At 36.6% G+C, this 60,948-nt stretch overlaps 1 pseudogene; it reads left to right on the forward strand.

The window, feature by feature from the left end:
* Window positions 1-29,966: 29,966 nt before the first annotated feature.
* On the forward strand, window positions 29,967-38,234 carry LOC131148169 (mitogen-activated protein kinase kinase kinase 18-like; annotated as a pseudogene).
* The last annotated feature ends 22,714 nt before the right edge of the window (window positions 38,235-60,948 follow it).

Genomic DNA, 60,948 nt, shown 5'->3' on the forward strand with positions numbered 1-60,948 from the left:
CTTTGGTTTGTAATAAGCTCACACACATCACATGCATGATAATATGTAAGCTCAAATAAACCGTAAATAAAAAATGACCTTAGAAAGACCTTAGGATTTTCCCTTCGGTCGACCGACACCTGACTTTTTTGGTGTATTCAAAATTGGACCCCAAGTGACCTTAGGGCACTTACTTTTGCACTTGCATGTATTAGGCACTTGAATAGGGTTTATATGTTTCAAAATGAGACCGAAATGCACACTTGGTGCACTTTCGGTCGACCGGCCAAAGTAGTTCATTTTGCCCTGGTCGACCGAAACAGGCTTGGGTCAACTATTGACCAAGGTCCTAGTTAACCAAACCATTTCAGTTCAAAACTTCTAGTTGACCGAAACCCTTTCTGGTCAAATTTTGACCACCTGGTCAACCGAGCAAGTATAGTTCAAAACTCCTAGTCGACCGAAACCCTCTCTAGTCAACATTTTGACCATCTGGTTGACTAGGAACTTTTGTTCTCCAACTACCTGGTCGACCGGAGGGTCCTCGGGAAAATTCCCAGCGATCTAGTCGACCGAACCAGCAAGTTCAAAATGGCTTGGTCGACCGAACCTCGGAGAAATGGGAATCGCACACTTTCGGTCGACCGTGCCCTTAATTCAAATTCTCCTGGTTGACCGAACCATATGAGATTTGGTCGACCGAAACATTTCTGGTCGACTAGACATCTCGGGTTGTCCTGACTTTTTACCGCAGTTAATATTTTTTAAACAAGGTTAAAATTTTTGAAAGGTCATTAAACTTTCCTAATTATTCCCAATAGGTCCCCAACGCTTATATTTCAAGGGATGTCTATAAATACCCCCTTATTTGGGATAATTAGTATGGGATTAAAAATATTGATTAAGAGAAATTCTCTGAAAATCCCAAATCCTAAAATACTCATATCCAATCCCCATTCACTCATGCTTACCTTCTTCGATCTCTTAAATCCTCTGTAAGTTGATTGAGTATTTATATTTAATAGGTTTGCTCTCTCATTCATATTTGATTGATTTATTTTCATTGAGAGTTAAACCTAAGTATTCTTAGGAGACTTTGTTAATAAGTCTATCCTAAGAAGACTTGGATAGATCTTCTAAGATTTGCACCTTCATTGCAATATCTTAAGAAGATTGTATTTGTTTTTGGTTACAAAATATTTTCAAAATACTTTCAAATATCTAGTGTGCTTTGTCTTGATAAATCTTTAAAGAGATATTTGTTTGTGTGAGAAAAATCTTTGTTGCAAAATTCATTGATTTATATCTTTAGTTGAATACAAAGATTAAACTCTTTTTGCAAACCAAACTTATACATTGCTAGAGCTTCACACACACACACACACACACACACACATATATATATATATATATATATATATATTTTGGTTGATATCTTTGTTTAAGCACTTAGATTGAATACATCTTGTGATATAAAGATTGTAGTGTTCGCACTCTGATGCACTGATTACAACGATAGTAAATCTATTTGAGAGTAGACATCTTAAACTACACTGAGCTTACATATTAAATCATATTGTGGTGTATGTAATAGCGTGCATTTGGGTACATATCTGCTTTACATGAAAGCATAATCACTGTACCATTAGATTGTAATACACATCTGTTGTATTTCCAGGCATGGGCCTGAAGAGGGAGACTAGCCCTAGAATTGTCCTGGATTGGCTTAGACCCGGTTAGGAAAGTTAGGTGCGTCGTCCTATTAAGGCGTGTAGGTTGAGGTCAGCCCCACTAATTGACCTGGTTAACGTTGAGGTCAGTCCTGTGCTAATTGACCTGGTTGTAAACGGTGTCGCTTCACCCTTAAGTGAGCCTTTAGTGGAATCCTTTGACTTGCAAGCTAGAGGCAGGGACGTAGGCACTGTTGGCCGAACCCCGATAACATATCATGTGTTTGTCTATATTTCTGCATTTTATATTTATCGCATATGTATGTTATGGGTGAATGACGCATATAACTTAATTTCGACATTATATCTTTCTACGCATTTGGAAATTGCATAGACTGGCCCTTGGTTGTGTATATACTGTTGTTGGATAGATTTCCCTAGGAGAAAAAAGTTTAAATTTCCAATTCACCCCCCCCCCTCTTGGGAAAACACCAATTCTAACAATTGGTATCAGAGCCTCGTTGCACTTGACTTAAATGTTTTTCCAAAAAGATCGCAATGGCTCACATTGGTGTATCCCCATTCGGTGAGGGATAGTCACATACCAGTCCTCCATTATTTTGTGGTGTTGATTACACCACTTGGAAAAATAGAATGAGCATTTTTATAAAATCTATGATTTGGAGGGCTTGGCAGGTGATTGTCAAAGGAATTTGTATGCCTGTAAACGAAAATGATATTATCTTGATGCATGCAAATTCATATGCCATGGAACTATTATATTGTGCTTTGGACTCTAACATCCTTCTTGAGATCGTGGCATGTCATAGTAAACAGGAAATCTGGGATGAATTAGAAAAGAAATATGGAGAATCCCAGGAGATGTTGATTGTAACTCCTCCGAAATCTTTATGCTCAAATGATCAGGAGGAGGTAAATCATGAGCTAGAAATCAACGAGGAGGTATATGATTCTCACTCTCTCTCGTTTGATGATTCTTGTGATGATGTGTGTGATGATTCTTATGCTAAATGCTATGTTATGTCATATGATGAATCATCAAATATTCCCTATGATAATACTGTTGAGCATGCATGCAATGATTCATATAATAACTATGACATATTTTTTGATGAATCATGTGCTGAATTGAATGTTAAAAGCATGTTGTCACATGAAAAACTAGAAAAGATTTTATTGAAAATGCTTAAGTTTCTAGTTAGAGTTTCTAAGCATAAAATATTTTTGAAGAATGAGAATAAAAGAATAGCAAATCAATTAAAGGGGTTGGAAAATTTTCATGCTATTCTTGAAAAGAAAAAGATTGAGAAAATATTGAAAATTATTTGCTTAATAGAAGAAATGGATGATTATTCTAGAGCTTCACTCGAAATTAAAAATGAAAAGAATAATCATAATAAACCCTTAAGAGTTAAAAAGATAAACATTTTTAAGAAGGGTTCATTTTTTAAATCCAACTTTCATGCCTCATTGAGCAAAAACAGAATAAATAAGCATAATATTTTACGTATATTCAATATCTGCTTATTTTGCAAAACTATGTGGCACATATGGTTTAATTGCTTACTTAGAAGTGCCAGAGGCTTAGAAAAGGAAATGAAATGGATAATCAGTAAAGCAAATCCTGTTGGACCTAAAGAAAAATGGATTTAAATTAAGATTATCAAATTAGTTAATTTTTCTTTAGATCTTAGGCTTAGGTTTAGGGTGTTGTGATGACTGTAGGTTTGGGAAGTGATTGATGCTTAAAATGAAAATCTTAGTATACACACTCACTAAACTATCTTTTTATACTAAGACCCTTAATCCACTTCCAAATGGACATGACATTTATGCCTAGTACTTAATTCTAAATGCTTAACCCATGCTAACATAAAACTCACTTTTGAATATGAAAAGCCTAAAGCAAAACAAGTCATCACTTTAGGGTTAAAGCACTATTGATCATAAATGACTAATTTATATTAAGTGCTTCTTATAGCTACAACCAAATTAAAGGTATCTACTAGGGGATTGGTCCCTTTGAGTTTAAATTGAAAATCCTTCAATTTTGGTTTAATCGCTCAATAGGAAATCTTTACCAAAACATGATCATATCAGGTATAGATTCATCCTTTCCTTGGTTTGTATCCTTGTTCTAAATTGTGATAATATTTATAGGATACCTTCCATTCTCCGAAGAGCATTGTTCACAACATTCACATATCTTATATGCTCTTTGACTAAGCATGGACATGATTACTAAGCATGAACACTTTTTTGAAAATGTCCACTCACTCCAAATACTCTTCTAAACTAAATGATAATTTGATTGTCTTTTCACTTCAGAAGCTCTCAAATTATTAAGTCATATCCTTTAGAGCTTTATATACCTAGAGATGAGTTAAATGGCTAATATGATTGCCTCGGTCTCAATCTAGATGAATGCATAAAATTTAAGTAGACCTATGCATGTGTACTTTTAAATTGAAAGTCATTCTAACTTGTGCCTCTCACACATATTGAAATTGATATCAATAGAGGCAATATTGGCTTAGCTCACTTAAAGAAATATCTATTGTGACTGTTTGGTCCTCTAAGCCTATTCATCCAAAGCCAAGCATATAATCATGAAAAATCTAAAACACTCGACTAAGTAATTAGAAATTAAGAAAAGGCATAAAATGACTAAACTCAAGGAGAGCATTTCTCTTTTATGACCATTTATATTAAATGCTCTTGTGATCATTTATGTCTTCGTGCCTTAATGAATAACCATATTATACTAAACTCATAACTATCCACTGTTGTGTATTGTTATACCATATATTGATGGATAGTGATTTGTGATTATCTAGTAGTGTGAACTATTATTGAATATGTTGTTTGATAATACTGGATTGCATGGAATGCCATCTGCAAGGCTGTTGCAGAAACTTATTTACTTGCATGCTTGTATGGAACGCCAACTGCATGGCTGATGCAGTATGCTGTGTATGGCATGCTGGTAGCATATATAGGTTCTTGCATGCTTAAACTGAAATATTTTGAATTGATTGCTTGAATCTATTAGGTTTTGGTACTTGAAATTTTGGGAAATGTTCGATTTACAAACGGCACGCTGGCGAAATTTCGACAGGATTTTTCCCAAACCAAAACCTTGTGTTAAGAATGATTATGATAATAAAAATGTTAAAATGTTTTTGAAAGGATGAGTGAAAATTTAAATAGAAATATCATATTTTCATCATTGTATAATCATCACATACTTAGGGGATCTCAGCTCCATCCCTATAGGAAGCACATAAATGACTTATATGCATCATTTTCGTCTATTGAAATATTGAGGCTCTTCTAAAATCCCTGAACATTATATCTTGTGCTTAAAGGCTTATATTTTGATATGGAATGTTTGTGGGTCTTGAAGCATATTGCATGCCTTAAAATATATTCTTTGATGCATCTATGGTCTATAGGGACAACTATACTAATCAAGTGAAAAATGCAATTGACAAATACTCAGTATAGTTAATTTTAAAGATGTGGATTGATGGCTTATACGACTTAGCATAATGAATAATCTTTGGTTAGTATAAGTAGTTAAAGATTCTAAGCATATATTCAAATTGATAGGGGGAGCATCTAGAATTAAATTACTATCCTGTTTTGCTTACCCATATGTTTAGCTTAGATCTTGAATGAATTCATTGTGGCATGCACTTGAATGAAAAGATTTTATTGAAAATCATAATCTGGCGCATGTTTATTTTGCCACAACTGTTTGTACTTGCCATATGATCTTGCATGTGATTGTTGAACTCTTAGGATCATTATGGTTTTGGTTTTCTGGTTATCTTTAGTATGTGCTTTATTGACAAACCAGAAAATTTGTTGCTTGCTTGCTTTAAATTAAAATCTTATTTTTCCAGCAAGCAACCCCCAGCATTATTTTGCAAACATTAAAATGGGGATGTATATTACAATTATATACATATATATATATATATATATATATTTACATGAACTTTTATATATATATATATATATATTTACATGAACTTTTGGCAAAATCAAATCTCAAAACAAACTCTTTTTCCTCTTGCCTCATTGTTATTATATACATACATGTTTTTCAAAATTGCATAACTTTAAGTATAGTCTTAATTGACTATCGTGCTTTAAAATGAAATACAATATGTCATGCATATGCACTGAATAATTAATATTTGCTGCATGCTGAATTTATTTGATAGAATGAGTATATAAGAAATGCACTTAAGAGAACATCATCCTTGAGCTTAATTCAAGTAAGCGTGCATGCAAATATACATGGGAATTTAAGTCCCAATCTTTGAATAAATCAGTAAGAACTTAATGCCTAAAATCTCTTGCATGCTAAGTAATACTAAGAAGAATGAACATATGATGGATGTGCTTAAATGAAATTCATTCTTAAGCACAAATGCACTTATGTATACCTAAGACTATATTGGGGAGTTTAAGCCCCATCCTTGAGAAGAGAATTATAACTCACCAAGCTTATTGGGCTCATACTATTAATTGGCTTTAACATTTTGAGTCTGACTTATTTCATTACTTATACTGTATCAAAAACTTAATGAACTCTCATAATTAATGTTAGTATAAGTAGATGCTTCCTAGACATTTCATAGTTTGCATAAATTTAGGGGGAGCTCTCAAGTAAAATTTACAAGTCTAAGAAACAAATTTTACAGTTAATATGTTTTATTGCCTTAGACATTGTGAATATTGATTGTTGCTTGTGTGTATAATTCGTATGTCTACTCCATGATGGCCTTGGACTTCACATTTTATTGCATAATCATATTGGGCTTAATGAGTATCGATTATGACTTGTAATGACCACTTCCTTTGTCCACTTTATGATGATATTGAAATTTATACTTAATTGATGGACCATACTGAATTGTTTGAGTAGTTATGGATAACTTGCTAAGTTTATAAACTCAAACAGGTCCTTTTTATACAGGATTTGTTTTGGAAAGTCTTATTTTCAGACGGCATGCCGTCGAAATTTTTCGTAAAAATTTCTGAATTTATTGTGTATAAAAATGATATTCTCCTCTTATTTGCCTATATAAACTTAAATGTTTATCTACACCCTTTTTGCTGTTGCCAAAAGGGGGAGAAGTAGGGTAGGCAAGTATTTGTCATCATCAAAAAGGGGGAGATTGTTGACCCTATGGGTCATACCCTGTTTTAATTATGACAAATACTCAGGTATTTAATTATTGCCAAGTTGATGTGCAGGTTTATCTTGGTAGTATCCTATGATGGCACTTGGAGACCCGGAGGAAAACGAAGACTCTGAAGACCCTTGATATAATTGATTTGTTGTAATTTATATTTGGGTCTATAATATTTAAGTAGGAAAGGTATGTAATAGTAAATAGGTCTTTGGTTTGTAATTAGCTCACACACATCACGTGCATAATAATACGTAAGTTCAAACAAACCGTAAATGAAAAATGACCTTAGGAAGACCTTAGGGTTTTCCCTTCGGTCGACCGACACTGGACTTTTTTGGTGTATTCAAAATTAGACCCCAAGTGACCTTAGGGCACATACTTTTACACTTGCATGTATTAGGCACTTGAATAGGGTTTATATGTTTCAAAACAGGACCGAAATGCACACTTCGTGTACTTTTGGTCGACCGTCCAAAGTAGTTCATTTTACCCTGGTCGACCGAAACAGGCCTGGGTCAACTATTGACCAAGGTCCTGGTCGACCGAACCATTTCAGTTCAAAACTCCTGGTCGACCGAAACCCTTTCTGGTCAAAGTTTGACCACCTGGTCGACCGAGCAAGTATAGTTCAAAACTCCTAGTCAACCGAAGCCCTCTCTAGTCAACATTTTGACCATCTGGTCGACCAGGAACTTTTGTTCTCCAACTACTTGGTCGACCGGAGGGTCCTCAGGAAAATTCCCAGCGGTCTGGTCGACCGAACCAGCCAGTTCAAAATGTCCTGGTCGACCGAACATCGGAGAAATGGGAATCGCCCACTTTCGGTCGACCGTGCCCTTAGTTCAAATTCTCCTGGTCGACCGAACCATATTAGATTTGGTCGACCGAAACATTTCTGGTCGACCGGACCTCTCGGGTTGCCCTGATTTTTTACCGCAGTTAATATTTTTTAAACAGGGTTAAAATATTTGAAAGGTCATTAAACTTTCCTAATTATTCCCAATAGGTCCCCAGCGATTATATTTTAAGGGATGTCTATAAATGACCCCTCATTTGGGATAATTAGTGTGGGATTAAAAATATTGATTAAGAGAAATTCTCTGAAAATCCCAAATCCTATAATACTCATATCCAATCCCCATTCACTCATGCTTACCTTCTTCGATCTCCTAAATCCTTTGTAAGTTGATTGAGTGTTTATATTTAATAGGTTTGTTCTCTCATTCATATTTGATTGATTTATTTTCATTGAGAGCTAAACCTAAGTATTCTTAGGAGACTTTGTTAATAAATTTATCCTAAGAAGACTTAGATAGATCTTCTAAGATTTGCACCTTCATTGCAACATCTTAAGAAGATTGTATTTTTTTTTTTATTGCAAAGTATTTTCAAAATACTTTCAAATATCTAGTGTGCTTTATCTTGATAAATCTTTAAAGAGATATTTGTTTGTGTGAAAAAAATCTTTGTTGCAATATTCATTAATTTATATCTTTAGTTGAATACAAAGATTAAACTCTTTTTGCAAACCAAACTTATACATTGCTAGAGCTTCACACACACACACACACACATATATATATATATATATATATATATATATATATATATATTTTGGTTTATATCTTTGTTTGAGCTATATATATATATATATATATATATATATATATATATTGGTTGATATCTTTGTTTGAGCACTTAGATTGAATACATCTTGTGATATAAAGATTGTTGTGTTCGCACTCTCACTCATTGATTACAACGATAGTAAATCTATTTGAGAGTAGACATCTTAAACCACATTGAGCTTACATATTAAATCATATTATGGTGTATGTAATAGCGAGCATTTGGGTACATATCTGCTTTACACGAAAGCACAATCATTGTACCATTAGATTGTAATACACATTTGTTGTATTTCCAAGCACAGGCCTGAAGAGGGAGACTAGCCCTGAAATTGTCCCGAATTGGCTTAGACCCGGTTAGGAAAGTAAGGTGCGTCGTCCTGTTAAGGCGTGTAGGTTGAGGTCAGCCTCACTAATTGACCTGGTTAAGGTTGAGGTCAGCCCTGTGCTAATTGACCTGGTTGTAAACGGTGTCGCTCCACCCTTAAGTGAGACTTTAGTGGAACCCTTTGGTTTGTGAGTTAGAGGCGGGGACGTAGGTACTGTTGGCCGAACCCCGATAACATATCGTGTGTTTTTCTATATTTCTGCATTTTATATTTATCGCATATGTATGTTATGGGTGAATGACGCGTATATCTTAATTTCCACATTATATCTTTCTACGCATTTAGAAATTGTATAGACTGACCCTTGGTTGTGTATATACTGTTGTTGGATAGATTTCCCTAGGAGAAAAAAGTTTAAATTTTCAATTCACCCCCCCCCCCCCTCTTAAGAACACACCAATTCTAACACTTTCATTGCTAGTATGGTAATCCAACAGACCTTACTAGAAAGTCATTGAATGCACCAGTTTAAGCACTCCGTCCCACCCTCACACGCATGCACACACGTGGTTTGCTACCTCCACAAGTAAATCTTGGTTATAATTTTATCTTTCCCAATTTCCCTATAAATAGGATCATCAATATCCTAAGTTAATTTTTATCAGAAATTTCTTGGAGGAATTGAAGGAAAATGTGGAGAAAAAGATTTAGTGGTAGACAAAGAATTTTTGTATATTTAAATTTTTATTCTCCCACTACTTTCAAACTCATTTCGGGGAATTAATTATTCTATTACGTTAGTGGAACGAATCAATGTAAGTGAGCTAAATTATGTCAAATTTTATTTTAAATATACTTGATTAAATTTGAGTATGTGAATATGGTTATATTTGTTTTATTTAAATATATACCTAAGAGAAATTAAAATACATGGGTTTGATCATGTCCATTTTTATTAAAATAAATTAGAGTTAAATTAAAATATGTGGAGGTAATCATACCAGCATTTTTATTTAAATATACCCAAATATATTATTCTAGATTTTCTCAGGTAATTTATTAAATTATAATTAGCATGCAAGTTGTATGACATGAGTTTATTTTACTGCATAAATGAGCAAGTGTGAGATTTTTACGGTATTATATTTATTATGTGTTTTATTATGAATAATGATGAGGTTTTATTAGAAATTATATATTGGAAAAATAATGAGATTATTATACTGTTTTTATTGCATAAATTGAAATTATATATTTTAAGAAATTTGATGGCTCGAATGTGGTGGATGCTCAGTATCATAACTACAGATAAGTATGAGTGCGACCACACTGTTGTGAAAGTATTGGTGGTGAATAGTGGATTTGTCCCGAGTGTACACCTGCTTTCGGATCAGAATGTGATAGGAAAATTACACTTATAGACATATTACAGTTTGATTTAGTTTGGTCGGCCAACTAAGCTAAATTCAGTCTTCGAACCACACAACCTAGTCATGGGGATAAACATGACATGCATAAGTCAAAAGGAGTTTGTTATATATATATATATATATATATATATATATATATATATATATTTATATATATATATTTATATATTTATGTGATCAGGGCCATTATTAGGCCTAAACAAATGGTTTTAAGGAAAAGTATCCATATATATTGTTGTACATGGTCATATTTAAAGGACCTACATGATGATTTTCAGTAAAAGAAAGTGTACACATATTTGTGAACAGAGCCCATTTATTAGGGCTAAATGATGTTGTGAAAGGAATGTATAAAGGAAAGTATATATAGTTATATGCATACATCTTTTTGGATAGAAATGATTTACAATTATTCAAAGACAGTTTTTAATAGTTAAATTGTTAAATGATTTATTTTTACACTGGAAAGCTCATCTTAACCACACACTGATAATAATTTAGCCTATACTTACTGAGCATCGTCTCACGCAAATAATTATTTTATATTTCAGTGCGTACTAGAAATCAAGCATAGCGAGCGTTTGGGTGGGGTTAGTTAAAGATGTTTTTATATTTCACGTGATGTAAATATTGTTACTTGAAGATACCCTTGTAAATATGGTTGTTTAGTACTCTAGTTTATAATATATGAGGTTTTAAATTATTTTTGCTACTTGCATTAAATTATTTATGGAAAGTTACACCCTAGATCCCACTAGATTTGGGCGTCACATCATCTCCTAATTCTATTGATGGAACTAGGTCCGGTACACCTTTTGTTGGTTTCAACATATCTATCCTTAACTGGCTTAGCTTAAGATGAAAAGGAGATGGTTACTTCCTCTGCCATCACCAAAGAGCTCTTGGCCTAGGAGCCCTAAACCAATATGAAATTCTTATTTTAACTCATTTACTATAGATCTGATTGTGAAATCTATACAATTATAGAGGGATTCCCTTATTTGTAATTTCATGTAAAATATTATTTTATTTGTTAAAAAATGAACATTTAAGGATATAAATGTAAAAAAAAAAAAAAAAAAAACATTATCTCACATTTAACCATTCATAAAAAATTAAGAAATAGTTTTCCTTCTCCTTCAATCTCTTCATTATACATCTAATTGTACACTATATACTACTATAAAGAGAATTCCCTTATTTGGTGTCAACTTTCTAAAATAGAAAATTAACTTCATGTAAAATATTTTTTTTATTTGTTAAAAAAACAAAAAAGAACACTTAAGGATATAAATGTAAAAAAATACATTATTTCACATTTAACCGTTTGTAACCAATTAGGAAATAGTTTTCCTTCCCTTTTAATCTCTTCGTTCCGCTCTTATACTATTTAGTTTCTTGTTTTTTTTTTTGTTTTTTTTTTATTTTGTTTTAAATTTTTATTCATAGAGTGCGTTGTAATATAAGGCAAACTTGGAATGGTACCTTAACTTGAAATTTGAAAATGAGAGCAAAACTCGAAAGAGTTTGTGAAAATATCTAAGAATAAATTTACAAAAATGTTATTGCAGAAAGGATCAATTCACTGGAATGCCATTGTACAAATAGAATTTGATTTAATAAAAAAATATATATCTAGTTCAAATGTAAAAAAAAATATATCTAGTTCAAATGTCTTTTTTTTTTTTTTTAAAGAAAAAAAGTCACAAGAATGTTATAATGTTTCTCAAATCTTCAGTATTATTTGTGTAAAAATATATAAATTTTTTTTTATCATTTCTTCATCTTTAAAAAAATATAAAAAAATTATAAATTTGTTTTAAAATTTTAAAATAAAAATTATTTTCCACTAAACAGTACTAGTTTAAATATTTGTCACATGGAAAATTTCTAGTAGGTATAACAAAAATGGTGATAATGCCTAAATTATAACTTAATTCTTAAAAAAAAAAAAAAAAGAGTATTTCAGGCTTGATACAAAAAAGGGAATTTTTTGAATTCCTTGTAAACTTATATTTCAAGTACCTAACACTAATCCTTGCTTGTGAATTCTCATATAGCAAACTTTTAAGAGAAATTATCATTCAACAATCACATCAAATAAAGTTAAAAATCAAAATTTTAATCGTTCTTGTGCAATTTGCTCTTCGCTCAAACAGCCATCTCTAATGATCAAACTTGTGTACATAAAGATCAAATAAATCCACTTTTTATAAGTCATCAAGTTGGTTGTACCTTATTCGGAAACACACTTTTTGAATTCTCGAATCATTTGATCTTCTCAAAGAGATCAAAGAATATAAATCCAATTTTTGCAAATCATTATATAGGTTAGTCATTCAAAAGATCCAGTGGCATCATCTCATTCATAACACATTTCTCAAGTCCTCGATTCAACAAATCTTGTCAGATGGACAAATTGTCAAATAAATTCATATTCCAAAAATCATCATATTGGTAGTTCGAAAAATTCCCCACCACCTTGTCCAGGAACATACACTTGTAAAACCCTCTAGTTGGTAGATCTTGTCATGAGATAAAAATAGAGGAATTTTTTTTACTATTAATTGTGAAAAATACTGATAGAGATTGTACCTATTCACTTGCTCAATACAAAATTAAATATTTTTGTTGCATTTTTCCTTTCTTAATTTTAAAGCACAAAATTTGTTGTACCTCTCATCTCTCTCTCCTTCATAATTGATTTCCAACTTACGTGAAGAATCGAGCCAATAAGAAACATAGGTTGGAAACGTCTTTTGGGTTGCGTGGAGACTGAGTAATCAATAAGAAATTTTGTAGGAAAAAAATTCAAAATAAAAGTGTGGACTATGATGGTGGTTGCTTGGTTGGGACATTTATCACGTGACATGACTTGAGAAATATATATCCCTTGGAATAAATATCTTGTGCATGAAAATATCTAACAATGGCCACACCAACAAAATGACATTGAATTGTTTTATGAAAATATTAAAAAAACAAAAAAATAATAATTATAGGGTAGATGGGATCATATTTACTGAAATGAACTTAGTTGACTTTTGAAAAGTCGATTTTAGTGCAGAAAAAAAATTTTAATATGTATCGAAACTGACTTTCCAAAAGTAGGTTCTTGCCTAATCCCCCCTTGGCACTCCAATCTCGAGGAAGAAAAAAAAAAACTGAAAATCAAAACAGACTTTTGGAAAGTCGGTTCTTATATACATAATAAATTTGCATGACTTTTTGCCACGTGTCAGCTCTCCACCCCCTGCACACTCCTTTCATTAGCCCCCCTCCCTCACTATGTCTTGCCCCCCCTACGCCCCTTGCCCCCTGCCCCCTCACTCCCTTCTCGAGGTAAAAACAAAAAAAAAACAAAAAAGGAAAAAAATTTGAAAGTCAGAACTGACTTTTCGAAAGTTGGTTCTGCCACGCGTCCCTCCTAGGCCCCCGCACTCCCTTTTTGAGACCCCTACACAACGCAGAAAAAAAAAATGTCCAAATCGACTTTCCAAACATCATGTTGTGAGAATGTGACTTAATGGCCAAGCATCATCATAAAATTTTGTTAAGAAAACAATTTGATGCCCTTAACTATTATTAAGCTTGTCGTGAGAATGTGATCTAATTTAGTTGATTAAATTTCAAACTAACTACAAATCAGTTCAGTGTACTTAACTGACCTGAGTACTAGTTTGTTAGAGCCCATTGAGTAAATGTTAGAGGAAATGAGAGAGCATAAATTACTCGTTGAACCTTGAAGTCATGTTTTTAACTCCAATACTAATGAGTAGCTTAATGAAGGTATTGACTCACTAGTTTGATCTACTAGCAATATTTTTAAAACTTGGTCAGACTGAACCGCTTCTTCGATCGATTGAACCGGAAATTGGAACCCTTTCCATTCCAAGTTGAAGAGGGATGTTGACCAAAGTCAATCCCAAATAGAACCTGTTAAAAATAATAAACCGAAAGACCAAATAAATCGTACTAAACTGGGCTCAATGCCTTTTATTGTTCCAAAGTGCAAATATCTATCATCTTCGTCCTCAAAACTACTTTGTTGATGGGTGGTCTATTGGGTTATTTCCTTCCATGTGGAGGAAAGCCCAAGTGGGTTTTATTAAAGCCCAAAGCCCAAGCCTTTAGTGTAATAACCTAAAGGAAGTCAGAAAAAGAGAAGAGAGGAGTGATTAGCCTCAACTTTCCTAAGAGAGAGAAAAATGTAGTTTCTTTTTCATACTACCCAGATTTCATCAAGACTTTGATCCCGCTTCGTTCGTGGTCCGATCAAGCTAAACTTTGGAGAAGAGGTTCTTGACTCTAGGACCTACAATCTGAATGGTGGAGATCATATTTTTAAGTTTAGTAGTTGGGATTTGTGCCCATGAACACTAACTGCGATTTTGGTATATTCTGTCCAATTATCTTTGTATTTGCCAAGATTGATGATATTTTGATGCGATATATTTGTAACTTATAATTGTAATTAGAGAAGACTTTGTGTACCCTTTATTTGGTTGATAGTGGAGATTTCAATTGGACTAGGTCTTATGGTTTTTCTTCCTCACATACGGAAGTTTTCCACGTAAAAAATTGCTTGTGTTCTTGTGGCTCTGTGTGTTTGATTATTTTTCTTATATAAACAAGTATAAAAGTAGAGATACACTATATTTGTTTGCATATAGGGAGAAGAATTATTCCTTTGTGGTTGTTTGTTGATATCACTCCCAATAAAGTGGTACCAGAGCCCGATTGATAGATTGTCAGGTTGGCAGTTTGAGTTATGGAAGCAAATACAAGTAAAATGATTAATCTCAATGGTTCAAATTATTACATATGGAAAGGAAAAATGGAAGATCTTATTTATGTGAAATATTATTACCTCCCGGTGTTCAGTGCTGAAAAACTAGAAAACAATTTGAAGGGGAATGGACTTTATTACATCGATAGGTGTGTGTGCGTGTGTGTGTGTGTCAGCCAATGGGTAGATCATAATGTTTTGAACCATATTAGTGGAGAGACAAATGCATGTTCTATATGGAGTAAGCTTAAACAGCTATATGCTAGAAAGACTAGAAATGATAAGTTGTTTCTAATTAAACAAATGATGGCTTTGAGGTACTAGGATAGGACTCCTTTATCTAATCACTTGAATACATTCCAAGGAATTATTAATTAGTTGGTTATAATGGGTATTAAGTTTGATGATGAGATACAAGGGTTATGGTTTCTTGGTTCACTACCAGACTCGTGGGAGATGCTCAAAACTTCATTGTCTAACTCCGCTCCAGAAGGTGTAATCACAATGGATATGGCTAAGAGTTGTTTGTTAAATAAAGAGATGAGAATAAAAACATAGGGATCCTCTTCACAGTCAGAGATCTTAATTACATAAAAGAGGGGGAGAAGTAAAAGCAGAGGTCCGAAGAACAGAGATAACAATAGAAGTAAGTCCAACAAGTTTGCAAATGTCGAGTGTCATCATTGTGGGAAAAAGGGACACGTCAAGAAATATTGCAAGAAATTGAAGAAAGAAAACAAGAATGAGAAAGGGAAAGGAATGAAAAATGGCGATGGCAAAGATGGTGATGATAGAGTTGCTACCCCGACTCCTGCAGACTTCCTTATTGTTTATGATGATGAGATGATAAATGTTGCATACCATGAGACCAATTGGGTGTTTGACAGTGGTGCCTCCATTCATGCTACCACTCGGAAGGATTTCTTTACATCCTATAGATCAAGTGACTTTGGAACAGTAAATATGGGCAATAATGGCTTGGTTAAAGTCATTGGAATTGGGAATGTGTATTTGAAGACAAATAACGGCATGAGTTTTGTAGAGACTCGAAGAATTATAGTAGTTAAATAATAAAAGAAAAGAAAGAAACAGGAAAATATTTAAATGGAATTTACAAGGCCTCGTTGATGAACACAGGGTGCTCGTCAACAAGCATCCTTCTTGGGTTCATCAACAGGGACATTCATCTCGTCGATGAGAAGTTACCGAGAGGGCTATTTTCAGGGTTTGAATCTCGTCGACGAGGAGTAGGCTTTTGTCGACGAGACTACAACTTGGACTTGTCAACGAGGTGACGTAACTCGTCGACGAGGCCACGTGGACAACATTTTATATATAGCCTTAAACGGATTTTTAATAAAGGAAAATCATTTTTACAGTTTCTCTCTCTCTCTCTCTCTCTCTCTCTCTCTCTCTCTCTAAAACGGTTCCTTTGACTTCTCTCTAAAAATTCGACTCCGTATCTCCCCGGTTCGACGAATAGAAGCTACCACGGTAATCCTGGGGAGATTCTCTACAACATAGCTAGATCGAATTGTTAGTTTGAGAAGTTTGGGAACCATCCCAAAATCAGGGTGAGTGGATTATTTAAGTATTTTCAATATTACCTAGTTCATTTGAGGCTAGATTTTGTATTATATACGAATGTACTGAAGTTTTGTGAAGTAAAATTAAGGTGTTATATTTTCAGGAATAGGGTGTTTTGGGACCCTACAGGTAAGGATTAAGGACCCCAGTGGGTGGTATCTCAGGAACTCAGGTAAAATGATATATGGATTATAGTTTAGGAATTATGCATATGTGGATTTGGGGAAATATGTATGCAATAATTATTTAAGTGAATTTAGTTGTTTGATTGGGAGTTATGCGTGCATTATCTCAAGATGTTGAAATTATAAACACTACATGTGTGAGACTGCAAATAGCAGCTAGTGTTTAGATAGTCAGGTAAGGAAAATATGCTATGCTAGGATTTTTAGTATGATTATTAGCAGAAATTACATGTTTTACCAGATTATTATTATTCAGATTATAAAGTATTTGTAAAAAAGAAAATTCATATTTTAGAGCATTTGAATTTATTTATTTAAATCGTGTGGCATGAGCTTATAGTAAACTAGCACAGTATTTATGCAGTTACAAATACCATGTTTTATCATATATTAGTAGAAAATATCATGGGATATAAATATATTGTACAATGATGAATTTTCAGTACATATACAAATAGAACTTATACAGTATATTTAGAAACATGATTTATAGTATATGTACAGAGACATAACACTCAGATTATCAGATACACAGATAGATACACAAATATACATACCTTAAATATTCAATCAGTTACTTAGATTTTTCAGATTAGTTTTGTAATGTTATAGTTATTTCAAAATCATGGTAAGCTAGTAATATAAAAATATCAGATACATATATAGTATTAGACTCTGATGGACCATATTCAGTTCAGAGTGCAACCACATAACTCAGATACTATGTGGATTCAGCAGTCAATCGTGCCTATGTTGTGGATAGGCTCCCCGTCAGTTAGGGTTAAGGAGGCCGATCTACTTTCGGAGTTCAGTTGACTTATCCTGGTTGGCCAGCCAAGATAGGTCCCGCCTACGAGCCGCACAACCCTGTCATAAGGGGTTAAATCATGACTTTCAGTTATCCATCCAAGGAAAGTTTCTCAATTATTATATCCATCTAAGGAAAGTTTCTCAATTATTTTATATATATATATATATATATATATATATATTCATATTTACAAAAACCATAGACATACCTATAAATATTAGAAGTATTATGAATAGAAAATTCATAAAATAGTTTATGTTAAATAACACAGGTATGAGCTATAATGCACATTATTTATATGTGTTTTCTCAGTCCCAGCTATTTATGATATTTCTAAATTAGTTTTTAAAAATATGTAAACTCACATGCCACACACTGGTAATAGCATATTTCGTCTTACTAGGCATTGTCTCATCCTAGTGATTTAACATTTTTCAGGTGATCTAGTTAGGCGAGCAGATTATGCTCGCAGATAGAGAGGACTACAACACTGCTCTGTTTCTAGGGTGTGTATTTTGGGAAGTCATTTTTGGAGTAGTCCCCAGATTTAGTTGAGGGTATTTTTGGGAATGGTTGTATATGTATATTTTGGAGAAATATTCTGACACTCTGGTATTGCATATAATGTTATGGTTGTATTTATTTTTATTTTTTTCTGCTGCATAGGTAGTTTATTGTGTCTTAGATTCAACGGTTCCTATCTGGTCCATGATAATGGTTTGGTTTATTAGAAGGTATCAGAGTAGAGGAATTTCACGATATATATTTTTAAGAAAAAAATGGTATGAAAAATCAAGTCGTTACAAGTTTAGTTCTCAGATATGTGAAGCATATTCCTGACATTCGTTTGAATTTTATTTCTATAGGTAAACTTGATGACCAATGGTATTGCAAAACTTTTAGTGATGGCTAGTGGAAGCTCACCAGGGGTGCTGTGGTTGTGGCTCGAGGCATGAAGCTCTTTGTACTATACGTTCTACAAGCAAAGATCTACAATGACATTGTTAATGCAATGAAGCACAATGGTAGAACAGAGTTGTGGCACAAGAGACTGGCTCACATAAGTGAGAAAGGATTAGCTCTACTAGGGAAGAAAAGTTTACTATATGGACTGAAAAGTACACTTTTGAAAAGGTGTATTCATTGTTTGTCAGGGAAGTAAAGCATAGTTTCCTTCGAGAATTCCCTTCATTTGGGAAAGTTAGAGATACTAGATTTGGAACATTCATATGTGTGTGACCCTATGAAGATGAGAACACATGGTGACTTCAGATACTTTATGACCTTCATAGATGATCATTCAAGGAAGTTGTGGGCATATACCTTGAATTCAAAACACGAAGTGTTGGCTGAGTTCAAGCAATTTCAAGCCTTAGTTGAGAGATAGATTGGGAAGAAACTGAGGTGCATCTGGATGGATAATGGTGAAGAGTATTCTGGTCCATTAGATGAGTATTGCAGACAATAGGATATTCGAAATCAAAAGACAACTCTAAAAACTCCTCAATTGAATGACATAAAAAAAAAAAAAAAGATGAATTGAACACTGGTTGAGAGAGTGAGATGTTTGCTTTCACAAGCCCAGTTGCCAAAATCCTTTTTTTGGGGGGGGGGGGGGGGGAGGCATTGAGCACTTTTTTTCATGTGTTGAATCTTACTTCCTGTGTTCCTATTTAGTTTGATGTGCCAAGTCAAGTTTGTGCAGGAAAGGATGTTTCCTATAATCACCTGCGTGTTTTTGGGTGCAAAGCATTTATGCATATTCCAAAATATGAAAGGTACAAAATTGATGAGAAAACTCGATAGTGTATATTCCTTGGTTACAATCAAGATGAGTTTGGATACAAGCTTTATGATCCAGGTGGGAAGAAAATTGTGAGAAGCAGAGATTTCATGTTTGTAGAAGATAAGATGATCCGGCATATTGGGAAGGCATAGAAATCTATGTCTCAGAAGGGTGACAATTTAACAAACGTGAATCCATTTCCTTTCAAGAATTTTCCATCTCAGGTTGAGAATGATGTTCACGATGACCACCAGAGTAAAGGTGATGTGGATGTTCCCTTATAGGTTCAGGGAGATGTTGAGACTGATGAGTAGTTGACAGTGCTAGAGATTCCATCCATGAGGCTTGCTAGGGACCGACTGTAACGCCCTGAACCCTTAAACCCGGTCCGATGTGTTATACCTGACTAAATCCTATTATTCCATAATTAAATCATACATACGCAGCGGAAAACATAAGTATGATCCTTAATCATAAAAATAAATACTAGAGTTTACTAATTTTATCTATATTCCATAATAGTCATTCATCACTTGTATTCCCATATATCCACATATCTCCAAAATTATATAGTATTCGCAAACACTAGTATGTTTCATTACCATTCATACATAAGAAAAACTTTAAAACATAAAATATAAAACATAACTTATTTACATCCATAAATATCATCAAAATGTTTATACCCTTTTCTCTATCTACAACCCCAAAAATGATATCAACATCGAGCTTCTCTAAGCTTGTTTACGTGGTAGTCCTGAAAAGAATAAATTCATAATTGGGTGAGACACATCTCCGTAAGGGAAAAACAATATATTAAAACAGCATGTGGCTAACATGAGGTTTGTAAATAACATAAGTATACATTTTCATCATTTGTAAATCATTAGCATAATTTTTGAAATCATTTCTTGTTTCTAATCAAACACATGCAAGACATTTTACCCACCAGATTACCCAAGGATAGGGGTGATTATCAGCCCATACAAGTAGTACCCCTATGCTCTGACACATTAGGCAACCCGTAGGTCACAACTGAAGCATACCAAAGCACTCACCTTACTCAGTAAGCCCTCAAGTGAAAGATTAATCTTGTACTCACACAATTCATAAAAAGGTTTACTAGCAAAGGCACCTAAGAATAAGGAAATCTACCCACCCATACAAGTAGTTTTCCTCAACCCTAGTGCGTTATGTAGCCTACTGCTACATCAGATACTGCTAGTACACTCGCCTTTCTCAGCAAGCCCTCAGGCAAAGAGTTTACCCCGCCCTAACGTAACATGTTCCACTAGTATAAATACCTAATAATACCATAATACATTATTATGTTTTTCGTTATTCAAACATCCATAACTGTTCATGTTCATAACTTTAACATTTCATAGCATTTCACTTTACATAACCTTTAACATTTTATATCGTTCACATTTCATATTTCATGTTTGTTTCATTCACATTTCCATTTCATTCATTCATACTACAGCTCCTTTTAACTGTACATCAGTTAGTCCACATAGATATGCGCTAGAATATGCTAACACAACTCCTTTTAGCTGTCATCAATTAGTCTATAGCTCCTTTTAGCTGTCATTTCATACATGGTTGCATTATCAAACACAAGCAACATGGTCCATATAACATTTCATTATCAATGCATTTCTTACATAACCTGCATCTCATACATATAACATACATTTACACTGCATTACCATCTACTCATGCCACACAATTTTAGCAATAAAATTCATACATTGCCTGTAAAATAAGCCAACCATCATTCAATGTTTATATAATGAAAACATCTTTCATTTCTTACATAATTATATTTAGAATATATTCCACTTTCATCAATTCATTTTCACATGTACATAGCTAAATAAGCAGTCCTAAACTCAAAAAACATAATTTACATGATTGACATTTTATACCCATATGAAAACTCATATATATATAACATAGTCCATTATATTTAATTCGTAAAAACCTAATTGAATATATATAATTTCCCCCTTACCTGAATCCTCGAATTACACCAACAGGTATCCCAAACCGACGCCTGTGATGTTCACCTGAACCATAGTTCAAAAATCCTAATTTAATTAAATAAACTCCAAATAAACTATTATTTCTACATTTTCTCAACTTATAAACCTTAAATAAACCCAAAATCGAGAATCCAGACCCTTACCTCAACTTAGGAGTGTTTCCCAAAATGCTCAGTTTAGGAAACTGATCCGCTAGATGTGTAGAGAATCTTCCCTAGAACACCATAGCGACTTCCGATCGTCGATTCGGGCTGAATTCGGGTCGGATTCTTAGAGAGAAGGGAGAGGAACCATATAGAGAGATAAAAACTGAAGGAAATAAGTTTCCTTTGCAGAAAAACTTCCCCAAACCTTCTTATACTCGACTTTGCCACATTGACTTGTCAACAAGAATATAAGACTCGTCAACGAACCACGAAAGAACATATGTTGACAAGGCCGTGAGCTTGTCAACGAGTTTTAGAACAACTAAAACCATCTCAGTTAAGCCCCGTCGACGAGACATACATACTCGGCAATGAGTTTCCGAAGATCTCTCGTCGACGAGAAAATCCTGCTCGTCGATGAGCACCTGTCTGTACCCTTTTACAATTTCTTTTCCCTTTTTCTTCTTAACTTTTATTTTCCATTTTTTTTTCTTTATTCTTTTTTATCTTTTTCATCTATTATTTTTCCTAATTATTTTATCATTAAAATTTTTCGGGTCATTACACCGACATCCTTCCACTCGGTATTCAACAGAACAGTATGTGTTATTGACTAACGGGGGAGAGCCCCAGCATTTTGCAGAAGCCATGGAAGATGAATGCAAGACAGAGTGGGTCGAAGCCATGTAAGATAAGATGCAGTCATTGCATAATAACCACACCTCTGAGTTAGTGAAGCTACCTAAAGGAAAAAAAGCTTTAGAGAATAAATGGATTTACAAGAAGAAGCCAATGAATTCTCCTCATGGCCACGGTACAAAGCTAGATTGGTTGTAAAAGGGTTCGGTCAGAGAAAAGGTATTGACTTTGAGGAGATCTTCTCTCCAATTGTAAAGATGTCATCGATCTGTATAGTACTCGGCTTAGCAGCTAGTCTTGACTTGGAAGTTGAGCAGATGAATGTGAAAACTACCTTCCTTCATGGTGATTTGGAGGAAGAGATTTATATGAAGCAGCTAGAGGGTTTCAGAGTGAAAGGGAAAGAGGATTATGTATGCAAGCTGAATAAAACCTATATTGTTTGAAACAAGCACCAAGAGAGTGCTATAGGAAGTTTGAGTCTGTTATGGGGTGGCAAGGCTACAAGAAGACAACTTCAAATCACTGTGTGTCTGTTCAAAAATTATCTAATGATGATTTTATCTTTTTACTGTTTTATGTGAATGACATGCTGATTGTTGGCAGGAATGCTTCAAGGATTGACCAGTTGAAGAAGCAATTAAGTAAGCCATTTTCTATAAAGGATTTGGGGTCAGCAAAGAAAATTCTTGGCATAAGAATCAGTCGTGATAGGAGTGCCAAGAAGTTATATTTGTCACTGGTGGAGTACATTGAGAAAGTGCTTTAGAGGTTCAGTATGGACAATGCTAAAGTTGTTAGCTTTCCTTTTGCTACCCACTTTAGACTGAGTACAAAGGAATGTCCTTATATAAATAAGGAAAAGGAAGACATGGAAAGAGTTTCTTACGCTTCAGCAGTAGGAAGTTTGATGTATGCAATGGTTTGAACAAGACCATATATAGCTTATGTAGTTGGTGTAGTTAGCCGATTCTTATCAAATCCAGAAAGAGAGCATTAGAATACAGTGAAGTGGGTCATAAGATATCTTCAAGGCACTTCCAGTTTGAGGCTTGGTTTAGGAAACAGACAACCATTGTTAGTTAGCTACTCAGATGCGGATATGGCAAGGGATATGGATACTCATAAGTCTACTTTAGATTATTTGATCACTTTTGCAAGTGGGGCTGTAGCTTGGCAATTGAGAATTTAGAAGTGTATTGCTCTTTCTACAACAAAAGCAGAGTTTATTGCAGCAACGGAAGAGACTAAAGAGTTGCTATAGACAAAGAAGTTCCTAAGAGAACTTGGTTTCAAGCAATAAAGGTATGTGTTGTTTTGTGATAGCCAGAGTGCTATTCATCTTGCTAAGAATTCAAGTTTCCATGCAAGATCGAAGCACATTGATGTACGATACCATTGGATTAGAGATGCGTTGAACGATAAGTTACGGGAACTTGAGAGGGTTCACACTGATGATAATGATTCTAATATGTTGACAAAGACACTACAAATGGAGAAGCTTGAAGTTTGTTGTTTGATCGCTGGGGTGACGATTCCCTCCATATGGTCAGAAAGGGGGACATTTGTTGGGTTATTTCCTTCCATGTGGATGAAAGCCCAAGTGAGTTTTATTAAAGCCCAAAACCCAGCCCTTTAGTGTGATAACCTAAAGGAAGTCAAAAAAAGAGAAGAGAGGAGTGATTAACCACAACTTTCCCAAGAGGGAGAGAAAAATGTATTCTTTTTTCTTATACTGCCTGGATTTCATTAAGACTTTGAACCCGCCTCGTCTGTGGTCCAATCAAGCTGAAATTTGGAGAGGTTCACGACTCAAGGAGCTACAATCAGAATGATGGAGATCATATTTTGAGCTCGGGAGTTGGGATTTTTGTTCGTGAACAGTAACTGTGATTTTGGTATATTCTCTCCAATTCTCTTTATATTTGCCAAGATTGATGATATTTTGATGAGATATATTTGTAGTCTCTAATTGCAAATAGAGAAGACTTTGTGTACCCATTATTTGATTGATAGTGGAGATTTCAACTGGACTAGATCTCGTGATTTTTCTTCCTCACACTGGGGAAGTTTTTAACGTAAAAAATTGCTTGTTTTCTTGTGGTTTAGTGCGATTGATTATTTTTCTTATTATTTTCAGCTTGTACGCTATATTTGCTTACATATAGGGAGAAGAATTATTCCGCTATGGTTGTTTTTTGATGTGTCTCCCAACTTGGTCATCCACCAAATACTATACTATGGTGGAAAAACAATGGGCAACGTTTTTTGGGTTGGGTGGAGACTGAATAATCAAACTAGGGTTGGTTGCTTCCTCTACCATTGCCGAAGATCTCTTGGCCTAGGAGCCCTAAACCAATATGAAATTCTTATTTTAATTGATTCACTATAGATCTGATTGTAAAATCTATACAACTATAGAGAGATTCCCTTATTTGGTGTCAACTTTCTAAAACTGAAAATTAGTTTCATGTAAAATATTTTTTTTATTTGTTAAAAAATGAACATTTAAGGATATAATTATAAAAAAAATAAGTAAAATATTTCACCATTAGCCTTAGTTTGGGCCAGTGCCATAGTATATATGGCCTTAATGTCCATTTTGTCCGGACTTTGCATGCTTTCTTCAAATATAGGTCAATTGGACATTGAAATCTGCAGCCTTCCATATGCTCATATGCTCTTATTGTATTCTTTCCTGGCATTCCCTCATACTTGGCACTAATTGCTGATAATCTGGGTGATAATTTGGTTGTTTCGAATCCATTAGGGATAGGCTCGTCAAGACTGCACTGGGCCTTGGCTTAGCGGTGTTCTTCCATGGATGGCTTGGCGCTTGTCCTCAGGATTAGGCCTGAGATTGGGCCAGTGCCGTATTGTTGCGGTATATATGGCTTTCATGTGCGTCTTTTCTGTCCTGCCATCCCCTGGTACTTGGCACTTATTGCTGATAATTTGGCTGATGATTTGGTTAGTGGTTCGGTGTTAACTCCACTTCTGTTTTGTGGAGTAAATCCATCTAATATCTTTGATCACAAATAAATTGGAGCATAAAACCATTTCTAACCCTGTATTAAGATTAGTTGCGTGCTCGAAGTGAAATTGCAGTCCTTGCATGCTGTTTGTGGAATCAATCCTTGTTCCATCTATTCTGCTTTTGACACACTGTTGCTTCAGAATTCTAAGGTGAACTTGCTTTAATTCTAGTTTTGACATTGTGATTTTTTGATGTGGGGGAAATAGAACCTGTTGAGAATGGAGGGGTGTACACAGGGAGTGAGGAAGGGAGGCAGTGGCCCCCATCCCACCCCAACGCTCACACGACGCTTCCAAAACTCATCATGCAACTTCGTTTGATGCCTCTTAAACACAAAGATCACCTTTTTAAGGAATAGATTATTAGTATGTTTGATTTTTGTGGAAGCAAATGTAGATCTTTTATTTATAGAAACTATTGATGTACTAGATACTTTGCTTCTGCAATATGAATCATACTTGCTCCATAGTTAACTTGTTTAATATAAATTTTTTATTTTAGCCATGAGTCCACTTGCTTCACTTGCCTACTTTTATTTATGTCTGTTTTCATGGATGTAACTGCACTGTTGCTCGCAAGTGTTTCTATTGAAATTGTAAATGAATTTCAAATTCTGTATATTCCTCGAAAAGTATTACAAAAGATGTTTACATACACATGATAATAACAGAATGTTTAACTGAAAAAAATAAAATATTAACATAATAACAAATCTTCAACTGAATATATATGTAGCAGGTTGAATGCGGGAACTCTGTTTTGCTAACCGAAAGAATGCTCTTGCAGGCTGCAGCAGGTAATTGATAATTGGTTTGCTGGTAACTAAAATGCTGTTGCAGCATTGTGTGATGAAGGTTGAATGTAGGAAATGCAGCTACTGCTCTGGTGTTCTACTAAATATCTCTGCTTCTCTGTTGAATATTATTTCTGGTAAATGCAGATTGCGGGATATATTATCTACTAATATGCTCCCTCAAGATGGAGATGGGGAATGGATATTCAACATACCCATCTTGCACAAGAGATGATGAAATGCATCAGAACCCAATGCTTTTGTAAAAATATTAGCTAATTGATGATGTGTTGGAATGTGAAGAAGATGAAGAAATCCAGCTTGAACTTTATCACGAACTAAATGACAATCAATATCTATATGCTTTGTTCGTTCATGAAAAACAGGATTAGAGGCGATGTGCATTGCAACTTGATTATCACAGAACAAAGAAATAGGCAAAGAAATTGAAACACCAAGATCTTTGAGTAAGGTGACAAGCCATGTTAATTCACAAGCAGTAGTTGCCATAGCTCGGTATTCAGCTTCAACAAAAGACCTAGAGACAGTGATTTGTTTCTTAGATCGCCACGAGATAAGAGAATTACCAAGAAAAATACAGAATCCAGTAACTGATTGGCGAGAATCAGGACAACTAGCCCAGTCTGAATCTGTGAAACCAGTAAGTTTAAGGGATGAATGAGCAGAAAAAAAAATATTCCTTGGCCAGGGGAAGATTTAAGATAACGAAGCACACGATGAACAGCACGAAGATGAGGTAACCGTGTATCCATGAATTGAGCAAGAGTCTGAACAAAGAAAGCAATATCTGTTCTGGTAATTGTGAGATATAATAATCCACCAATAAGACAGCGATATTGTAAAGGATCCAAAAGCAAATCACCTTCAGATCGAGAGAGTTTAGGATATTGAGTCATGGGGAAAGCAACAGGTTTAGAACCAAGAAAACTCGTATCTTGCAAAACATCCAACGTATACTTACGTTGACAAAGAAATATACCATTAGAAGATTGAGCAACTTCAAGCCCCAAGAAATATTGTAAGCAACCAAGATCCTTGATTTGAAAATAGGAATGAAGAAAATGTTTGATGGCAGTGATAGAAGCAATGCTAGAGCTGGAAATTATAATATCATCGACATACACTAGAAGTGCAATAAAATTTGAAGAGGAAGTCTTAGAAAAAGATAGGAATCATATTTGGATTGAGAAAATCCATAAGTAAGTAATGTGGTGACAAGCTTAGAGAACCATTGTCTGGAAGCCTACTTCAACCCATAAAGACTCTTATGAAGTCTGCAAACCAAATCAGTCGTGTCCTTTGGTCCATAACCTGGAGGAGGTTTCATATAGACCTCTTCTGATAAATCACCAAGTCAGAAAGCATTATTAACATCAAGTTGATGAATAAACCAGTTATTGATTGCAGCAACAGCTAATACACATCGTATAGAAACCATTTTGGCTACTGGAGAGAATGTTTCAAAATAATCAATGCCTTCCTATTGAGTGTAGCCTTTGGCTACTAATCGAGCCTTATATCATTCAATGGATCTATTCGAATTATACTTAATGTGATAAACCCACTTGCATCCAATGGGTTTGTAGCCAGGAGGTAACTTAGCAAGAGACCAAGTCTGGTTTTCCTCGAGTGCACGTATTTCCTTATCCCTAGCATCGCGCCATTCAGCAATTTTAACAGCTTGATGATAATATTGTGGTTCAATATGAACATAAACATTCAATATAAAAGAATGATAGGCTGAAGAGAGATTACAATATGATAAAACAAAAGATAGAAGATATTGATTACCTAAAGATGGTAGGTCTGAACTGTGAAAGAAGGGACTGATGTAAAATTATTGGCTAGAGAACAATGGTAAGCAAGAAGATAAGAAGGTGGATGGCTGGGATGTATTTTTCTTCGAAGATGAAGAGAATTAGAATCAGATGATTGAGATGAAGAAGATGGCATGCTATTTGATGCAGACGGAGTGTTTGGTGAAAAATGAGAAGTATCAGGAGAACAGTCTGTTTGAGGAGTAGGCAAAACAATATTAGAAATTGATGGTGACATAAGAAAATCTGAAGGTAAGGAAGCAAAAGGAAATTCATTTTCATGAAAAATAACATCACGAGAAACAAATGTTTGATGAGATTGTAAATCAAACAGTTTGTAGCCTTTGATGCCAAATGGATAACCAAGAAAGATGCAACGACGAGAATGAGCATCAATTTTATGATGATTAAAAGGAAGAGTGGAAGCAAAATAGAGTGCACCAATAACTCTCATGTGAAAATAATCAGGAGGTTTACTAAATAAAAGTTCATAAGGTGTTTTATTTGATAATAGAGGAGTGATGATATATGCTGCTGCTAGAATATAGTCAGACCAGAAAGCTAATGGAAGATGAGCTTGGAAACGAATTGATCTTGCAACGTTAAGAAAATGTTGATGTTTTCGTTCCACTATAGAATTTTGTTGAGGAGTCTTGATGCATGATTTTTGATGGATAATCCCATTTGAGTGATAAAATTCAGTCATATTAAATTCTGAACCATTATCAGTTCTTATTATTTTAACAGTTGACTGAAATTGATTGTGAACTAAGGTAAAAAATGATTGAAGTAACATACAAGTCTCATATTTTGATTTCATAAGAAAAATCCATGTGCATCTAGAATAATCATCAACAATGGACAAAAAATAATGAAAACCTTGTAATGAAGGAGTTGCAAATGGACCCCAAATGTCTGCATGAATTAATTAAAAAATAAAAGTGGATACAGATTTACTATGATGAAATGGAAGTCTATGTTGTTTTGCAAGTGGACAAACATTACATGTATGTTTGAAGTGGAAAATGAAATATGATCACGTAACAGATAAAATTGTTCAGAAGAAAGATGGCCTAGTCTTTGATGCCAAATATCAAATGACTTATGTGTATTATTTGAAGAGGAGTTGTTATTGACACTACGTGCAAAAGAACAATTATTATTTGAAAAAGAAAGCAGATGATAAAGGCCATTAGATAGTCTACCCAGTCCAATCGTCTTCCACAGCCGCAGGTCCTGGATGAAACAAAAAGATGAAGAAAAAATCGGACAACATGCTAGTGAAGATGATAGTTTACTAGCATAAATAAGATTGAATTTGAAAGAGGGAACACAGAGAACATCATGTAAGATTAAAGAAGAAGAGAGAAAAACAATACCAATGTGAGTAACAGAAACTGAATTTCCATTTGGAAAATTTACAGAAGCTTTTACAGAACCACTAACCAAATCTATTAGCAGATAATATATCCCATAGGCTGCATTTACCAGAAATAATATTCAGCAGAGTAGCAGAGATATTTAGCATGAAGAGATGTAATCATGGAACAACTCCATGTATGGTAGTTTGTTTCAGTGAGCGGTGTTGTAACGAGAACAACACCAGGACTATATCCATGATGCAGAAAATAAGGATTGATGAAATCATCTATAGTAGATGAATTCGAGGAAGTATTGGATGAAGAAGAATTGGTAGAAGCCATGAGAATTTCAAGAAAGCTTCAGGAATAAAATGTGGAAGAACTTCATATCTGATCTGATACCATATTGAAATTGTAAATGAATTTCAAATTCTGTATATTCCTCGAAAAGTATTACAAAAGATGTTTATATACACATGATAATAACAGAATGTTTAACTGAAAAAATAAAATATTAACATAATAACAAATCTTCAACTAAATATATATATATATATATATATATATATATATATATATATATGTAGCAGGTTGAATGCGGGAACTCTGTTTTGCTAACTGAAAGAATGCTCTTGCAGGCTGCAGCAGGTAACTGATAATTGGTTTGCTGGTAACTGAAATGCTGTTGCAGCATTGTGTGATGAAGGTTGAATGCGGGAAATGCAGCTACTGCTCTGATGTTCTGCTAAATATCTCTGCTGCTTTGCTGAATATTATTTCTAGTAAATGTAGTCTGCGGGATATATTATCTGCTAATAGTTTCTTATGTTGGCTTCCTGTATTGCGTAAATTTGTTCGGAAGGTGCACTCCCTAAAAGCACAACTGGTAGTTCAAGAAAATGAGGGAGAAATAGAGGCATCATTAATGAGCGCAAAAAGGTCCCTTACCTGTTTTCTTCATGCTCTTGCGAAGCAGATGCTAACTGAATAGAAATCTGATTCATTTCTTCTACGAGCGTTTCATGTCTATGATACTGGATGCTGATATTTAGTCTACGAATCACAATGTCTCCCTACACACCTGGTCAGAATCTCTACACCTTGGTATCCAATTTTTTTTTTTTTTCTAAATTGGCTTGCTTTTTGCATCAGCTGATGTGATTTAAAAAGTGGAAGCTTGCGCGTCATGGTTGCTTAAAAAATTACTGTCACTTTCCTAATTGGAATAATACAAGAGGGGAAGGTGCTCCATTTTGCTGGTGCATGTGCATCTAATTAGCCGATGACTCTGGCAACTGACAAAAGCCACCAGGTACGTGAATTTCTTTATAATGTGAAACAAATGTTCAAGATACTAATGCAAAATGTGTTTTCATTAGTACAAGACATGAATCTCGCTTTCCCCAACGAGTCAATTCTGAGATTGCAATGTTTTGTCCTTTGAAATCTAGTCTCCTATTGTTAGGAACCTGTGAGCATCCAGATCAAAGTGACACCAAGATTTTTATGTGGTTCGGTCAAGAACGACCTAGGTCCACGGAGCACACACCAAAATTCACTAACTAACCGAAAAATATTACAATTTTCTCTCTCTCTCTCTCTCTCTCTCTCTCTTCTTCCCTTCTTGCTCTCTCTCTGAGCTTTTTTGCTCTCTCTGCACTCTCTCTGTGCTATCGTTCATATTCTATACATCTTCCACAACCCTCTTTTTATAGGGCTTGGATTAAATTACAATGAAGATAAAAATTAACCAAGAATGAGAGTTAAAAATGGGGAGGATAATGGAGAGATAAATTGCACTTAATTTCAACACGTTTTTTCAACTCATTTCCATGAATGATATGCGTCTCCAACTCAGCTCCTGGCTGTCTTCTGGATCCATCTCTAACAATCTCCCACTTGGAGACAAAGACGCCTCCTCAACTAGTATCATGAATAAATGATGTGCTCAAAATATGTGTCTTCAAGCATGAAGACCAACTGAAGTTGAACACAACTTCAGCTTCTCTGTAGTCACCATCTTCCTGTCTGCTCGATTCCTGCAGACTAATCTGATGGTTGTCATCTTCACAACTGGTGTAAAAATGTCAGTGTAGTCAATCTCGTTCTTCTACTCAAAGTCTTTGACTACCAACCGAGACTTGTACCTTCTGGAGCCGTCATGCTCCTCTTCGATTTTGTACACGCACTTGTTGTGGAGGCTTTTGGGCAACTTCCACGTTCTGTTGGAGGTGAGGGACTTCATCTCATCCTCCATCGCAAGCTCCCACTTGCTCGTATCTGCCACCTGACATGCTTTATCATTGCATTCGGGCTCTCCTTCATCTGTAGGAAGTAAGTAATCAATATACCTTATGTCTGGTATATGTGACTGAGTAGCTCTCCTAAGCTCAGGAGTTGGAGTAGGAGATGGTGGTGCGACAATTTGCTCCCCTGGTTCCTCCACCTGAGGATTCTCGGTATTCCGCTAATGTGTCCCAACACATTCATGGGTGTTTATCTGGAAACTAACTCTCTTCTATTTCTTGATTATACAATCCTCACACATGTCAACCTGCACTGACTGTAGACCACTCAATTTTTCCTTTGAGTGCATCACCCTGAGTCCCTTCTCGCTCATGTGACCAAGTCATTGGTGCCAGATGTTGTTGTCGCCATTTCCTACAGCAACTAAAATAGACATGAAGCCATTGGAGGTTAGAAAAAGTGTTTCGTTTTTCTTACCTCGCGCAATCGTTAATACACCCTTTGAAACTTTCCATTCATTGCCAATGAATTTCGTCGTGTATCCCTCAGCTGACCAACTGAGATCAAATTCTTTCTCAGGTCTGGAATATACCTGACATCCTTTAGCTTCCATACTGACCCGTTTATATTGATCTTCACAACTCCCTTTCTAGTTACGTCGCAAGGTTGATCGTTGCCAACGTACACCTTACCAAAATTACCTGGCGTGTACTCCTCTAGGCAATCTCTACAACATGTGGCATGAAATGAGGCTCTGGATCCTAAGACCCAAGACTCCTGCTTGCTTTCCAAAGAGTAAATCAACATTTCATCTTTCTCGAAAGCAATATTTGCTTCTATTTTTGCCCTCTTCTCGAATTCTTTCTTTTTACTCCTGCACTGGTTCCTGAAATGACCAGTCTTTCCACAGTTCCAGTACTCAATAACTTTTGTGCTCTAGAAACCTGTGTCCTGAGTACCTTTGGGATTTTCGGATTGATACTGCTTAGGCCTAGATCTGCCGTGGTTTTTTGATCGTCCATGACTGTTTCCTTTGCCTCAACTCTCCATGTTCAAGGCTGAACTTGAATTGGAGCTATGGTTCAGCTGCATTCTTATTTCCTCCATCAAAATCATGCTAACAACCTCATTGTATGCAAGCTTCAATTTTCCTGTAGAGCTACTGATGGCAGTGACGACACCATTCCAATTTTCAGGCAACTGACTGAGAATTAGTAGAGTCCGAATCTCCTTATCAAACGTTATCCCGACTGAGGCGAGTTGATCAGACAACTCATTGAAGTTATTCAGATGCCTGCTGAATCTCTCACTTGCAGACATGTTCATCGTAAATAGTTTTTTCATGAGATGTACCTTGTTTGCGGGTGAAGGCTGCTCATACATATTAGAGAGCGCATCCATGAGAGACTTGGTGGATGTTATATTCTTGATAGTGAACGCCACAGATTTCAACAACGTCATTCTGATGGCTTTGAGGGCTTTTCGATCAAGCAACTCCCACTCATCCTCATTCATGGAAGTTGGCTTACCCTTCAACGGTAAGTGCAATTCCTTCCCAAACAAATAATCTTCTATCTGCATCTTCCAGAAACCGAAATTGTTCCCGTTGAACATTTCAATTTTTGAGCTTTTTTTATTTGACATCTTGATTTACTAATCTAGATATGGAATTAGCTCAAATGGATAGTGCAGGTGGATCCGAAACGATCGAAAACCCTAGAAATGGTTCAAGTCGCTCGAAAAACGGATCCAAAACGACTTCGAAAAGCTTAGTCAAAGTTTGGTCAAACTTGCTGACGTGGCACCTTTGCTGACGTGGCAGAGGTGGGACCTACTAATAATGTGGTAGGGTGGGGCCCACTAATGACATGGCACCTCAGGGCTAACGTGGCTTGGTTGGCATGTTAGCTAATGCAATAGCGCTGACGTGGCCGATTCTGAGCGGCGGGTCGGATCCTCAGATCTCGGGTTCACCTGGATCTAAGTCTCTTGCTGGTTCAAGTTGGGTAGTGTACCGAGTCGGGTCGAGGCGGATCAGGCGAAGAAGATGTATGCAACGTGTGAGGAACTGTTCGCCAGCGGTTGACGGCGTATGGAGAGGCGTCTTGCTCCGACAAGGCAAATAGGGGCGTGTATACCTTCTATAGAACTCCGTTCGAGCTCTGGATTGCACCCTTCTCTTCGTCTCGGCGAGCTGAATGCAATGGTGGTCTCAAAACGTAGTTTTGATATATTGGAAAAAGCTCTGAATTTCAAGATCACTTCCGATCTAGCTTTTCTGTTCTAACCGGGCTCTGATACCACTTATTAGGACCAGAGGAGCCCATGGGTGGGCTTGATACACATGGGTGATCACCAATTTGACCCAAAAGCTCAAGCTAATTGGGTTTTGGGTCCATCCATGTATATATGCACCCATTATCCACTTTAATATTTCAATGTGGGACAAGCTTACAAGTGGAATTCTCAACAATCTCCCCCTCACTTGTGAGTTCCTGCTCCCCCTTGAATGGAAACCATCTCCCTTCTAGGACAATTTTCCAACAGTTACTCAAGTGGGTCTTACCACTGGAGTCTTACGTGCCTCAGATTGCATTCCACGTGCCTCTAAACCAATCCTACCTCCCACGTCTTGACCCTATTCAAATCTATCTGCAATCTAGATGATCCTTATTGGCCTCAGCCACACACTTGGTCCTCCAACTGTTAGCACGTCAGGAGAATTAGCTTCCCGACTCGACTTTTTACAATGTCGCTCACCTAGAGTTACGAATCATTGGCTCTGATACCATTTGTTAGGAACCTGTGAGCATCCAGATCAAAGTGACACCAAGATTTTTACGTGGTTCGGTCAAGAACGACCTACGTCCACAAAGCACACACCAAAATTCACTAACTCACTAGAAAATATTACAATTCTCTCTCTCTCTCTCTCTCTCTCTCTCTCTCTCTCTCTCTCTCTCTCTCTCTCTCTCTCTCTCTCTCTCTCTCTCTCTCTCTCTCTTCTTCCCTTCTTGCTCTCTCTAAGCTTTTTTGCTCTCTCTGCACTCTCTCTGTGCTATCGTTCATATTCTGTACATCTTCCACAGCCCTCCTTTTATAAGGCTTGGATTAAATTACAATTAAGATAAAAATTAATCAAGAATGAGAGTTGCAAATGGGGAGGATAATGGAGAGATAAATTGCACTTAATTTCAATGCATTTTTCTAACTTATCTCCACGAATGATACGCGTCTCCAACTCAGCTGCTAGCTGTCTTCTAACTCCATCTCTAACACCTTTTTTTCAATCTTTTCAGGAAATCAAAATCTCTTATTTATGATAGTAGTTTTGTCCTTACTACTGATTATAGCGGGAATTCCTACTTTTCCCATTGTTGGAGTGCATTAGATATTGATTTCAGACAAGAATTAAAGATGTTTGTAATATTAGTTACAGATGTTTTTGTATTCCACGTGATGTAATTTTAAGATACCCATGTAAATATGGCTGTTTAGTACTCTTATTTATAATATTTGAGGTTTTAAATTATTTTCATTGCTTGTATTAAATTATTTTTGAAAAGTCGCACCCTATATCCCACCAAGTTCGGGGCGTGGCATCATCTCCTAATTCTATTAATGGAACTTGGTCCGATACACCTTCTCTTGGTTTCAACATAACTATCCTTAACTGACTTAACTTAAGATGAAAAGGAGATGGTTGCTTGGCCTAGGAGCCCTAAACTAATATGAAATTCTTATTTTAACTGATTCACTACAGATCTGATTGTAAAATCTATACAACTATAGAGGGATTTCCTTATTTGGTGCCAACTTTCTAAAACCGAAAATTAATTTCATGTAAATTTATTTGTTAAAAAATGAACATTTAAGGATATAAATGTAAAAAAAAAAACATTATTTCACCTTTAACCAGTCATAAAAAAATTTAAAAATAGTTTTCCTTCTCCTTAAATCTCTTCATTATATATCTATTTGTACACTCTATACCACTATAAAGAGAATTCTTTATTTGGTGTCAACTTTCTAAAATAGAAAATTAACTTCATGCAAAATATTTTTTTTATTTGTAAAAAAAAACAATTAAGGATATAAATGAAAAAAAAATACATTATTTCACATTTAACCATTCATAAAAAATTAGGAAATAGTTTTCCTTCTCTTTTAATCTCTTCATTCCGCTCTTATACTATTTAATTTCTTGTTTTTTTGTTTTTAATTTTTTACTCATAGGGTGGGTGTATGTTAAGGCAGACTTGGAATGGGACCTTAACTTGAAATTTGAAAATGAGAGCAAAGCTGGAAAGAGTTTGCAAAAATATCTAACAAATTTACAAAAATGTTATTGCAGAAAGGATCAATTCATAGGAATGCCATTCTACAAATAGAATTTGTTTTAATAAAAAAATATATATCTAGTTCTAATTTGCGTGTGAACGATTGCAGTTTAGGTAAGTATTAAAAACAAGTTTATTTTCTAGTTCATATGTGTCTTTTTTTTCTTTTTTTTTTCAAAGAAAAAAAGGTCACAAGAATGTTATGATGTTTCTCAAGTCTTCAATATTATTTGTGTAAAAATATATAAGATATTTTTATCATTTCTTCATCTTACAAAGATATAAAAATTATAAATTTGTTTTAAAATTTTAAAATAAAAATTATTTTCCACTAAACAGTACCTAAGAAATTTTGTGCGAAAAAAAAATAAAATCAAAAGAAAGATGTGGACCATGATGGCAGTTGCTTGGTTGGGATATTCATCACGTCATATGAATTGAGAAATATATTTCGCCTCAAATAAATATCTTGTACGTGAAAAGATCTAACAATGGTCACATGAATAATTACATCGAGAAATATTCAAAATAAATAAATAAATAACACAATTATAGGATAGATGCGATAATATTTACAAAAAATGAGCTTAACCGACTTTTGGAAAGTCAGTTTTAGTGTAGGAATTTTTTTTTTTTTTAAATGTGCTGGAACCGACTTTCTAACCCCCCCCCCCCCCCACTCCCTTCTCGATGTGGAAAAAAAAAAAAAAAAACCTGAGAGTCAGAACTAACTTTCCAAAAGTCAGTTCTGACATGCGTGGTAAATTTGCATACCTTTTTTGCCACGCAACGACTCCCCTCCCCCCGCACACTCCGCTTTGTGTGCCTTGGCACCCTATTTTTGTGAGAAAATGGTTTATATATATGAAATAATATTTGTTTGGTATTATTGTAATCTAATCACAATATTTATTATTGTGATGAATTTTTTTTATGTTGTAGTTAAAAACAATTTTTGAATAATAATCATTGCAAAAAAAAAATGAATAATATTTAAAAAAAATATATTTTAAGCATCTTTTATGTCTTTTAAAATTATTTTGCTATATCAGATCTTATGGACAAAAAATGAATCCTAAATTTATTTTTATTAACACTCTATAAATGCAAAACTTTTTTGCATGTTCTAATAATACAATTGTAATCATAAGGTGAGTATAAAATCATTGCAAAGTAAGTCTCGGGTAATTATAGTGTAGGTTATAAGATGTCAAAATATTTAAATAGAAATTTAAAAATAATAAAAATTATTTTTCAAATTATTTATACAAGTATGAAAAACTAAAGTATAAGGCCTAAATTTCTAATATCTTGATTATTTGATCATCATTTAATTTTTGGCTCTCACTTTTTTTATTATTAAGTAAAGTCTTTTAAATTGGTATCTGAAATTAAATTTCTAAAAGAAAGAAAAGTCTTCAATCCTTACATACCCCAGTACTCTGCAGAGAAGCCGCCCAAAAAGAAAAATAACAAAAGCCCTTTAATGCAAACCATACCATACAGTCCACACCTAACCATAAGATTTTGTGCGTATAAATTGAACACCCACCAAACTCAGAACTCCCCATGCCATTGTAGCAACCCACTTCCAACTTCCTATCTCATTGCCCACACCCACACCCTCGCAATGGACTGGACCAGGGGTGCACCCTGGGTCGTGGTTCCGCCTCAGCTGCCGTCTCCATCGCGATGTCCCGCCGGTTCAATCGGGTTTTTGCGGTCAAGTCGGTCGAGCTCTCCAAATCGGAATTCCTACAAGGGGACCAGAGCATTCTCTTTGTTCATATGAGGGATGTAGTGTCATGTATGAGAATGGTAAGTTTATGTACAATATTTTCATGAAGTACGCATCCGGGGGATCGCTCTCCGACACAATTCACAAGCAATGCAGCGGTCTAGATGAGCTCACGATTCAATCCTATGCACGCGCGATTATGCTTGGGCTCAAGTACCTCCATGAAAATGGCATTGTCCATTGTGACATTAAGGGTGCTAACATTTTGTTTGCTAGAGATGGGGCGAAGATTGCTGATTTTGGTTGTGCTAAGCAGGTTGAATTGGGTTCGGGTTTGGGTTTGGAGGCGCCGATTGCTGGAACTCCCCTCTACATGGCACCAGAGGCTGCAAGAGGAGAGCACCATGGGTTCCCTGCCGATCTATGGGCTCTTGGGTATACTGTGATTGAGATGGCAACCGGGAAGGCCCCATGGGGCGATGATGTTTTGGACCCGGTATTGGTCCTTTATCGAATCGGGTTCTTAGGGGACTTGCCAAAGATTCCGAGCTCTTTGTCGAAGTAGGGAAGGGATTTTTTGGATAAATGCTTGAGAAGAGACCCGAGAGAGGTGGTTAGCTAGTCAACAAATAATTATATGGGCAGATCTCCAAGAACTTGGCTTATCCCCTTTAATACACGGAAACACCAACTAGGAAATAATTAGTGTAGAGAATATGGTAATATATTGAGAACATAACAAAATTGTAATGCAGAGGACCAATGTTGATAGTAAAAGAGTAAGGATATAATTCATTAACTCCTGAGAAGACACCAATTCAAGCCTTATGAAGCACATATATCGATCGAGAAGATGTCAACCCTAGTCAACTATTTAAAAAATGATAGTATCCGAGGCCTATTGGACACCCAACTAATTCACTTTTGAAATAATAATCTTTATTATCTTACTCATCCAATATTGGGTGTAAACACCCCAATTTTAACCAGGTCTTTTTGAGAAAATTCTGTGTAATAAGAAGTCGACTTTGTATCTTGGGAATGGAAGAATCCAATTGACTCCCAGTATTTTTTATTTGTTATTATTGAGTCTTGAATGTTTTGAGTCTCATTTATTTTTAAATTGAGTCCAATTTATTTTTGAGTGTCAGTTATTCAAAGTTGAGTCTCAATTAGTTTAAAATGAGTCCCGGTATTTTAAATTGAGTCCCATTTTATTTTAAAATGAGTCCCGACATTTTAAACTGAGTCCCGATATTTTAAAATTTGAGTCCCGATTATTTTTTATTGAGTCCTTTTCAAAATTGAGTTATTTTTAAAGAGTCCTGGTTATTTTTAATTGAGTCTTTTTCAAAATTAAGTTATTTTTAAAGAGTCCTGATTATTTTTAATTGAGTTCTTTTCAAAATTGAGTTATTTTTAAAGAGTCCCGGTTATTTTTTTTATGGAGCCCTTTTTAAAATTGAGTTATTTTATTTGAGCCCCAGTTACCTTTAAATTGAGTCTTTTAATTTTAAAATGAGTCTTTTAATTTTTTTTTTTAAATTGAGTTCTTTAAAGTTTAAAATTGAGGTCCTCTAATTAATTATATTTATTTGTTGAGTCCTCTATTTTCCAAAAAATCAAGTTCCTTTTATTTTATTTTTTCGAGTCTTTTATTGAGTCTGGTCCTTTTTATTTCCGGGAGTTAAGTTATCAAATTAGACATTTAAATGGGATGCATGGGCCATGCAAATAAAGGCCCATGCAAACTCATGCAAAATGAGGCCAGCAACACTTTGTGGAAGATAAACACAAGAGGGGAGCATGTGTGTGTGGCTGGGTGAAGGCCATGCGGCCAATAGGAGAATAGGGCAACACTTTAGGATTAATTAGGGTTTTAAAGTTTTATAAAAGGGGAGGTAGCAGGCTAGCAGCCCCTCTCATTGCTCTCTCTCTCTCTCTCTCTCTCTCTCTCTCTCTCTCTCTCTCTCTCTCTCTCTCTCTCTCTCTCTCTCTCTCTCTCTTATTCTTCTGCCTCCACTCACACACTCTCTTCTCTCCCTTTCTTTTATCACACGGGGCCGCTGGAGCTCTCTCACGCCCCGCACACAGCCGTCACCCATTCTCTCCATCTCCCACTCTGCCCAGCCACACACAAGTCTCCTTCACCTTCCCCATCCTTCCTCCTCGCTCCGCAGTCGCCGCTGCCAAGAGCCTCCTGTTCTGGGCCGTCATCAGCATCTCCATCACCCTCGCCTCACCATCTCCGATCGTAGCTCCAGCAGTCCTCCATCACGGTTCTCCCACACCAGCACAGCAGCCACACACAGAGCAGAAGACAAGCACTGCTCACGGCCACGATCCCAATCCTCCAAGCTCAGACGCAGGACACCCAACCACAGCAGCCATCTCCACGCACGGTCGTGAACAGAGCACTCCGATGCACACAGCTACAAACCAGCATCGCCGTCACCCCGTGCTCATCCTTCCTAGCCCCTCGCAGACCAGCTTTATCTCATCTTGGCCGTCACCGTCACACGTTGAACATCGTCGTCGCCGAAGGAGAGAGCCGCTGGAACCCACGCCACATTCGTCCTCTCCGGCAGCCTTTGCAGTCCCCTAGATCCCGGCAGCAGTCAGGTGAAGTTCTCACCTCCGGCCATGCACACACATGCACGTGTTTGTGTTCGTTTTGTTTTGTTTTTTTATTTTACTTTATTGTGAAGATGTTTTTTTTGTATTATTATTACCATCTTGTTTTGTTTTTTGTTTTTATAATTACTGTAAATATTAATTGGTTTGTTCTCATTTTTGTAAGATTTTTTTTATGGGAGTAAGTATTCTATTGTTTAGCATTTAAATGTGGTAATTTTTGTTGTCGTATATTAATAAGTACGTAATATTCTAATTGTATGTTTGATAGTTAGTTTTTTGGTTGTGTTTATTTAAATAGACAATATTCATGTTGTATGTTTAATATTTATGATTCTTTATATCATGTTTATTATTATAGAGTATTAAAGTTTATTATTATTATTATTATTATTATTATTATTATTATTATTATTATTATTTGTTATTTTTTATTGTAATTATTTCGTGTTTATAGTTATGCATATTTAGTGAATTGAACTGATTTCCTATATTTTCATATTTATTTATTTGGTTTTTAAAATGGATAAAAATATTTAAAAAATTAAAAATAAAAATAAGAAAAAAAATCAGAAAAAAAATACGATTAAGGAAATTCATAAGAAAACTCCAAAAATATGTTTTGACTTGGTTTTCATGGTTTCAAATTTTAGGGAAAAATATAAAAAATGTTATAAAAGTTCAAAAATTGCAGAAAAACAAAAGAAATATTTTTGAAGTTGGAAATCTATTTTTGCAAATTTTTCATCCCCAAATAAATTCAAAAGCCTCACGGAATATTATGTTTCCACTTAGAAAAACCCTACAAATTTCAAAAAAAGATGTAGATATATAAACAGAACCTTAAGTCTGCAAATTTTGTAATACGCGTCGTTCGCTTGATTTTCGCGGAACACGTCACTCTCTCTCGATTTTTGCGACACATATCGCTCTCCCTCGATTTTTACAAAATGTGTCACTCGAGACACGAGTCGCTTTTTCTCGATTTCCATGACACACATCGTTCTCCCTCAATTTTTGCAAAACGCGTTGCTCGATATCCATGACACACATCGCTCTCTCTTGATTCTCGCGGCACATGTCGCTCTCCCTCGATTTTTGCAAAAGGTGTCGCTCGATATCCGTGACACACGTCGCTCTCTCTCGATTCTCATGGCACACATTGCTCTCTCTTAATTTCCACAACATGCGGTCATTCCCCTATAAAAAAGGGTTTGCCCTCCTCTAACTCTAAGCATCACAACTTTCTACCATCTTGAACAACCAAATTTCGGTTTCCAGAGATTAGTTCTTCCCAACTTTTCTCTTAGTTGTCCCATTACTCGAAAATGTTGTCAAGTCACCCAACTCCCCAAGTTGCTGAGAGCAGCACTAGATCGCCAATCCAAAGATAAAAACCCAGCAAGGCATAGCTAGAGATTTTAGAGGAGGCCTTCTGCAGTAGTCAAAGGGAACTCCCTTCTATGGAGCGGGCTATTTTTCTTGTAGCACGATTTCGACGGTATGGTCCAATCGAGCCGAGAAATTTACGTTTTTGGTTTGAGAACCATAGGCGTAAGTGGGGATCAGTTGAAGAAGTTACTATTTTAACTACCGCCCAACCAATTATCCATCTTACCTCCTCCGCCACTACCGTCTCAAGCAGTGCCCCTGCCATTTTCCCAACCACTTCTACTCTCATCCCTATCGATAATATTCCATCGATGAAACTTACAACTAACATCACACCAATAAGCCATACCCCTTAGAATGGTAGCATCGCAGTCACCACACTAAGGGTTTGTGATAATGATGACCTACTCCACCATTGCAAAGAAATCCAAAATGCGTTGAGACTCATGTACGGGCCACCGATGGCTCGTTATGAGCATCCCCACCAAAAGACACAAGGGGAAGAGGGTAGCTCTTCCTCCCTTGCCGAAAAAACGGGCGTTCTCTCCCTCTTTTCGACCTAAGCCGGGGACATTACAAGAGATCAATTCTGCCAAGAAGGAACCCAGGCAGTTAGCAGTGACACTACTAACACTTTAATAGATGTTGACGTTGAGCTAAGGCTCTAAAGGTCATATTTCATTTCATTTTGTTTTTTATATATATATTTTTAATTTATAGGACATGTATAATATATATATAAAATTATCCTTTTCCACATCTTCTGAATTTTTTTTCCATTTCAACCTCTATTAGACCGACGATTCACATTTCAGTTCCCAAAATAAAATATTTTGCCAAATTGACCCTCAATCTATTCTAAGACTTAGGCAAATCGTTCATCAATTTACTCTTTCAAATAGAGCAACCAATTATACAATACTCATTTTAAATTAACAAATTTCGAGGAAGAAATTTTTATGAGGGGAGAATGTGATGACCCAAAAATATATATATATACGATTAAAGCATAATAATAATAATAATAATAATAATAATAATAATAATAATAATAATAATAATAATAATAATAATAACAAAATAATAACAATGGTCATTAACTTAATATCAATACAGAAGTGTTTTTCGGTAGGATCCTTGATTCCACGTTAGATGTCTAAGAAAGACCTTACCTTAGCAAGTGCTTAGAGACCATTGCGGCTCAATCGCTCCTTCGAGGTTGGTCTGGTCAAAATGAAATTTCATAGGATAAACATTATAGACATTGTTTGTACACGTAAATAAGTACATATACATAAAATTGTGTTTTGATAGACATAATTTGTAAAAATACATGATAAAATAATATTAATAATATAGGTATCCTATGTGGGGCCCACATGAGTCCCAAAGTCGTATGAGATCCACATGAGTCTCAAAGTTATGTAGGGCTCATAAAACCGTGTGAGGACTATTGGAGTTACATGGGACCCACTTGGGTCTCGAAGTTGTGTGTGACCTCACAAGACCATGTGGGGCCCACATGAGTTTTTGAAATTCGAATTTAATTCTTTTTAAAAAAAATACTAAAATATGGCTTAAAAATAACAATGATAATAATAATAATAATAATTTTTAAAAAAAAAATAAAAATAAAATAATTAATTAATTAATTAATTAAAAATTAATTAAAGGGGAGTGGTGGCAAACACTCTCACATGACCTCCTTCCCTATCCCATACCTAATTCATGCCTAACTCATCCCATGCTTATTCTTTAATTTAAAAAAATTATAATGTCACCCATCTCCTTACACTTTTATAATTTCTATTTTGTTTCTCAAAATTTTCCTATAAATAGGAAGCTCTCAACCTTCATTTTTCATAAAAAATTTCAAAGGAAGAGAATGATTAGTGGTGGAGAGAAAATTTTGAACAAGTTCTCATTCACCCACTCTTTCCGATCTCATTTTTTAGAGATAATCATTGTATTTGTAGCACAAGGTAAAAGAATAGATAAGTAAATTTGATTATATTAGATTTTTATTTAAAATTCATACCTGAGTTTATTTGTAAGTAAATTTCAATTATGTTAGTCAGTTTCATAAAATTATTTTGAGTTTATTTTTACGCATATTTAATTATACTAGTTTTATCTTTAATATACTTGCATTTATTTTTGAGTTAAGAAATGTTTTAAAACCCTCGAGTATTTTACATCATTAATTTCTATTCAAAAAAGTATTTTTAACACGAAAATTGTGTGGCATAAGTTTATTTATATGTTACATATTTTACGAAAATATAAGTAAAGATTACATGAGTTGAATTTTTTTTCGTTGCGTATTTCACATGAGTAAAACTGAGATGTTCATGATATTATTTTAATTATACAAATTATATAATAAAATATTTTTAAGACACCTTATGACAAAGAAAGTTTAAAGTTACAGATGTTTGGTACTACAACTTAAAGTTTAAATAGATCAGAGTGCACCTACACTGTTTACAGAGTAGTTTTATATGGTAGTGGATTTCTCCTGAATGCACACCTGAGTTAGATCAGGGTTTAATAGGGAAAATCTCACTTAATGATGATGTACGTTGATTTAATTTGATTGGCCAGCCAGTTAAGTCCAATCTTCGGACCGCACAACCCAGTCATGGGGGTAAACATGAGTTACGATTAATAGGCCTAATGGTGATTTTTACAATATATGTATATACATATTTAATTACGTGTACAGAGTTATTGATGATTTGAAGGTAAAGTATAAGTTTATATGAACATAGTCATTATTGTGCCTAATGGATGATCTAAAAGAAACGTATAAGGAAAAGTATATATATGTATATAATTAAAAATTATAATTACAGTTTTTAAAGTTAAAAGTTTAATTTAACGATTATAGTATATGATTACAAAATTTAACTGTTGTAGTTGATGGCAAAAGTTTTTATGCAGAAAATTTTAAATTTACATTTATTTTAAAAGTATTTTTGAAGTTATAGTATTAAATATTATTTTACGAAATTATGAAAGCTTATTTTGGCCACACACTAATAATAATCTTATTTACTTACTGAGCGTCGTCTCACCCCAATCATTATTTTACATTTCAGATCATTTTGAAGAGAGTACCAGAAATCTGGCGTAGCAAGTGCATGGGCGGGAATAGCAGAGCAGAGTAGAATAAAAAAATTAGCATAGTACAATTTAGAATATATTGTATATTTTAGAATTTTAGAAATTTACATTTTAATAGTTGAGACATATATTTGTAATAAAGCTAATTAGTGCTCTGGTAATAAAAATAATTTAGATTTATTTGCGTCCGCTGAAAAATTTATATGTAGGAACCCACTCGGGTTTGGGTCCTTACAATCTGCCCTACTTTACCAAAGTTCTCCATGGCTTCACAAGTTTTAAGATGTTCCTCAGGTATAGTTCATTGTCTCTCCTCTTTCTTTTCTTTTTTATCTTATCATCGTTTCTCCAATCAACATTTGCCTTTTCTTTTTGTCACGTCCCAACATCCCGAATCCACCTCATATTCTCAGGTTATGCTGCACCCACATTGACGTGATGCAATGGCTTCTAAAATCCAAGTCTTAAAAACCAATAATACGTGGGTTCTTCAACACCTTCCACCTGGAAAAATATCAATTGACTGTAAATGGGTGTTCAAAACAAAAACTCCAGGCTGATGGCTCCATAGAGTGACACAAAGTTCGCTTGGTGGCCAAAGGTTATACTCATGTAGAAGGTTTGGATTATCATGACACTTTTGATCGTATTGCTAAACGCATTACTGTTAGACGTGTTCTTGCAGTGGCTGTAGCTCGGAATTGACATCTCCTTCAATTGGACGTCAACATCACTTTTCTCCATGGTGACCTTGATGAGGAGGTTTATATGCTCTGTAAGAACCCGAACCGTGATAAATGGGTTAAATATTTAAAGAAAGGGACATTTTGGTAAAAGAGCAGATTTCATCAACGAAGTCAAAATTCGTCGATGAAGCCTTTGTTCTTCTCGTCGACGATATTCAGAGACTCGTCGATGAGGAGAAGCCGAGGGGTCTCGGAAAAATCAGTGATCTTAGATTCGTTGATGAGGCCCTTAATTCATCGACGAAGCCAATGGAAGATTTGTCAACAAAGGCACCATTTTGTCGACGAAATTGGGCCGAGTCAAAGGGCTATAAAAGGAAATTTTCATTACTTCTTCACTCAGTTATTTCAAATATCTCTCTCTCCCTCTCTAAACCTCTCCCTACTCTCTCTCTCTCTCTCTTGATTTCTTCACCGATCATTGATGGAATCGAAAATCTGAAGTTACCACGAGGATTGTGGAAGGATTCTCTACAACTTCTATCGATCGGAATCTCGTTTCAGAGATTTTCGAGTTCTAGGTACTGAGAGTGTCCGGCTCTATATCCGAGAGCGTGTGTTTATCGCCTTCCACGTAGGCAAGAGTGTTTGGCTCTATATCTGAGGGCATGAGCCTATACCATCAGATCAAGACGAAGGGTGTGGATCCACCAGTTAGTGCTGGAACTATGCCATAGGAGTCGGGGACTAGCCATGTGCTGGTGGCGCCGTGTTTTGCGGGTTGGTTGGGCCAACGCCGAATTTTCGAGGACCAGCTTCAGGCCGAAGGGTGTGACGACACCGGGATTGCTAATCATGTGTTGTGTGTGTGTGTATGCACTGTGTAAATTAGTACTGTATTGCATTCAACTGCGTATATGTTACATCATGATAACACTCAAATGTCACATACCGATATAACATGTATTCTTCCTTACTGAGATGTGTCTCACCCCTGCTGCACGTACATTTTTACAGGTCCTTCGAGTAACTGGAACTAGCGTCCTAGTGTAGGGAGCGTAGTGACCGGTGTACTACGTTTAGCGCTGGGTAAGTGCTAGGACTGTAATTTTGGTGGGTTGCCATTTTGGGATGTATTGGGCACCCGTTTGTACGTTTTTGATAGAGCCATGTTTTGCTCTTGTATAGACTCTAGTATGGTACAGCATATGTGTATATAGATGACCTTTTTACACTGCTTATATGTTTGTGTTTGGATGTGTTTAGGGTACTTGGGAACCCCACGGGGTCAGACCCTCATCCTTTGTACTGTATCTGTGATGATTTATATGATACAGGGACAGTTTAGGTTACATTCTCACCCCTAAGTCTCATTTCGGGGTTCGTGGACTTGGTTAGGCTTAGTTATGAGTACATACCAGAGTATAGGATGTGGATATGGGTAGAGTTGGTTGAGAGTTGTTCTGTTGCTAGACTAGAATTTTTCAATGGTATTCCGTGTTTTTCCTGGGATGACGATTCCTGTAAAAGTAAGGCAGATCATTGATGACTTTCGTGTCGGTGTGATAGGATAGACCTAAACCTAGCAGGGAGTAGTTAACACGATTAGTGTAGATCATTGTGTTAACTGTATCTGTTGTAGGGATACTGATAGACTCCTATTGTGTTGCAACATGGATCCCAAGGATAATAACCTGGGAAGTGGCTCCGAGGAGACTGCAAGTGATGAGTCTCCTTCTACGCCTTGAGGTTTGATGAGGTAGGTATTGCGGGAGATCGGGCGGAGTATGAGGAGACGCGAGCGCTTTGCTACTGCTGTAGGGTGCACCATTGAGAGGTTCACACGCATGCATCCTCCGACGTTCTCTGGAGGACCTGACCCGACGATAGCAGAGGATTGGATGGAGAAGACTGAGAGGATCTTGGAGGTCCTGCACTGCACTAATAGGCAACGAGTTCTTTATGCCACCTTCCAGCTATCTGGGGAGGCGGGTTGATGGTGGACTGCAGTGAGTCTGCTGGAGAAGCAGAGAGGTGGTCCTGAGGAGATGACGTGGAGCCCTTTTAAAGAGGTGTTCTTTGACAGATACTTCCCGGCTTCAGTACGTTATGCAAAGGTAGATGAGTTTTCTGCGCTGACTCAGGAGAGTTTGATGGTGTAGAAGTATGCGACTTGATGCATAAAGCTGTCCCGCTTTGCACCATGTATGATCTCGAGTGAGTATGAGAAGACTCGGAGGTTCGAGAAGGGTTTGAGGAAGGATATCCGCAGACTGGTGGGTATGCTTCGAATCCACGAGTTCTCGGTATTGGTGGATAAGGCCACGATGATCGAGACTAGTATCCAAGAGGACGAGGCGGATTAGGAATCGAGGAAGGGGACAGTACTTTCTGGTTCTCAGACAGGATCTTGTTAGGGATCATGGAAGAAAAGGAGCAAGGGCTCACGTTATCGGCTAAATACTGAGTGTCAAGATTCTCAGATGAGCCAGACTGGTGGTCGTTGTACCAGGTGCCACAGACGGCACGAGGGTGAGTGCTGGTCATTCGAGGGTAACTGTTACAACTATTTCCAGCCAGGTCACATGGCTCGTGATTGTTGAGCACCGAGGCGAGATGTGCCTGCAGTTAGTGGAGACCGAGGGAGCAATCAGATACCTCGAGGAACCATTCAGACGAGTACAGCTCCGACCAGAGTATACTCCCTTACTCCAGTGGACGCTAAGCATGTAGGTAACTTGGTGACAGGTACCTTATTATTGCTTTCAAGTAAAGCTTCTGTTTTGTTTGATTCGGGTGCAACCCATTCCTTTGTGTCTATGAATTTTGTGGGATGGTGTGGCGTTGAGACCCGAGACATGAATGAGGTGTTGTTTGTTACTACGCCATCTGGGAGTGTATCTTTCTATAGGAACATGTTAGTAGAATGCCTAGTGGAAATTCGGGAGAAGATGCTACTGGCGAATCTTGTGGTATACGACATGTCGGGGTTCGATATCATCTTGGGGATAGATTGGTTGTTCTCCAGTTATGTTATGATCGACTGTCTTTGGAAGGTGGTAGTTTTCAGACCTCCTGGGGAGTAGAAGTATGAGTTCATGGGATCGTGTATGCGTTCAGTGCCACAGATTCTATCGGTACTACAGGCAAGAAGGCTACTTTTGGACAGATGTCAGGGGTACCTAGCTTGTGTGCAAAACCATCGCGAGATGAGTTAAGACTCGAGGAAATTTAGGTAGTCAGCGAGTTCCCCAGATGTGTTTCCAGATGATTTACCCTGTTTACCTCTAGATCGTGAGGTGGAGTTTGCAATAGAATTGCTGCCTGGTAAGGCATCGATCTCTAAAGCTCCGTACCGGATGGCTCCAGTAGAACTTCTGAAGTTAAAGGAGCAATTGCAGGAATTACTGGATAGGGGTTTTATTAGATCTAGTGTTTCGCCTTGGGGAGCTCCATTATTGTTTATGAAGAAGAATGACGGCTCGATGCGGATGTGCATTGATTACTGTGAGATTAACAAAGTAACTGTGAAGAATCGCTGTCCTTTACCTCGTATAGATGATATTTTTTACCAGTTGCAGGGAACGCGAGTGTTTTCGAAGATTGACTTGCGGTCAGGATATCATGAGGTGAGGGTTAGAGCGGAAGATGTAGTGAAAACTGCTTTCCGAACCAGATATGGCCACTACGAGTTCTTAGTCATGCCTTTTGAGTTGACGAATTCTCCGGCGATGTTCATGGATCTGATGAACAGAGTTTTCCATGAGTACCTGGATCGGTTCATGGTGATATTCATTGATGACATTTTGGTATACTCAAGGAGTACGGAAGAGCACGTGGAACATTTGAGGTTAGTGTTACAAATTCTGCGGGAGAAGAAGTTGTATGCGAAATTGAAGAAGTGTGCATTCTGGTTGAGTCAGATTGCGTTCTTAGGCCATGTGGTTACTAGGGATGGTATATCAGTTGGTCCTAGCAAGATTGTAGCTATGGTCGACTGGGTAAGGCCGAAGAATGTGTAGGAGGTTCGGAGTTTTCTAGGACTGGTGGGTTACTATCGTCGATTCGTAGAGGGTTTCTCTAAACTGTTTGGACCTCTGACACGATTGACTAGGAGAGGAGTGCAGTTTGAGTGGACCAGTGATTGTGAACAGTGTTTTCAAGAGTTAAAGCACCGACTGGTTACTGCTCCAGTGTTGACCATTCCTTCGGGAGATGGTGGGTTTGTGATTTATAGCGACGCGTTTCTAAAAGGTCTAGGATGCGTGCTTATGCAGTAGGGTAAGGTGGTAGCGTATGCCTCTCAACAATTGAAAGAGTATGAGAAGAATTACCCTACACATGATTTGGAATTAGCGGCGGTGGTATATGCACTGAAGAACTGGCGACATTATTTGTATGGTGTGCAATGTGAAATCTTCACTGACCATAAGAGTCTCAGGTATTTCTTCACACATAAAGAGTTGAATATAAGGCAGAGACGGTGGCCAGAGTTGATTAAGGACTACGATTGCACGATCAGTTATCACTCGGGAAAGGCTAATGTGATGGCTGATATGTTGAGTCGAAAGTCAGGGCCTACGGCTATTTCTACAATTGTGACTCAGTATCATGTCAGGCGAGATCTGGAAAGCCTTGGCGTGGAGTTGGTGGTTGGTGATCACCAGGCTTATCTTACTGGTTTGGTGGTCCAACTGAATTTGTTTGAGCGTATAAAAGCCGCGCAAGCTAGTGATGCAGAGTTGATAGAGGTTAGGGAAAAGGTACAGTAGGGACTGGCTACGGAGTTTAACATCTCTGAGGGAGGTGTGCTAAGGTTTGGGACCAGGATATGTGTTCCGAATGACGAAGACATCAGAAGGACGATTCTGGAGAAGGCGCATCGTTTTATGTATATGGTACATCTTGGTAGCATGAAGATTTATCGGGACTTGCGTGAGACCTTAGGGTGGTCTGGTATGAAGAGGTAGATTGCTCAGTTCGTGGAGTAGTGTCTGATGTGTCAGCAAGTGAAAGCTAAACATCAAAGGCCGGCAGGGCCGTTGCAGCCTTTGCTTATTCTGGTGTGGAAATGGGAGCATATTTCCATTGATTTTGTGACCGGATTGCCGCCATTACTTCACGGGCAGAATGCTATTTGGGTAATCGTGGATAGATTGATGAAATCTGCTCATTTCATACCAATGAAAGTTAGCTATCCATTAAGTAGGCTAGCAGAGTTGTATGTGCATGAGATTGTGAGAATGCACGAGGTACAAGCGTCCATAGTATTGGATCGGGATCCGAGGTTTACTTCTCAATTCTGGATGAGTTTGCAAGAGGCATTGGGGACGAAGCTTACTTTCAGAACAACATTCCACCCCCAGACTGATGGACAGTCGGAGAGGACGATACAAATATTGGAAGATATGTTGCGAGCATGTGTGTTAGACTTTGGTGGTAGCTGGATACAGTTTATGCCACTTGTACAGTTCGTTTATAATAACAGCTTCCAGTCTAGTATCAGGATGGCACCGTTCGAGGCTTTGTATGGTCGGAGGTGTCGATCTCCTTTGTGTTGGGATGAGGTTGGAGAACATCAGGTGTTAGGCCCTGAACTTGTGCGGGAGGCATCTGAGAAGGTGGGTTTGATCCGATAGAGGATTAGATCAGCTCAGAGTCGATAGAAGAGTTATGTAGATGTTCGTCGCTGTGATTTAGAGTTCAAGGAGGGGGGTAAGGTATTTCTACGAATTGCTCTGATGAGAGGGGTGATGAGATTTGACAGAAAGGGCAAGCTGAGCCCAAAGAATATCGGACCATTCGAGGTACTTGAGCGAGTGGGTCCAGTAGCCTATAGAGTTGCATTACCTCCAGCACTTTCGAGGGTCCATGATGTGTTTCACATATCCATGTTAAAAAGGTACGTGTTGGATCCTTCACATGTTATTAGTTATGATGAGTTGGAAATTGGGGATACTTTAGCGTATGAAGAGATACCTGTTCAGGTTCTAGACAGTAAAGTTCAAAAGTTTTGTACCAAAGAGATATCGTTAGTGAAGGTATTGCGGCGGAACGACGAGGTTGAGGAAGCTTCTTGGGAACTAGAAACGAAAATACACAAGAAGTTCCACAATTATTTTGAGCACTTGTACATGATCCTACTGTGGGTTGGGATAGGTGGTTTGTCGTCGGGAGTGTGTGTGTATTGTGAACTCCTGAGACTATTGTATATGTAACCATGGTATTCCTCCTCTATAAGTGAGGGTATGTATGTGTATGTGTATTTGTATGATGGGGCTACGCCGTAATGGTCGCCAGTTCTTCTCTAGAGTTGTGTCTACGTATTCGATTGTATGAATGAATTTGTGAATAAGAGATGGCAAATTTTGAGGATGAAATTTTGTAAGGAGGGGAGATTGTAAAAACTCGAACTGTGATAAATGGGTTGAATATTTAAAGAGAGGGACATTTTGGTAAAAGAGCAGATTTTGTCGACGAAGCTAGAATTCATCGACGAAGCCTTTGTTCTTCTTGTCGATGAAATTCAGAGACTCGTGGACGAGGAGAAGCCGAGGGGTCTCAAAAAAACTAGCAATTTTAGATTCATCAACGAGGCCCTCGATTCGTCAACAAAGCCAGTGGAAGATTCGTCGACGAAGGCACCATTTGGTCGATGAAATTGGCCCGCGTCAAATGGCTATAAAAGGAAATTTTCATTACTTCTTCACTCAGTTATTTCAAATATATCTCTCTCTCTCTAAACCTCTCCCTACTCTCTCTCTCTCTAGATTTATTCGTCGATCATTGATGGAATCGAAAATCTGAAGTTACCACGAGGATCGTGGAAGGATTCTCTACAACTTCTATGGATCGGAATCTCGTTTCGGAGATTTTTGGGTTTTGGCTAAAGTTCGAGATAAGGCTCGGTTTTCAATTCTGGTCTGGTAGTTTAGTAGAGAATGGTCTTTTGAGTATATTCTATATTGTGATTTGTAGGTTTTGGAACTCGGTTCGTTGTTTAGGGGCCTTGGAGTTCGGGATTTGCTTATAGGGAAAAAGTAAGGGGAAACTGTGTTATATTGGTTATTTTTGAAATCGAACTAGGGGAAACTTTGGTTCACGGTCTTGTGTGTGTTTTGGCTACTCATTTGGGGGGATCTAATGAGAAAACTATGGGTTTTTCATTATTACATTTTTGGGAAAAAAGGGGCGACGGGCTGAATCCCGGGTTTTGTTGAAAACCAAGTATATGTGTGATTAATACTGTGATACTGGGATGGTCGTGCCTTGACTTGTTTAAACTGTATTTTTTTGAAAAACCATGATTTAGATTTCCAAATGAGTGTGGTTTGTTTGGTTATATGAACATGCATGTGTGTGTGATATGTTGAAAGCTAGTAGGAACTAGGTTCCGAAATTGTTCCAGGTACTAAGAGTGTCCTGCTCTATATCCGAGGGCCTGTGTTTATCGCCTTCCGCATAGGCAAAAGTGTCCGGCTCCATATCTATGGGCATGAGCCTATACTGGCAGATTAGGCCGAAGGGTGTGGATCCACCAGTTAGCACTGATACGATGCCATGGGAGTCGGGGACTAGCTATGTGCCGGTGGCGCCGTGCTTCGCGGGTTGGCTGGGCCAACGCCGGATTGTCGCGGACCGGCTTCAGGCCGAAGGGTGTGTCAACACTGGGATTGTTGATCATGTGTTGTGTGTGTGTGTATGCACTATGTAAATTAGTACTAGATTGCATTCAACTGTGTGTATGTTGCATCATGATAACACTCAAATGTCACACACTGATATAACATGTGTTCTTCCCTATTGAGAGGTATCTCACCCGTGCTGTACATACATTTTTACAGGTCCTTCGAGTAAACGGAACTAGCGTCCTAGTGTAGTGAGCACAGTGGCTAGTGTACTGCGTTTAGCACTGGGTAAGTGTTAGGACTGTAATTTTGGTGGGTTGCCATTTTGGGATGTATTCAGCACCTGTTTATACATTTTTTATAAAGCCATGTTTTGCTCTTGTATAAACTAGGGTATGGTATTGCATATGTGTATATATATGGCCTTTTTTCGCTGCGTATATGTTTGTGATTGGATGTGTTTAGGGTACCTGGGAACTCTACGGGGTCGGATCCTCATCCTTTGTATTGTATCTATGATGATTTGTATGATACAGGGATAGTTTAGGTTACATTCTCACCCCTGGGTCTCATTTCAGAGTTCGGGGCGTGACATGCTCCCTCCACCGAATTATTGCAAATAGGGGGAGACTTGTGTTTGTTGTCTTCAAAAATACCTTTGTGGTCTTAAGCAAGCTCTAGCAATTGGTTCTCTAAGCTATCTTCTATTTTACTTGCAACAGGTTTCACCCAATCTCAGGCCAATCATTCTCTTTTTACCCATTCTCGGGGCCAATCTTTTACTCTCATACTTGTTTAGGTTGATGACATTCTCATGACAGGTAATGATCTCTCTAATATTAGCACTTTCAAAGTCATGTTTGCTCAGAAATTCAAACTTAAGGATATTGAAAAATTGAAATATTTCCTTAGCCTCAAAGTTGTTTGCTCTCCCATTGGCATATTTCTTAATCAATGAAAATATGTTCTTGACATCCTCACTGATAGCGGTCATCTTGGTGCTCATCCTACTCACTTTCCCATGGAACAAAACCTCAAGCTCAATAATACTGATGGTGATCTTCTTCTGATCCAAGCTTGTTTCGGTGACTCGTTGGATGTTTGATATATCTCACCATAACTCGTCCCGACATTGTATTTCCGGTCAACATTCTCAGTCAATTTATGCACCAGCCTAGACGACCACATTATAATGTTGTTGTACATGTTCTTCGATACATTAAGACTTCTTCAGGGCAGAGCTTATTTTTTCCTACTGCCAACACTCTTCAAGTCTTAGTCTATTTTGATTCAGATTGGGCTAGTTGTCCCCTCACTCACCGCTCCACCACTAATTTTTTCATTCAGTTAGGCACTAGTCTAATTTCCTGGCGCACTAAGAAACAAAGTACAGTGTCTCGCTCCTCTGCCAAAGCTGAGTACCGGGCACTTACTTCCACTACTTGTGAACTTATATGGCTCAAAACTCTTTTAAATGATCTTAGAGTACCACATTCCCAGTCTATGCTCTTATATTGTAACAACCAAATGACTTTTCACATTACTCAAACTCTAGTTTTCCAAGAACGTACAAAACATATAGAAATCGATTGTCATGTTGTTCATGAAAAGTTATGGGCTAGCCTTTTCTTCACTAAGCATCCTACCCACAGTTAGCTTGCTAATATCTTCACAAAAGCTTTGGGTTGTGAACATTTCCAATACTTATCACGAAAGTTGGGCATTACAGATCTTCATGCTCCAACTTGAGGGGGAGTATTAAAGAAATATATATTTTCCATTTTATAAAAATAAACTTTCCAATTTTTCAATTCTGTGTGTGTGTGTGTGTGTGTGTGTGTGTGTGTGTATGTCTTATTAAATTTTACTTCCTAAATAAGTAAATAGTAAATGAAAATATCCTAAAACCCAAAAAACATTCATATACCACTTCTGAATGAGATACCTTTCCACAATTATTAATACATCAACCTCTAGAAATAACAACACGGGATAGTATTAAAGAAATATATACTTTCCATCTTAGAAAAATAAACTTTCCAATTTTTCAATTCTCTCTCTCTCTCTCTCTCTCTCTCTCTCTCTCTCTCTCTCTCTCTCTCTCTCTGTGTCTCTCCCTCTTTATATATATATATATATATATGTGTGTGTGTGTGTGTGTGTGTGTGTGTGTGTGTGTGTGTGTGTGTGTCTTATCAAATTTTACTTCCTAAATAAGTAAATAGTAAATGAAAATATCCTAAAACCCAAAAAACATTCATATACCACTCTTGAATGAGATACCCTTCCACAATTATTAATACATCAACCCCTAGAAACAACAACATAGTCTTGAATTTTTTATATTACTTGATAGATTAAAAAATGAGTAAACTATCATGGATTCGTAATGTAGGAGTGTCAAGCTTGATCTGGGATAGATCTGAGCCATCCACACCGCTGGGGATCCAACGACTATTTTATGTTTTGGTTATGGGGGAGAGCTTTGTTGTAATTTACTCCTATTTTAATTGTAAAACAAAAAGCAACAGAGGGGCGGAGAGTGGGCTCGGGAAAAAAATTTCGATTTGCAGCTTTAGCTTTTTTTCAGCTTCTTGGAGGAAAGGAAAAAGAACAGCGCAGAAGGTTTTCTTTGCTCCAACCGCAGTGAGACTTCTGCTTCACCAACCACGAGAGCATTCCCAACCGTGAGAGAGAGACTCCTGCAGAGCCGCGAGACTCTTCCTTCAGCGGCGTGAGAAAGCACCTATGACCCGAGGGGGCCATCACCGCTGAGAGAGATCCTTCAGCCGCACCGTGTGGGAGAGGGAGATGGCAAGAGGTGGGTGCAGCATGGGTATCTCCAGCAAAGGTTCACGTGTAGGTAAGGCAAGGTAAAAGCTCAGATTTAGTTTCTTGGGCAGGGTTTCTTGTAAGGAAATCAGGGAGGAATATAGGGAGAAACCTAGGGTTCTTCGTAGGTGCAAAGGGGAGATTTCTTAGATTATTCTTTGGCTGATTTTCAGAGGAGACCGATAAGACAAGAAAGGGTAAATCTGTGTGTACTTGTATTTATTTCTGCCAATTTAATATAGTGTCTCTGGAGGTGAGTTTCTGCCGTGGATGTAAGCCAATTTTTGGGCCAAACCACGTAAATGTGTTCTTGTGGATTGTGCTTGTGACATATTGTTGTCTTGCTGAATATTATTTGGTGAACATATATTTTTCTTGATCAGGCTTAGCACACACACGCGTAAGAAAAAACAGGTTTAAGTTTAGGTGTGATTGTGGTTGATTCTTGGACAAAATTAGATTGTTATTGTGGTTTGTTTGGAATTAATTAAAATCTGAAAATAGAATTAGCAATCAGCTGAATTACACACAACAAGTGGTATCAGAGCCTGGCTATGTGATGGGGACCACTAGGTTTGAAATAGAAAAATTCACCAGAAAAAATGACTTTGGTTTATGGAGGATTAAGATGCGTGCCATCTTGGTATAGCAGGGGCTTGAGGAGGCTCTTCTTGGAGAAAAGAAAGGAGCTTCCACTTCACAAGAGGGGAAACTAAGTTTTCCCTCCACCGACAAAGTGAAGCCCAAAATCCTTCAAAAGGCACATAGTGCCATTATCTTGTCCTTAGGAGACAAAGTGCTTAGAGAAGTTGCCAATGAGGATACGGCAGCTGGAGTGTGGTCAAAACTAGAAAGTTTGTACATGAAAAAATCCCTAGCAAATAGACTCCATAAGAAGACTAGACTCTACACCTTTAGAATGACCCCTGGAACATCGATTGATGAATATTTAGATGAATTTAATAAAAAAAATTTGGATCTTGCTAATATTGATATTAGTATAGATGAAGAAGACCAGACAATTCTTTTATTGAGTTCTCTTGATTCCATATATGACCATATTAAAGAAATTATGATGTATGGGAGAGAGAGGCTAACTTTAGAAGATGTGCAAGCTGTTTTGCACTCTAGGGAATTGCACACTAAGTTTGAGTCTAAATCAGGGTTAGGGGAAGGGTTGAATGTGAGAGGCAGGTCTAAAAAGAGGAACAAGAAAGGAAAAGACAAGAGGTCTAGATCAAAGTCTAAGAACAAGGGTAAGACAGTTGTAGTTTTAGATGGGTATGATAGTGCGGAAGTGTTGAATGTCTCTGATAAAGATTCAGGAAAAGAATGGATATTAGATTTAGAATGTTCCTTCCACATGTGTCCATTGAAAAACTGGTTTAAGTCCTTTACATGCTTAGAAGGAGGTCATGTTATCCTAGGAAACAATAAGTCATGTAAAATACAAGGTATTAGGACTGTGAGACTTCTAATGCATGATGGGATGAAAAGAGTGCTAAGAGATGTGAGGTACATGCCTGAGCTGAAGAGAAACTTGATTTCTCTGGGTAGCTTAGATAAGACAAGGTATACGTTTAAGTCTGAAGGAGGTAGCCTAAGAGTTTGTAGAGGTTTACTTGTAGTGATGAAAGGGGTGCTAAAGAATAGGCTGTACACCTTGGTAGGAAAGACAGTGATTGGTGAGGCTTCACCTATCAATCACAGGGTAGAAAATTAGGTTTCTTTGTGGCATAGGAGGCTAGGACATGTTAGCCAACAGGGCCTAAAGGAGCTAGAGAAACAGGGGCTCCTTGGAGACAAGAAACTGGAGGAATTGTCATTCTGTGAGGAATGTGTCTTGGGTAAGTCTACTAGGGTTAGTTTTAAGAAGTCCACTCACACCATGAAACAGACTCTTGATTACATACGTTCAGACTTGTGGGGGCCTGCTACGGTTAGTTCTCATGGTGGATCTAGGTATTTTTTGTCAATTATAGATAAATTTTCTAGGAAAGTATGGGTTTATATTCTAAAACATAAAAGTGATACTTTTGAAAAGTTTAAAGAATGGAAAACCTTAGTTGAAAATCAAGTTGGCAGAAAAGTTAAAACACTAAGAACAGACAATGGATTAGAATACTTGTCAAATGAATTTTCTGAATTTTGTAAAGTTAAGGGCATAGCTAGACATAGGACTGTTAGGGATACTCCCCAATAGAATGGATTAGCTGAAAGGATGAATAGGACTATTTTGGAAATGGTAAGATGCATGTTAGCCACTTCAGGTCTGCCTAAGACCTTTTGGGCAGAGGCAGTGACCACTACTGTATACCTTATTAATAGGGGTCCTTCCACAGCTTTAAATTATAAAACCCCTCAAGAAATTTGGTCGAGTAAGCCTGCTGATTTTTAGGGTTTAAAAGTTTTTGGGTGCGTAGCCTATGCCCACATTAGAACTGATAAATTAGAGTCAGGGGCTATTAAATGCATTTTTGTAGGATACCCAGAGAGGGTTAAAGGCTATAAGCTCTGGGTTGTTGAACCCGAAAAACAAAAATGTATTATTAGCAGGGATGTAGTTTTTAATGAAACTAAAATGGGGGGAGAACCAGAAAATTCAGATGAAAGTGTTAGACACTCTAATACTAGTGACCCGTAGCTTGAGGTGGAGCGACCCTCCACTTCTCATAGTCATTTAGAAACAAATGCTGCAGATTTTAAGGAGCAAAATTCAGAAACGGAAACCTTTGAATTAAGTAAAACTTACCTTTTAGCACGGGATAGGGAGAGGAGGGTCATAAGACCTCCTCAAAGGTATGGGGAAGCTGATATGACAGTGTTTGCTCTTTTTGTACTGAAACAGAAATTGAGGTGGAGCTTAGGACTTTTAGAGAGGCCATGGATAGTAAAGCGGCTGAAAAATGGATTCTTGCAATGCAAGAAGAAATGGAATTTCTAAACAAGAATGAGACATGAGTGATGGTACCTAGACCGGAAAAATAGAAACTCATAGGATCCAAGTGGATCTTTAAGAGGAAAGAGGGAATCCCTGGAGTTGAACCACCTAGGTATAAAGCTAGGTTAGTGGCTAAGGGATTTACAAAAAGGGAAGGGGTAGACTATAATGAAATATTTTCCCTTGTTGTGAGGCATAATTCAATTAGAATTCTATTATCTTTTGTTGCTGTACATGACTTTCATTTGGAACAACTTGATGTTAAAACTGCTTTTTTGCATGGTACTTTAGAAAAAAAAATTTATATGCAACCTCCCGAGGGCTTTGATACGAAAATGAATAAAAATCATGTATGTTTATTAAAGAAATCTTTATATGGGTTGAAACAATCACCTAGACAATGGTATAAATGGTTTGATTCTTACATGATTCAAAATGATTTCTGTAGAAGTAATTATGACGGTTGTGTTTATTTTAAATCATGTGATAAATGTCATATATATTTTCTATTATATGTTGATGACATGTTGGTTGCTTGTCAAGACATGGATATGTTAAATCAAGTTAAGTGTATCTTTAAATCTGAATTTGAAATGAAAGACTTAGGACCTGTTAAAAGGATACTTGGTATGGAAATAACTAGAGAAAGAAATAAAAAGCTTCTCTACTTGTCTCAAAAGTCTTATATTTCAAAGGTATTAAAAAGATTTGGAATGAGTCATGTTAAATCTACTTCTATTCCTGTTGCACAGCATGTTAAGTTGTCTAGTCTTGTTATGCAAATCATTTCCACCCTACTCTATTGAGTTTCATTTTTAAATTCATTTGAGAGTACATATAGAAAGTATTTTCATTGTACAAATCAGCTTTTGAAGAAGCATTTCTTTGCACGAAAAAGTTATTTTTCATCTCATTTGTATTTTGCAGTTCGGGTATAAAACCGTGCCAAACGAGGGGATATCGTTTGGAGAAGGGGCTCCACCTATAAGGAGTGGACCAAGTGAGGGGATATCACTTGGAGAGGTGGCTCCGCCTATAAGGAGTGGGTCAAGCGTGGGGTATCGCTTGGAGAGGTTGGTCCGCCTATAAGGACGGGTGTAATAGGTGGCTCCACCCGGTTTAAGGAGTGTTATAGTGGAAATCCTTGGGTAGTTTGCCTAAGGCGAAGACGTAGGCGGGGGGATAGCCGAACCTCGTTAAAATCGTCGTGTTTGTTCTCTCTATCCCTTCTCTCTTTCATTTTTTACACTTGTATGGTTTTATTTATTTAGTTGTGATTATTGTGTATGTTTGTTTATTTATTGTTGTGATTATGTTTTCATACACACTTTAATTATAATTGGGACATTATTGTGTGAATCGGTTAAATTATCCGCAAAAGATTTTAAAATTCCAATTCACCCCCCCCCCCCTCTCTTTTTTGGGATTATACCATTCCTCACAATTGGTATTGGAGCCTTGTTACAAAAAGCTTAATCATTTTTGTTAAAAATCTTATGGCTCATCTTGGTGTATCCCTGTTTTGTGAGGGTTAGTCCTTTACAAGACCTCCATTGTTTTATGGTGTAGATTACACCGTTTGGAAACAAAAAATGAGCATTTTTGTCAAGACTATGGATGGGAAGGCTTGGAAAGTGATTGCTCAAGGGAACTATATACCATTGAAAATTATTCAAAATATAGAGTTTCCCAAGTTAGAAAATGAAATGAATGAGCATGATTTAAATTTATTGAAAATCAATTTTAGTGCTATGAACATGCTATATTGTGCTTTAGATACTAACATTTTTAGAGAAATTATGGTATGTCAAAATGCACGTGATATTTGGGAGGAACTTGAAAAGAGATATGGAGTATCTGAAAAAGAGAAAGCCGCCACTCCAAATTATTTGAGCCCAAATGATCACAAAGGAGAAAGGTGTTACTTTATTGCATTAACTGACGAAGAGGTACATTCTTCTCCTTCTACTCCATTAAATTACTCATGCAATGATTCATGTAATAAATCTTGTAATAAATCTAGTAGTGAATCTTGTAGTGAGTCTTTTGATGAAAGCATGCCAACTTATGAGGAACTTAAAAACAAATTTGTTAAGG

This window comes from Malania oleifera, chromosome 2 (assembly GCF_029873635.1).
Source record: "Malania oleifera isolate guangnan ecotype guangnan chromosome 2, ASM2987363v1, whole genome shotgun sequence".
Lineage (NCBI taxonomy): Eukaryota > Viridiplantae > Streptophyta > Magnoliopsida > Santalales > Ximeniaceae > Malania > Malania oleifera.